Genomic DNA, 67,670 nt, shown 5'->3' with positions numbered 1-67,670 from the left:
AGATCAAGTTAATAAAATAAAGCATGAAGACAAGATTAGAGAAAAAAGAATGAAAAGGAACAAATAAAGCCTCCAAGAAATATGGGACTATGTGAAAAGACCAAACCTACATTTGATTGGTGTACCTGAAAGTGATGGGGAAAATGTAACCAAGTTGGGAAACACACTTCAGGTTATTATCCATCGAAATTCCCCAACCTAGAAAAACAGGCCAACATGCAAATTCAGGAAATGCAGAGAACACCACAAAGATACTCCTTGAGAAGAGCAACCCCAAGACATATAATCATCAGATTCACCAAGGTTGAAATGAAAGAAAAAATGTTAAGGGCAGCCAGAGAGAAAGGTCAGGTTACCCACAAAGGGAATCCCATCAGATTAACAGCAGATTTCTCTGCAGAAACCCTACAGGCCAGAAAATAGTGGGGGCCAATAATCAACATTCTTAAGGAAAAGAATTTTCAACCTGGAATTTCATATCCAGCCAAACTAAGCTTCATAAACAAAGGAGAAACAAAATCCTTTACAGACAAGCAAATGCTGAGAGATTTTGTTACCATGAGGCCTGCCTTACAAGAGCTCCTGAAGAAAGTACTAAACATGGAAAGGAAAAACTGGTAGTATCCACTGCAATAAAACACCAAATTGTAAAGACCATCGACACTATGAAGAAATTGTATTAACTAACTGGAAAAATAACCAGCTAGCATCATAATGACAGGATAAAATTCACAAATAACAATATTAACCTTAAATGTAAATGGGCTACATACCACAATTAAGAGACACAGACTGGCAAATTGGATAAAGAATCAAGACCCATCAGTGTGCCATATTCAGGAGACCCATCTAACATCCAAAGACACACATAGGCTCAAAATAAAGGGATGGAGGAATGTTTATCAAGCAAATGGAAAGCTTAAAAAAAGCAGGGGTTGCAGTCCTAGTCTCTGATAAAACAGACTTTACACCAACAAAGATCAAAAAAGGACAAAGAAGGGCATTACATAATGGTAAAGGGATCAATGCAACAAGAAGATCTAACTATCGTAAATATATATGCACCTAGTACAGGAGCACCCAGATTCATAAAGCAAGTTCTTAGAGACCTACAAAGAGACGTAGACTCCCACACAATAATAGTGGGAGACTGTAACACCCCACTGTCAATATTAGATCAATGAGACAGAAAATTAACAAAGATATTCAGGACTTGAACTCAAGTCTGGACCGAGCAGACCTAATAGACATCTACAGAACACTCCACCACAAATCAACAGGATATACATTCTTCTCAGCACCACAACGTACTTATTCTAAAATTGATGACATAATTGGAAGTAAAACACTCGTCAGCAAATGCAAAAGAACAGAAATCATAACAAACCATCTCTCAGACCACAGTGCAATAAAATTAGAAACCAGGATTAAGAAACTCATTCATAACCACACAACTACATGGAAACTGAACAGCCTGCTTCTGAATGACTACTGGGTAAATAACGAAATTAAAGCAGAAATACATAAGTTCTTTGACACCGGTAAGAACAAAGATACAACATACTAAAATCTTTGGGACACAGCTAAAGTCGTGTTTAGAGGGAAATTTATAGCACTAAATGCCTATTTAGTGCTATAAATAGGAAAGATCTAAAATCAACACCCTAACATCACAATTTAAAAAACTAGGGAAGCAAGAGCAAACAAATTCAAAAACTAGCAGAAGATAAGAAATAACTAAGATCATAAAGACATGAAAAACCCTTCAAAAAAATCAGTGAATCCAGGAGGTAGTTTTTTGAAAAGATCAAAAAAAATAGATAGAGAACTAGCCAGACTAATAAAGAAGAAAAGAGAGAAGAATCAAATAGACACAATATAAAATAAAGGGGATATCACCACTGATACCACAGAAATACAAACTACCATCAGAGAATACTATACACCTCTATACAAATAAACTAGAAATTCTAGAAGAAATGGTTAAGTTCCTGGACACATATACCCTCCAAAGACTAAATCAGGAAGAAGTCAAATCCCTGAATAGACCAATAACATGTTCTGAAATTGAGGCAGTAATTAATAGCCTACCAACTAAAAAAAAGCCCAGGACCAGACAGTTTCACAGCTGAATCCTACTAGAGGTACAAAGAGGAGATGGTACCATTCCTTCTGAGACTATTCCAAACAATAGAAAAAGAGGGACTCCTCCCTAACTCATTTTATGAGGCCAGCATCATCTTGATACCAAAACCTGGCAGGGACACACAAAAAAAGAAAATTTCAGGCCAATATCTCTGAAGGAACATCGATGCAATAATCTTCAATAAAATACTGGCAAATCAAATCCAGCAGTGCACCGAAAAGCTTATCCACCACAATCAAGTTGGCTTCATCCCTGGGATGCAAGTCTAGTTCAACATACACAAATCAATAAATGTAATCCATCATATAAACAGAACCAATGACAAAAGAAAAAAAAAAAAAACATTTGATTATCTCAATAGATGCAGAAAAGACATTCGATAAAATTCAATACCCTATCCATCCATACTAAAAACTCTCAATAAACTAGGTATTCATGGAAAGTATCTCAAAATAATAAAAGCTATTTATGACAAACCCACAGCCAATATCATACTGAATGGGCAAAAAGCTGGAAGCATTACCTTTGAAAAGTGGCACAAGACAAGGATGCCCTCTCTCACCACTCCTATACAACATAGTATTGGAAGTTCTGGCTAGGGCAATCAGGCAAGAGAAAGAAATAAAGATATTCAATTAGGAAGAAAGGAAGTCAAATTGCCTCTGTTTGCAGATGACATGATTGTGTATTTAGAAAACCCCATTGTCTCAGCCCAAAATCTCCTCAAGCTGATAAGCAACTTCAGCGAAGTCTCAGGATACAAAATCAATGTGCAAAAATCACAAGCATTCCTAAACACCAAATAACAGACAAATAGAGAGCCAAATCATAAGTGAACTCCCATTCACAATTGCTACAAAGAGAATAAAATACCTAGGCATGAAACTTACAAGGGACATGAAGGACCTCTTCAAGGAGAACTATACACCACTGCTCAAAGAAATAACAGAGGACACAAACAAATGCAAAACATTCCATGCTAACGGATAGGAAGAATCAGTATGGTGAAAATGGCCATACTGCCCAAAGTGATTTATAGATTCAATGCTATCCCCATCAAACTACCATTGACTTTCTTCACAGAATTAGAAAAAATCTACTTCAAATTGTGCATGGAAACAAAAAAGAGCTCACATAGCCACGACAATCCTAAGCAAAAAGAACAAAACTGGAGGCATCATGCTACCTGACTTCAAGCTAAACTACAAGGCTAAAGTAACCAAAGCAGCATGGTACTGGTACCAAAACAGATATATAAACCAATGGAACAAACAGAGTCCTCAGAAGTAACACCACGTATCCAAAACATCTGATGTTCGACAAACCTGACAAAAACAAGCAATGGGGAAAGGATTCCCTACTTAATGAATGGTGTTGGGAAAACTGGCTAAACATATGCAGGAAACTGAAACTGGATCCCTTCCTTATACCTTATACAAAATTTAACTCAAAATGGATTAAATACTTAAATGTAAGACCTACAACCATAAAAACCCTAGAAGAAAACCTAGGCAATACCTTTCAGGACATAGGCATGGGCAAAGACTTCAAGACTAAAACATGAAAAGTAATGTCAACAAAAGCCAAAATTGACAAATGGGATCTAATTAAACTAAAGAGCTTCTGCACAGCAAAAGAAAATATCAGAGTGAACAGGCAACCTACAGAATGGGAGAAAATTTCTGCAATCTATCCATCTGACAAAGGGCTAATATCCAGAATCTACAAAGAACTTAAAGAAATTTACAAAAAGAAAACAACCCCATCAAAAAGTGGGCGAAGGATATGAACAGACACTTCTCAAAAGATGACATTTATGTGGCCAACAAATATATGAAAAAAAGCTCATTATCACCGATCATTAGAGAAATGCAAATCAAAACCACAATAAGATACCATCTCATGTCAGAGTGGTGATCATTAAAAAGTCAGGAAACAACAGATGCCGGAGAGGATGTGGAGAAATAAGAATGCTTTTACACTGTTGGTGGGAGTGTAAATAAGTTCAACCATTGTGGAAGACGGTGTGGGGATTCCTCAAGGATCTAGAACCAGAAATACCGTTTGACCTAGCAATCCCATTACTGGGTATATACCCAAAGGGTTATAAATCATTCTGCTATAAAGACACATGCACATATAGGTATATTGTGACACTATTCACAATAGCAAAGACTTGGAACCAACCCAAATGGCCATCAATGATAGATTGGATAAAGAAAATGTGGCAAATATATACCATGGAATACTATGCAGCCATAAAAAAGGATGAGTTCATGTCCTTTGCAGGGATATGGGTGAAGCTGGAAACCATCATTCTCAGCAAACTATCACAAGGACAGAAAACTAAACACCACATGTTCTCACTCATAAGTGGGAGTTGAACAATGAGAACACATGGACACAGGGAGGGGAACATCACACACCAGGACCTGTCAGGGAGTGTGGGGCTAGGGGAGGGATACCATTAGGAGAAATACCTAATGTAGATAGATGATGGGTTGATGGGTGCAGCAAACCACCATGGCACATGTATACCTATGCAACAAACTGGCATATTCTCCACATGTATCCCAGAACTTGAAGTATCATTTAAAACATTTAAAAAAGGAATTAGGAAATAGAAGTTAAAAATGTAAAGACACACTTTATGTGTGTGTGTGTATGCTTTTGAGACATAATTCTCTCAAAACCAATCCAATGCAACTAAAATGTCAAGTATATTTTGTAGCGTTATGTGGATTTTTTTAAAAAGAGAAAAGATTAAAAATAACTGAGCTATACATTCAGCTCAAGAAAGCAAGGAAAATAAAACAGAAATAAATGGATTAGAAACAAAACAAACTAATGCAATTGCAAGATTTTGGCAGGTTGCATAAAAGAACATATAAAAGTCAATAGCATTCTTACCCTATTGGCATAATTATCAAAATAAAGAACTAATAGCTACTGGATCTATTAAAAGAGTTCAACAAAATAGTTAAGTGACACATAAATCAATAACTTTCTGTCAAAAATTTCTCAAATGAAGATATAGTAGAAAAAAATCATTTATTTATAATAGCAACAAAATCCATAAGGTTCTTTGGAATAAATCTAATAGTAAATGTTTAATGTATTCATTGATAAAATTGTAAATCATGATTGAATAAAACACATGAATAAATTAAATATACTACTCTCATGAAGACAATTTTTAAAAATATTATTTCTCCTCAAATTGATGTTTCTATTCAGTAAAATTTCAACTTGAGTTTTCAATCACATTTTTCATGAAACTTGATAAGCTATTCCTATAATTCATATGGAAGAGCAAATAGCCACAAGTTAGAGAATTTTAAAGAACAAGTTAGAGCAACGACCCCTATCTGATATTAAGATCCAATATCTAAACTTGGAGTTTCTCTGTCCTGGAAGTTTAGAACTCAGACCCGGAAAATTCTAACCAGTAAGCTTTTGGATGTATATAATTAGGATGCAAAGTCGCTGTTGGGAAATTCTATTTTAAGGACCATATATCTTGAAGAGTAAGTGGAGGGAGAAAATCCACTAACAAAAACAGAAAAATGAAGGGGACACAGAAAACAGAAAAAAAAAGATGAGAGAACATGAAAGTCTGAAAGAGAGTACATTTCTGGTGGCTTTTTATTTCCTTGTTGCTGTTCCTAGTGATCCCTATTTTCACCTTTAACCCAGAAGTTGCCTTATTTATGATACCTTCCATTTTTTGCTTAAAGCTACCTTGAAGGGTCTTATTTTCAACCAATAAGCACATTTGATTGTTATCAAATTACACTTGGCCTTAGAAATTAAAATGATGTCTGGCTTTATAAAATACCATAGGCTCTATGCCTTCGTCTACCTGAAAGGAAGAAGCAGAGGCAAAATTAATATAAGTAATTTGTTTGGGCCAAGCTTACCGGTTGCAACCTAGGAGTGTAGATTGATTTAACATGCCCTGAATATACACTCCAATTAGCAACATGAGTAGGTTTTTCAAAGGAAAGGATCAAACAGTCCCTAAGTTGTTTATAAACAATTTACATTAAATTAGCATAAGTTATACACTGTTCTTTGTATTGAAAATTCCAGGAACATGAAGATAATGGATGAGGCAGCTAGTCAGGAACAAAATTCCTTTATACCAGTTGTCCACAACTTTTTGGCACCAAGGACTGGTTTCGTGGAAGACAATTTTACCACAGACCTGGGTTGTGGGGGTCTGTAGGGGTGGTTGATTTGGGGATGAAACTGTTCCACCTCAGATCATCAGGCAGTAGTTAGATTGTCATAAGGAGCAGTCAACCTAGCTCCCTCACATATGCAGTTCACGGTAGGGTTTGTGCTCCTATGAGAATATAATGCCACCACTGATCTGACAGGAGATGGATCTTAGGTCATTATGGGAGTCATGGGGAGCAGCTGTAAATCCAGATGAAGCTTCACTTGCTCACCCACCTCTTACCACCTGCTGTGCAGCCCAGTTCCCAGACTACAGTACTGATCCACGAAATCCCATCCTCATGTCTCTTTGGGCTTACATAACTCACAGAGTTCAAGCTGCTCTAAGCTATTTTTCTTTTCTGACCCTCAATGATAGAACAGCTTTATAGATGCAGCAAATTGACCCATTAATTTTTTTAATTGAGCAAAGAGACGATATAAAAAGAGCAGTTTTCAAGAACCATTCCTCTGTGTCTTATGTGGGTAAGGTTATGCTGCTAGTAGAAGCATAGCTAAAAGCTTTTGAAGCAACTATGCCAGTCTTTTGCTAGCATATCAGTATGAACTTATTCCGTGGTCTTACATAATGATAGCACTTCTTTGGATATGTTTCCAATACACACATTCCTTAAGCAGAGTGAAGGAAAAGAGATCCACTGTTATTCAGTCTCAGCATAGCATCACCTACATGAACTATGGCCAAAAGTTAAAGTTACTGCAAAGGCCAAAATTAAACATAGTGACATTGGTTCTGCCTTAAAATACCTTTGACTTTTATTGGATATCTTGGGTCATTTGTTTGCATTTTCATTTATTTTTGCTGTTTTAATAGTATTGTTTTACCCTATGATTGTTAAATCCTGGTAACAGGATACAGTTACTTCCCCCAAAATTTTTGTTCCTTTTACTGATGAGGAGCAGAATGCATATTCATAATACAGCTTCTAGCATCATAAACCATTATAGTTTTGAGTATCACACAGTGGCCTCCACAACTTTTACAAAAGTTTCTTCCATCTTGTACCATGCTGGCTATCTTGGATGATGGAATTATCATGTCCCAAACTGTCTGAGTAGGCATACAGTATCTGGCTTCACAATGGTATAATTACCTTATGTCAGTCATGTAAATGATTTCTTTCTAATGGATTTTGGCTAGCACATTCTTTTTAACATGTCCCTACCATTTTTTTTCCTTTTTTTTTTTTTTTTTTGGACGTTGTCCTCAGCATTACTGAATATGTAAAAATATTGTTCTACTTTACCTAAGCTGATGAGGGGCTGTTATACATGAATTGTAATCTATGATCCCAAGGACAAGAATTCTGTCTTTAGGTAATAGAAGGCTGTTGCATTGAAAGCTGCCCCTTTTATTCATGTGACACAGAGTACTTCACACCTATTGGCTAGGTTATTTTCATAGATTTATTAGGCTGACCTTACAATTTATCATCCAAACCATGTTACTTATGAAAGTTAAAGGGGTGCTACTATTAATTACACGAGAACATTAGACATAAGTAAGCACTACAACAATTACATCAAGATGTATCCTCATCCCAGTTATTATATTAAGTAAAAGTTAGATATAATAATGCATTTGGAGGGTATTTTGTGTGTATGATTTCCTTGATCCCTAAAATTACAGTGTTAAAAAGATGGCACATCTCTGAAATGTGTAAAGCAAAGTGCTTATAGAACCACACAATCCTTACTTTGTGCCACTTCTGCTCTTAAATCTTATCCGTATTACTGAATTGGTGACAGATATTGCCATTATTGGTTTATGTCTCTACCTCCATTGCTGTGCTCAAGTCAGGTAAGAGGTAGGACTAATATATTTCTTGTGGCCTAGAAGGAGCCCAATGAGTATTTTTTGAATTGAACCCATTTGAATAAAAATGAATGGAAAAGAATAGAATGATTTAGGAAGTTTCCATTTTCAGGAGCATTAATAAAGAAAGAATTATCTGTGCAAAAGATACAGTGTGTTATGTGTAGTGTACTTGTATGTAAATATAGTACCACAGAGCACACTGAATAAAATTGTGCCAATTAAAAGAACAGCTGAATCGAAGGTATAACATAGTGAAATAGTCAAGAGGATCAAATCTGGAGAAAAACTACTAAGGATCTGAACCTAGACTTTACCGCTGACTACTATGTAACTTTGGAAAAATTAATCTATGCATCTGTTTCTACCTATAAAATGAGACAATTTTCTCATGCAATTGTGAAAAATAAAATGTGTTATCTTCCATAAGGAACTTTAAATACTACCCAATTTATTATACACACTCAATAATTGGCTATAAATTTGTTATTGTTGATGTTATTAAAGATGTAAACCTCACATGCACAGATCAGTAGGATATATATGTAGAAGTTATACTCAAAGATTCAGAGTACAACCTGATACATCGTTTATTCATATAATAAACATCAACTGCTGTATTTAAATTAAATAACAATTTAAGGATGCGAATAGGACTAAATAGGCCAAAGAATTCACATGGGAAGAGCCAATCTGACTTAAATTATAATCTACAGGCTTACCCAACATGCTAAAAGCTATACCCTCTTCTTCAATTTTCTGGAAGAGTTTCAGAGGAATTGGTATTCATTTTTCTTTAAATGTTTAATAGAATTCAGCAGACAAGCTATCAGGTCCTGGGCTTTTCTTTGAGAGGAGATTTTTTATTACTGATTTAATCTTATTACTTATAATTAGTCTGTTCAAGTTTTCTATTTATTTTTGTCTTAGTAGATTGTATGTGTCCAGGAATCTATTTATTTTTCCTAATTTTCCAATTTGTTGGCTTACAGTTGTACATAATAGTCTCTAATGATCCGTTTTATTTCTGTGTTATCAATGGTAATGTCCCCTTTTTATTTTTATTGTATTTACTCTGTTGTGTTTTTCTTTTTTTCCTTGTTAGTCTAGTTAGTTGTTTGTCAGTTCTCAAAATTTTATAGAAAATTGGGCCAGGTACAGTGGCTCATGTTTTTAATCCCAGTCCTTTAACAGGCCGAGTCAGGAGGATTACTTGAGCCCCATAGTTTGAAAGCAACCTGGGAAACATAGCAAGACCCTGTCTCTAATAAAAATAAAAATAAATTAGCCAGGCATGCCTGGCATGTACCTGTAGTCCTAGCTACCCAGGAGACTGAGGCAGGAGAATAGCTTGAGCCCAGGAGTTTGAGATGGCAGTGAGCTATGAACATGCCATTGCACTCCAGCCTGGGCAATGGGGTGAGACAGGGGAGGGGAGGGGAGGGGAGGAGAGGGAAGGGAAGGGAGAAGAGAAGAGAGAAGAGAGAGTGAGAAAGGGAGAAGGGGAGAAGAAAGGGAGAGAGGGAAAGAAAAAAGAGAGGGAGAAAGAGAGAGAAAGGGAGGAAGGAAGAAAAGAAGGAAGGAAGGAAAGAAGGAAGGTAAGAAGGAAGGAAGGAAGGAAGGAAGGAAGGAAGGAAGAAAGGAAGGAAGGGAAGGAAGGGAGGAAAGGGAAGGAAAGGGAAGGAAAGGGAAGGGAAGGGAAGGAAAGGGGAGGGGAGGAGAGGGAAGGGAAGGGAGAAGAGAAGAGAGAAGAGAGAGTGAGAAAGGGAGAAGGAGAGAAGAAAGGGAGAGAGGGAGAGAAAGAGAAAAAGAGAGGGAGAAAGAGAGAGAAAGGGAGGAAGGAAGAAAAGAAGGAAGGAAGGAAAGAAGGAAGGTAAGAAGGAAGGAAGGAAGGAGGAAGGAAGGAAGGAAGGAAGGAAGGAAGGAAGGGAGGAAAGGGAAGGAAAGGGAAGGAAAGGAAAGGGAAGGGAAGGGAAGGGAAGGAAAGGGTAGGGAAGGGGGAAAACTTAAGAAAGTAATTCTTACAAATTCATTCTAATGAGGCTAGTATTACCCTGTACCAAAATCAGACAAGGATACACACACAAAAATTGAAACCTACAGGCTAATATGCCTGATAAATATAGATTTTTAAAAATCTTCAACAAAATTCTAGCAAACTAAATCCAGTAACACACTAAAAAAAATTATTAACCATGATGAGGTAGAATTTATCCCAAGGATGTAAGGACGTTTCAACGTACAAAAATCAATAAATATGATATATTATATTAATATAACAAACAACAAAATAATATAATTATGCCAATATATACAGAAAAAGCATCTGATAAAATTTAATGTCCCTTCATAAATAAGACTCTCAATAAACTAGGTATAGAAGGAACATACCTCAACATAATAAAGGCCATATATGACAAACCCACAGCTAACGTCATACATAACAGGAAAAAGTTATAAGCTTTCCTCTAAGAATTGGAATAAGACAGCAATGTCTACTTCCACCACTCTTATTCAACGTAGTACTGAAAGTCTTGGCTAGAACAATCAGGCAAGAGAAAATAATAAACGGCATCCAAACTGGAAAGGAGGAAGTCAATTTGTTCCTGTTTAAAGATGATATGATCTTATATATATATATTTTTTAAACCCTAAAAACTCTACCAAAAAACCCTTAGAACTGATAAACATATTCAGTAAAAATACAGGCTACAAAATCTACATACAAAAATGAATAGCATTTTTCTACACCAACAACTAGCAAAAAAAGAAATTAAGAGAACAATTATATTCATAATATCCATGAAATATACTTATGAATTGATTTAACCAAAGAGGTGAAAGATCCCTATAGAAAAACTATAAAACACTGATGAAAAAAAAATAAAAATAAAAAAAGGAAATGGAAAGACATCCTATGTTCATGGATTCAAATAATTAATATTGTGAAAATAACCATACTGACAAAAGCAATCTATAGATTCAGTTCAATCTCTATCACAATTCTAATGAAATTCTTTACAAAAATAGAAAAAGGCAACCCTAAAATTGATAGGAAACCACAAAAGACCCCTAAATAGCCAAAGCAATTCTCAGGAAAAAGAACAAAACTGGAGGCATCACACTACCTGAATTTAAAGTATACTAGGTTATACCAAAATAGCTTGGTAGTGGCATAAAAACTGACACATAGACCAATGGAACAAAATAGAGAAACTAGAAACAGCCACTGATCTTTGACAGAGGCAACAAAAACATTCTTTGGGAAAGACAGTCTCTTTAATAAATAGTGGTGGGAAAACTGAATTTCCATATGCAAAAGAATAAAACGAGACCTCTCTCATCATATTAAAAAATCAACTCAAAATGAATTAAAAACATAAATGGTTTAAGACCCCAAATTTTGAAACTACTAGAGGACAACAGAGGGGAAATATTTCAGGACATTCGTCTAGGCAAAGATTTTTATGGAGAAGGCCTTAATAGCTCAGGCAACAAAAGCAAAAACAGACAAATGGGATTATATCAAACTAAAAAGCTTTTGTACAGCAAAGTAAACAATGAACAGAGTAAACAATCAGTAGAAAAATATTTGCAAATATTAATCCAACAAGGAATTAATAGCCAGAATATACAAGAAACTGAAACAACTCAGTCAATAAACAAGTACCTTGATTAAAAATTAGCAAATGAGTTGAATAAACATTTCTCAAAAGAAGAATATAAATGGCCAATAGGTATATTTTTAAAAAGTGCTCACCATCACTTACCATCAGGGAAATGCAAATCAAAACCACAATAAAATATCACCTCATTCCAATTAGCATGGCTATCAACAGAAAGACAAAATACAACAAATGTTAGCAAGAATGTGGAGAAAGAAGGACCCTGATACACTCTGGTGGGAATGTAAATTAGTAAAGCCATTTTGGAAAGCTATATGGAGTTTCATCAAAAACTACAAGCAGAACTACCATATGATTCAGCACTCCCAGTACTGGCTATTTATGAAAAATAAAGGAAATCAGTATGTCAAAAAGATCTCTGAACTGAACCATGAACTGAAGCATGTTTATTGCAGTACTATTCACAATAACCCTAGATATGAATCAAGTTAAAATTTCATCAATAAATGAATGGGGAAAGAAAATGTGATATATATACAAATGGAATACTAAGACATAAAAAAGAATGAAGTCCTGTTATTTGTAGCGTTATGGATGAGCTTGGAGAAAATGATGTTAAGTGAAATAATCCAGACACAGAAAGACAAATACCATATAGTCTCACTCATATGTGGAAGTTTAAAAAGTTGAGCTTATAGAAGTAGAGGGTACTAGAATAGTGGTTACTAGGAGTTTGAACAGATGGGATAGATAGAAATTGTCAGAGATTGGCTAATGGACACAAAATTACATCTAGATCGGAGGAATAAATTCTATCATTCTATAGTACTTAGGGGGAGTAGAACAGAATTCACCACAATTTATTGTTTATTTTCAAATAGAAGAGTGGATTTGAAATATTCTCAACACAAAGAAATGATAAATGTTTGAGGTGATAAATATGCTAATTACCCTGATTTTATCATTACACACTGTAAAAATGTATAAAAATATCACTGTAATCATAAATATGTACAATTATGTCAATTAAAAATAATAAAAGCAAAAGATTATGAAAATATGAAAAACATAATCTATCTTTACTTTCTATTTTCTTTTCCAACTTTCAAGGAGTAGAAATGTATTTAAAATATTTTCACATATTTATGAAGATAGGAAATAATCTTTTTATTCCCTTCTTTAGGTAGGACTCCACCTTTTCACTTAAAAACAAAGAAATTGTATTTGCATCATGAAAAAAGGACAATTGGATTTTCCAAATACTTATTAATTGGGAATCAATTTAATATGTAGAAAAATATAATCTTTTTAGTGTGTATGTATAAAATGATTTAAATGTATATTTCTATAAACACTTTATGCTAAAAATGTTTACAAATTCTAACACAAAAGCTTCCTACATAAAATTACTAAAAGTAGGTTATGGATTAAGTGTTTACAAAGAGAATTTCTAAACTCAATGATTTTTAAGCACCATCTCTCTGCTGTTTGATATTATGTTTTATAAAGTTTGTCTTCAAGGAAATTTTAAGTCTGCTTCCACTCAGAACCAAGTCAATCATATACAGGATTATTGAATTCTACCATATAATAGACATTTTTCTGACTTTTGTTTGAACCTTTAGATACTAGTTGCCAATAGTCTTAAGCTGTTACATGACATGCTACCACATTTCTAGGCTACGTTTCTTTCCTTTGAACTCTGCCTCAAAATTAGGCATGTCTTTGTATTAACATTTTAATTTCATATCTGAGTCTGATACTGTGAATCTCATCAAAAATGAACCACCACGCATTACATGCATCACTACACGAAGTATTAGTAGATTGCATTCACTGCCATTTGTGTGTATGTTGGTGGGTGGGTGCTCATATATTAATCAAGCAAATGCTTTCTTTTTTAAAAAAATCCACTGATTATTTTTTCTGGTTGTTCTGTTTACCCTAAAAGTTGACATGCAGAACAGGTGCAAAACTGTAACATCAGCCATTTTCAAAGGGCATGGCAGCAGTTAAGAAGATTGAGTTTCTTACACTTTATGTCTTGTGATGTTTGGTTTTTAAGCTACTGAGCTACTTTATCCGAAAACGTGTCTTGTTCTATTTTCACCTTAGCCAGTGAATTCAAATTTGCATTATTTTCTTTTAACATATAATTGGTATTTTATTCTCCATGAAATAAAGGGAATGATTCATGTGCTAGAAAAAAATTATAAATATAATAAATCAACTTAATTCTTAACAGAAATGGAGAGAGAAGGATGTTTCTTTCCTCCCTACCTCCCAAATCCATTGTACCATTCTGTCCTTTTTTTCTCCATGTCTCTGCCTTTTTCAGCCTTGTGTTTGGTAGTTTACTAAAGCATTCCAGTTTTGATTTGGTTAAATTTACTCCTTTGTAATCAGACCTCAGAGTATCCTGTCCGCATTTCAATAAAGACCTCACAGCAATTCAATTCTATCCACAAGTATTGACTGAATATTCCTACAAACTAGACCTTGCAGTATGATAGGAAACCTTGTCCCTGTCTTGAACAAGCAGACAGTCCAGTTAGAATAATGAGTCAAATCCCTAGTGCATGCAAGAAAGTTAGTCAGAGATATGAAAATGGAGAGATCCTACTGACTCCAACAGCAGGATACTTCTAAAAGACAGGGTCTTGAATTTCCATAGCAAAGTGTGCAGAACTGGATAGGAAGAGAGAAGAGAGAAGTAGAGATAGCTGAAAGCGTCCTTTAGGCAGGGAGGCATACAAGAGCAGTCATGGAGGAACAGATTCCTATGGCGTGTTCTGGGGATGTCACTGACTAAGGTAGAGATAGGGAGCAGTGGGAAATAAGGTTGAATGGTTTCAGTAGGGGTGTGAGTAGGAAGATGCATCAGTTCTAACCAAGACCAGTAGTTTAATTAGGCATTGAAATCTGCCGCAAATCATATGTCGGAGGCATCATAGCTAAATTAAGGTAATTTTTCTATAATCTATTCTTTTACCCATGCCTCTTTTTATTACCATTAATACAAAGAATTGAGTATGTTAGGAAAAAGGGAGTTCATCAAATTTTCACATTTGTTTCATATTTGAAAAATGAAAGTAATATGAATGCATTTAACAAATATAGAAGTGACACAAAAAAGTTATGCTTTTAAAAGAGTTGTTTGTTTAATAAGGTTTTAACATGCTAAAATAAAGACATTTCTTATAAAACATGATCATTCAAACCTAGTGAAAATTTAATTCGTTGTTTTAAATAGGTTTTGGTAAAGTGATGGAAACATGTTGGATTAATGGCAAAATCTATATTTAAAAGAGGAAAAGTGAATTACGTTGCCATTTTTATTATAAATTATTTCCAAAAACAGAAAAAAATAAGCAAATGAATTTAATCAAATAAATACCAGTAATTTTTTACTGTTCTCTTCATATAAGAGTACAGAGATAGAGGTGCTTGAAGAGTTTGGCTTCTCATTTCAGATCTTGTTGCGGAATCAGAGTCAATCCTATTTCTCAGTTCTACAGGAACTGACTAAGATAGATTCAAATAACTGAATAAGATCCTATTGCATAAATCAATTCCTATATTCTCAGTAAAAATTTGAAAGTCAGATCACAAGAACAGAAATCAGTAGATAAATCTGCTTGTATCTTTACTAGTTCTTCTGCTAGTTTATTGTTTTGCATTGCTTTTTTGGTTCATTTATATACAAAGAATGAGTCTAATGAAGATAAAGAGCTGGTGTTACAAAATAACACTCATGACTAGAGAAAAACATTAAGCATTATAAATGCTATTTGGGAAAAATATTTTCCGAAATTTGGCATGGATATTTTTATTTTCCATTTAACCAGCAGACTGGTTTGCGATAACACGTTAAAGATGGACCTGCTTAATAAAATGATAGATATATATTATTTGAAATAATTCACTATCAAAATACTGGAGCTCAGCAGGATACCATGGCTGCATTAACCCAATGTTCTTTTATGTTGAAGGGTGACTGTCATCTCATGGGCTTATTTTCTCTTACCTTTAGAAATCTATTGTGATATTGATGGCCTATACCGATGTGATTTTTTTAAAAGATAATTGTTTTTGCTACCCATACTTACTTGACTTGCAAATATTCAGAATTTTGTTTCTAAAAGTCAGGAGCCCAGCAAAATGAAAGATGAGGTGATGTTTCTTACCCAACATATGAAGCGGATGTGTGATGCACCTCTCTAAATCTCCTGCCATGCCCTCATTTGGGCCTTAACTGGTACGTGGAGAGACTAGGTGCAGGCAGCTATGCTTATAAAGATTACTCTTGCCATCATGTTTCACAGGCAGATCTCCATTAACCAGGGGCTGCTAGTACTCCGAGATCCACTTTTCTTGCTCGGCATAGTGATGCGACCAAAAGAGGTTGCAATAATCCATCTCTTCACATATCAATAGTTTCATAGGTTCTTATTTTATTTCAAGGTCATAAGTAATGTTTGGAGATGCAGTTGAATCATGAATTATTTCTTCATTGAATTCAGAGAAATACACAATTAAGTATTTCGAATCTTTTAAAATTTGTTTTGTCATATTAAAAATGTATAGGAGATTTGGTAAGTTAATATTACCAAAAGTTAAATAAAAGACATAAAAGTTATGTTGTCTTTTAAGAGAATAATTCTAGTTCAGACACCTGTGTTCATAGTATAGTGTTCTCTGCAAAAATGAGATATGGCATGTTGACTAAAACCCTTAAAGGTAGAATTCAAAAATTGAGCCATTGAGAACTAAGGAAATCCTAACCTTAACTTCATTGTAATCTAGACCTGTCAACAAAATTATCAGGATAGCAATTTTAGAGATTATTTCTAGGTACTGATTACAGTACTTCTCTTGTAGTGAATGAAATTCTGCCCTCTCAATCAAATATTTGCCCTAAGTTCTACTTCAGGATGTTTGTATTTGGTCAACTAAAAAGATGAAGTCAAGCATTCATTTTCAATGGGACTTGAGAGTAGTATGCAATTAGAGGATTTGGAAATAGTTATGTACCTAATAAAAATTAAGGAAATCATTTACTAGCAGATGAAAGTCAGTATAAATGTTTCATTCTTATTTTGTCTTCCCATAAATGCATATGTCTTAGCTCTATAGGATGACATATGCAAGTTTTACTCATTGACTTTGCCCTTTCAGGTAAATAAACAGATTACTTTTTCTATCTGAAAATCAGTGTTACATGTGTTATGAAAGAAGTTCCTATGAAAAAAGAACCAACCAAAGAGGCCTCCTCTGGGTGATTTTCTTCCATAATTTCAGTGACAACAAAAGTGCCACACTACATACCTATGCCTAGAACTAGCTATGCAGCATATCAAAGGAAGTGCTATGCCACAGAACAGAGCACAGAGTTTTGCATATAGTAGTCATTCCATAAAGTTAAAATAAACTATGCAAATCTTTGCATTGCCTCTACTTGACTAAAATGAGTTTATCATATACACTTAGCTATAGGTAATAACAGCAGTCAAAGTCACTGCTATACTGGATATTCATTTCTTCAATCGATTTCCACTTTACCTATTTGCCTATTTAAAATTTTGAGTTATCATCTAACAACCTGATAATCATATAATAAATATCACCAAAGACTATTTGTTTTCTAAATGCACTTCGGGGGATAATTCATTGTCTTATAATGAGAAAATATCAAAACTTTGTTTGAAGACAAAAATACTACCATATGGAACAAATAGTCCATTTGGAATTTTTATTGTCATTTAATGCCTTGTGCTTTATAGGTGCAAATTCATTCTGAAGCAATGCTTGTGGAACTTTTAATATACAGTTTCAATTCTGAATAGTTGACATTGAAATAGTTCAGCTGTGTTACAGTCTTCCCTCACAGGAGAAAAGCATTGCTTAAAGACAGGCCACCCACAAAACTTTGCAGAATTGAAAGATAATCTCCCAATTGTTTCAGTCTTATCAGATTTTGCTTATGAACGCCCTGACTTTGTAGCTATAAAGAAGGTATAAGATACATATGTGTGTGTGTGCACACGCACATCCAGTATCACACTCAAGTGAACAGAATATGTTTAAGTTTACATTTCAATGTATATGGATGTTTTCTTAAAAATATGAAAGGTTGAAATATTTGATCAATGAATCCTGATAAATGATAGTGTTAAATACAAATTTCATATTCAATACTAAAAGATCAAAAAAGTCCTCTGCCATTGTCCATGTTTTATCTGTTTTTTAAAACCTTAGGGGAAACTATATACTCTCAGGGAAAAAAATGAAGCTTTATTGCGAGAGAAATGAATGTAAGAAATAGCACTTTAAGTAGCGAAGAGATGTGAAGCATTGCAACTTCATAGCCTGCTAAGGAGCAACAGCTGTACCTAATTTCAACTTGACGTGCTTCAGATCTCATATTGATATAGGTATTTAATGATCCAAACATAATGGTCCTATATAGAATAATTACTTATATGAAGGAGCAAACTTATTCGCGTTCCTTTTTAAATGATCCTTCAAGAGAAAAACTGCACTGGATCTTTGAACAATGACTAGTCCCATTCACCAATCCAAATGTTTGGGGTTAAATAGCTTATCTTTTAAGAGAGAATAGTAGTGCTGGGGTTACTTCTTCTTGACAGACTCTTTTTGTCTACCCTCTTCCCAGGACAGCCAGGACAATGACAAAAGGTAGAATGCCAAGCCAATCATTAAGTCATAATGGTAGACAGTTACAAGAAATATCAGAAACAAAAGGAAATAAGGTATTTTAGAGTTGGTATATTTTGAAAACAAAGATTCATTGCTTTGTGCTTGACTTTCCTCAACAGGAAGACTAGTAGAAGCAGAGCGCTCAGATTCCTTTTCACCTGAAGAGCATAGTGATTGCCCAGAGCTTACTAATCCTTTACTTTCACGCCTTGCTTCTTCCATAGTCTCAAGAGGTTCGCTGATTAAAATCATTGGCCCTAGAGATTTTTCCACACTACACTCTCCTGATTGGAAAATCTGGCCTATGCATCTTTCTTTTCTACTACCTGACGTCACTATTCCTGAACTTTTGGAAACCTCTTCAGGTTTAGACTCAGGATAAGGGTGCTTCTCAATACCCTGGATTTCTCTTGTTGAATTACAAATACTTTCTGATTTCATTGAAATAGGTTGGCTAGCCATGGTAGTAATTGCATTCTCTATAGCAATTGCCTGCTCATTAGCTGACACCGAAATTTCAGTATGTTTGGAAAAAGGAGAGCTATTCTGAGGAGCTCTATTGGTGTCTGAGTTAAAAGCAGAATGCACAGTGGCATCCAAGTCTGTTTTCTTTGATAATTCTTGAACTTGCCTATGATCTCTGTTTTCTGAAAATACCGTTTTGTCTGTTGGTAACATTCCCAACTGTAAATCCAGTTTTGAAGTTGCTTTTTGATATTCTGTAATGACCTGTGAGGATTCTTCCACAGATGTTATATTGTCAGTGCCACATTTCTCCTTGTCATGTGTCTTTCTAGGATTGTATGTAGACATGGTTTCTTCCTTCTCCATTTCATCTACATGTACATTACAAATACCTAAATGTGATTCCTTTTCAAAATCATTGTCATAGATTACACCTACTGTATTTCGTTGACAAAGGGTATAATGTGAATCATCATTTCTCCCTTCATGTGGATCAAACGCTGTTTCCTTTACCTCGATGGGCCTGTCACTTCGTGCTGTCTCTTGAGGTAGCTTAGCAATTATTGCTTTTTCTCTAGCAGACATGCTTTCTGGAGTACTTTCTGATGTTGTCTTAATTATATAGGCTGTACCTGCTTCTGCTTTCTCAGTATGATCAGCTAGAGAAGACAGTTCACAGCACACTGTTTCTTGGCAGGTAAACAATTCTTCCGTAGTAGCTTTCAGACTCCTCGTATTATCTCTTTTTTCCCACACATCTTCACAATATCTTTGTTCTTTGATATTCTCTGTTAGATCTTTGATATGCTCTATTATGTTTGTCTTATTCTCTCTTGCTTTTCCCTGACTTTCCAGAACATTCCAACTTTGTTTATGCTGTGTACTATTATCCTGATCTTCAGAATCAATCCCACCTGATTTTTCTTCAACTAGGAAAAGATAATCATTCCTCAAAACATTTCCAGTTCTTGGCGAACAAACTTGACCAGTTATCCCTTCTGGGGCGCTGCCTTCATTGGTCAAATGATGATGCTCTGGGGTTAACACAGCTTCTTTCCAACTTACATTTGTCCTTGGTGAATGAGACCCATCTGCTGTGATTGCCCGGATGGGGATTGCGGTATCTTCACTCAGCAGAGCAGTCAGGTCTCTGTTACTAGCTCCAATCCCTTCCACACTTATTTTAGGGTTGTCCATCTTCCTTTCTTGGTCATGTAAGATTGTTTGGAAATTTTTTCTTTGTTTTTCATTAACGCCTAAATATATTCTTTGTTCTTCATCATCCTTACCATTGCCATAATCTCCCTTAGAAGATCCTTCTTCTGTTGATTTGTTGAGATGTGCAGATATATCTGAATGGAAATCTCTTCTTAAACACCCCCAATCTTTTGTTTCAATTTTTTTAGCTCCTCCTTCATGTTTTTTATTAAGGTTTCCTGCCATTAGTTGATCTGAAGAGGGGCAAGGTATTTGCATTGTGCCATTGCCACGGGCTGGATTAGCATTATCATCCAGGACTTCTTTGCTGCCAGTGTGTAATTGCATTAGTTCATCACTACTAGTATCTCCCAATGATGGCTTGATTTCTCTCATATTTGAACTAATTTCCTCTAAAGGTTGATGTGTACAGTCGTTTCCTGAGGAATATTTTTCATTGCAGTAAAAATCTCCCTTTATGGAGCTTTCTGCCGATGAACATGGAGACAGAGACCTTTGGAACAAGTCAGTGCACATTTCACCATGGATTTGCTTCTTCTCTAAACCCTCTACTGTATTTGGAAAATTGACCGGGTCTGTTGAAAATGTATTCCTTTCATCTCTGGAAGCAGTACTTCTGTTTCTTATTAAGTGTTGATTTATCTTATGGGATAAAAACAACAAAGAAATAATGACCATAAGATCATTTTGAATATGCAGTGAATTAGATAGGTTTTACTAACTCGGCTAGTAATTATCTGGTAGATTTCTTTGACTGATTTTATTTGTAGATTTCATATAAACTCTGGAAGCCAGATGTTTTGGGGAGATCCTTGTAGGCTATGACTGGGGAATGAGATTAGTAAGAAAGGGGGCCCAAATTAGTCACTCTCCTTCCCAGCTTCCAAATATCACATTGTATTATTCAACTATTCTTGCTTGTCATTGCACTTTCTCCTCACTTAGGCTATACACATTGATAGCTCTATGCTAATCAATTAGAGAGCAGCTTCCTGGGTGCCCCTTGCTGCATTTACACTTGCTGTAGGTGCCCCCATTACAGTTTCTCTTATTAATATGTTTTCTGCAAAGCCTCTGCAAACTATTAATAGCAAAACGTCACTCAAAGAAAAGTGAGGGAGTTAATGTCTCTGCAAATTCTGTTTTAATGACCCTCTGCCAACTGGTACTCAAATGTATTTGAGCTCTTCAGTGATGCCAACTGTCAGGATTTAACAGTGAGATGCCTGTGTTTTTTTCTCCTCCTCATAACTGACATTTGCATGATCTCAATAATTATATGCAAATCTTACGTTTTCCCCTTCTTCTCACATAAGGCTCATGTTACTTGTCAACTGCACAGCTGTCTTGTAAGCCAATGCCTGTGGGTTCCGCAGATTTGGTTGTATTTCCATCTATTATAGAGCTTCATTGTTTTATGCATTAACGTCAGCATGGAGCAAATTAGCATCTAAATTACAGCTCCCTGTTCATTTATTGGATGTACAATCTCAGTAACTTCTAAACAAACTTTTATATTTGAGCCTGCTCATTGTAATGAGATGTATTGGTGAAGTACGTGATTTTTCAGGGCCCTTTCATTATATTCTGTGGTTTGAAAAAAATGGCGATGTTAACTTTCAGCTGGTGAGAGTTCTCACGATGGGTGACAACTTTGTAGTTTCTTAAAGTTGGAGCAAAGTAAATTGCATACTTTAGTGATGCAGCTCCCATATCACTATAGAAAAGGTGGAATATGTGGGGAAATAGATGAGCTCTATTTCTTTCCTGTTTCAGCACTGACACTTAAAGAGGCAAATGTCATTTTAATCTTAGGTGATTATGAATCCATGTATTCCAATGATATGAGGTCCATCCAAATACAGTAAAGGATAAATTGCATTATGTGACTCATTTACTCCTATTTCTTCCTTTGTGATAAAAGTGCTATCTAAACCATCCCCCAAAAAAATTCCAAATAGATTGAATGCTCACCAAGTATGAAATTTATAACAAATTTAATACCAAATTGTATAGTACTGAATTTGTTTCCTGTTTTAAAATTATGGCACAGGCTATTTTCTTTTTACTTGGTAATTTAATACTCTACAATGATATAGAACTTGGAGATTATCACAAGGATGGAATTTTTAAAAATGCTGTTACATGTGAGAATCATAGACTTATAGAGTTGGACAGGACACTAACAATCCTCTAGTCCAGCCCTCTCATTTTATAGATGAATTTATGCTAAGTATACACTTGTCACAAAGATTAGAAATGCACATCAGGATAGTGCTACCTCTCCTGTAATTCCTACAAACTATTACTCAGAGCCGCTGGTAAATAGATAAGAAATGAATGTCATTAATTTACCACTGCAGAGACCAGAAGCAACATACAGAAATCAAAGTGCCTTGTTGATCAAGCTAGAGATGCAAGGACAGAATAGGCTGTGCTTTCACATTTGCAAATTATATTAGTTGAAGCTATTGAAAGACAGGCATTGCAGCATCTTTGAAGCAGAAATGGATTCATCTTCTCTAATACCGTGGTAACCAGAACACTTACCATCAACTCTAATTCTTTTTCATTATGTTCATCATGTTGCCTGTTTACATCTTTTACATTTTGATTACTGGCTTCCAAATCTTCCTTGTCCTCATGAGAACAAACGATTGTCGGGATAGAGGTATCTGAAAAGTTAATATAATTGTGCCTATGTAAGATTGTTTTAATTGTAGACTTTAACAAAAGAGACAAATTTGGTTTTAAAATTAATGAAGAATATTACCTGTATTATTTGGATTCTCAAAGTTATTTTCTTCTGATGTTACTGATGATTCTTCTTTACTGTTAAATTTAAAAGAAAATGTTATATGTTTTTCTGGGACTGCATCTTCTAAGTATTTTTATTCAGGGGGAAATTCAATCAGTAACAAGCCAAATAAACATTATATAACTTTCTTATTTTCCTATATTACTTGGCATTTTTTTAAAATAAAAATGATCTTTTTTGGAATGATGCAATAGTAAGTATTGGTTGTAGAAAATTTTAAAAATAATTCAAACCATGCCATATTTCTAAACAGAGTATGTTTCTCATATTAAAGCTTATATAACCAAAGGAAAAATACATGTAAATGTAGACTGTTCTATCTTCAATGAATTTCATCTTTTCAAATGAGAATGTTTTTCTCATGGCTTAATGATAACATTTTATGAACTGAAAGTCCATTTGTGGTCATGGAAATTGCTAACATTTCAATTAATTTTTTGTGTTCCATTTTACTCAAAATTCTTCCAGTTGGACTAACACTAACATTAACTATCTGTCCAGAAAAGCAAAAAAAAAACAAAAGCAAAAAAAAAAAAAACAAAAGTAAAAGAAAGAAAGAAGCAAAAAAACTGAAAGGCAGCTAAACTTACTCAGTTAAAAGACTTTATATATGTACTGTCACAGGCCAATTTTATAAGCAAGACTTTGGATCATTTATATGCAAGCATACACTTTCCTTCTTTAAAATGATTTGGGTTACATTTCCTTTTCTAGCACACCCTGCATACTGATTGTAAAAGACAAACCTTTTTGTTTCAAAAGTAATCTATTTGTAGTTGTATTTGTGGAGTCATTAGAATTTAGATTTATCCATGAAACTCAGTAGGAAAAAATGTTGGGTATAAAAAGCCCATTTTGTGTATAGTTGTCACAAGTCAATTTATTAGAAATATTTGGCCCAGTGTACACATTTTCTTGTACTGTCTCAACTGAATTTCCTTATGGTGACTGTTCTCAACAACTTTTCTGCAACAAAAGAAATCTGGAAAGTTGGCAGTGGCTGATGAATTTGTGTAATAAGAGTCTAGCCTTCATTGCATGAGCAATTTTGATCCAAATCCCAGGAAGGCCAATTTTATATTCACAAATCATGAGAAATTGAAAATTCTTCCATCCTGACCATGCAAAGAAGATAATTCAGTTTTATATATTTTTATGATTCATAATTTTAACTTTACTAAAAACATTCGGTATCTTTAGTGGGCCGACTTATAGAACATAATGCTTCCATATAAATATAATTTTATTAGAAAAATACACTGCTTGCATAATTGATACTGACTTAATTTATAAAGCCATATTGCTTAATGAGGTCAAAAACTATGCCAAAGTTTATTTTTATGAAATCCAACAGCAGGCTGACACATCTTTCCTTCTCCATGTACATAATGTTTATGTGCTTAAAAATACATAAACCATTAAACAGCATTTATTTATTCCTGCTTCATCTCTATTCCCATAAAAATACTGAAAGTATTATTTGTAGAAGAAAAATAGTCAAAGATTGTTGGTTTTACCTAATCAAGATGCTATCTATCACTTCTCTAATTCAATTCTCTAAAACAGTTTAATTCTTAAAATAATGATGGAGAAAAGGACAGGAGCCTGCTTTAACTTATTTGGTGATAAAATAAGTATTCAAGTATGTCTTCTTATGTTAGTGTCTTAAAATGCAAATATAGAAATACAGGAGAAAAACTTCAAATTCAGGGACAAATTCAAAGAAAAGTAGAAATAAATGCAATTTAAATATCATATCAAATATCTATAAACAAAAACAGAAAATGTGTAACATTTCTATGGGGAAAGTAATACAATTATATCAAAGAGTGTTAAATAATATCCTCAAAAAGTTGATAAACATACCATGTTCACAGATAGAAAATATTATGAAGATGTCAATTCTCTCACAAATTGATCTATAAATTTTATACTAACCAAAACATCTTTTTTATAGAATTTGAAAATATTATTCTAAAAAGAAAAATAAAGGGCAAATGATGGCTAAAATATTTCTCAGAAATAGCAGGGAGGAGGAATTTTATCAGATTAAGTATTTTTAATGAAGATTTATTTATTAAGATAGTGTTATATTGGTAGAGTCAGACAAACTAATAAGACACGATTGAGAGCTTAGAACCTTGGTATATGACAAATGGTATATCCAGAACCTTGGTAAATGACAAACATAGTATGTCAGACAATAGGAAATATGGTACTTTTCAGTAAGTTGAGCCAGAGAAAATGGCTGCCAGTTGAATTTAGATCTTAAATGTCAAAAACCTTGAAATTCTTAGTTGAAAATATATATGAATATCTTCTGGACCTAAGAGTAGGAAATATTTTCTTAAGAAAGAAGAAAAAAAAGATTTAAAAAATTGGTCATTTTAACTGTAGTAAAATTTAAAATGTTTATTAAGAGACTATGCAGTAAAAATGAAGTTACAAAGTGGGAGAAGATGCTTTCATTAAACAAAATCAACACAAATAAGCATCAAGAATACGTAATGAACTCCTACAAATCAACAAGAAAGCACAAACAATTCACTGTGTGTAGGGCGGCAAGGGTGCAGACATATCAGAGAAGATGGGAAACACATAGTCAATAAGTACATAATGGGACGGTCAGCATTGTTAGAGAATAAATGAAATCAAGACTGCAAAGAGTTATAATTTTATACTCATTTAATTCATAAAAAATTAAAAGTCTATTAATACCAAGAGTTGAAGATGACTGAAGCTGTAGGCTTTTTAAAATTTTTTTGAGACAACATTTTCCTCCGTCATCCAGACTAGAGTCCAGTGACGCAATCTTAGCTCACTACAACTTCCACCTCCCAGGTTCTTGTGCCTCAGCCTCCCAAGTAGCTGGGATTACAGGCACAGGCACGTGACACCACATCCTAATTTGTATTTTAGTAGAGATGAGGTTTCACCATGTTGCCCAGGCTAGCCTTGAACTACTAAGCTCAGGCAATCCACCTATCTCAGCCTCCCAAAGTGCTAGGATTACAGACATGAGCCACCACACCTGACCCCCCAGGCTTTCTTATACATTGCTGGTGAGAGAATAAATAGGTAAAACCACTTTGAAAAACAATTTGACTGACATTATCTTCAAAATTCAACATTTATATAAATGATGACCACTACTTCCACTCCCAGGTGTATACCCAAGAGAAACTCTTGCATATATTACCTGAGATATCTAAAGGAATGCTCATGGTGTCATTGTTAGCTGTATAAGTCTTGAACCAACCCAAATCAACAGAAGAATAGATACAAAACTATTAATATCACAAAAAGGAGTACGATACAGCACTCAAAATTAACACATGACAGAGACAAACAATATGGATAAATCTTAGCAATATAATTTTAAATGAACCATTCCAAAGTATAACAGAGGATATTCTTTTTCTTAAGCTAAAAATTACCTATATATGTAAATAAAATTACTTGTCCCTTGTTATATACAGTTATAATATAAATTATACAGTCATAGCTATATATACCTATATATAATATTTAATATATTTATATAAATTACAGAGTTATATATAGTTAAATATAACTTCAATTTATAATATATATGGCAAGGGACAAGTAATTTTATTTACATATGTGTAGTTTTTAGCTTAAGAATGTCCTGTTATAATACTTTGGAACTGTTCATTTAATATTAATAAGATTTATCCATACTGTTGTATGTCCCTATGGTTTGTTATATATTATAAATTACATTTATATAGCAAGTGATAAGTAATTTTATAATAAACAATTACACTAAAAATAACTTGATTTTCATGATATTATGGCTATATCAGGTGGTGATATGGTTTGACTATGTCCCCACCCAAATCTCATCTTGAATTGTAACTCCCACAATTCCCATGTGTCTTGGGAAGAACCCAGAGAGAGGTGACTGAATTAAGGGAGTGGGTCTTTTCTGCACCATTCTCATGATAGTAAATGAGTCTCATGAGATCTGATGTTTTTAAAAACAGGAATTTCCCTGCACAAGCTCTCTCTTTGCCTACTGCCACCCATGTAAGATGTGACTTGCTCCTCCTTGCCTTCTGCCATGATCGTGAGGTCTCACCAGTCATGTGGCACTGTGAATCCATTAAACCTCTTTCTTTTGTAAATTATAGTATGAAAACAGACTAATACAGGTGGGTCAAATTAGGGGGAAGGAATCAGGAAATGAGCATTCAGTCACTGTTTTGGGTGGTTGTTTTGCAGGTGCTTATTAATAATTTGAAATATCTAAATAGTTCAATTCTAGTTTCAAATAATTTATGAGGATAGATGGATTACTCTCTGGCCCACATTAGAGGATGTCTATTAATAAAATGCCACTCTGAAATTCAAAGTGCTAGTCATATGACTAATTACATCTAAAGAGTTGAATTCAAGAGCTTTAGAACATTTGAGAAAAAAGACAAAGAACTTGATGGTTGATGATGATAGGGCCCAGAACCATGAAAATTGTGACATGAAGAAAGTATACTTTTGAATATCTCTCATTTCCCCTTTATGTTCCTTGAGTTCTTCTTGGTAAAGGAGAGTTTCATATTTTTCTGTATTCACAGTGGCTAACACAGTACCTGAAACATAATAGTGGCATAATAAATGCTGTGGAGTCAATAACTGCACAGCATCCTTTTCACCCTCCCTTTTCCTCTTTACCTTTTGCCAACATTACTATGACAGTGTGCTTCTCTTATTTCCATTAGATATTTCAGAAAATAATCTAATATTTTAAAATATGTACATTTTTGTTTATTTTCTAAGACTTAAAGTATTACCCCTTCAGAGTTCAGGACAATGTTTTCAATTATGGAGTCAATAATGAGTCAAGATTTAAGCATAATTTTAAAATTATTATAATTTTAGAAATTAAAAAGTAAAAAATTAATTAATGGAACAATACTTTGTTTCCACTGTACCTTAAATTATATAATACAGTCATCTATATTATTTAATCAGCGTCTCTATTTTTCTAAAAGATATTTTAAAATAATCCACGAGTCATGAATTATAACAAACACTGAGAAATTGAAAATAAATATGCCCTAGTTTCTTATCTCAAGGAAGCTATAATGTGAAGATGGAAACAGACATATCAACAGGTAATTACATTTACTATAAGTGATAAGTACTATAATAAACAATGGTATATGATATGCTCTTAGAAATAAGGAGAAAGGACAGAAGTTATCAGGAGACTGTTAGAGGTATCAGGAAGTTTATCTCAAAGTTACTAACATTCTGATTTAGGTTTTAGGGATGACTAGAAGCTTCCCAATTAGAGAAGAATACAGTCATTGTAGGCAGAGGGAACAACAGGTGGCCAAAAACAAGACTAAAAAAAGCACAAAAGGGCCAGGTATGGTGGCTCACGCCTGTAATCGCAGCACTTTGGGAGGACGAGGAGGGCGGATCATGAGGGTCAGGAGTTTGAGACCAGCCTGGTCAACATAATGAAACCCCATCTCTACTAAAGACACAAAAAATTAGCCAGGCATGGTGGTGGGTACCTGTAATCCCAACTACTTGGGAGGCTGAGGCAGGAGAATGGCGTGAACCCAGGAGGTGGAGCTTGGAGCTTGTTGTGAGCTGAGATCATGCCACTGCACTCCACACTCCAGCCTGGGAGACAGAGCGAGACTCCGTCTTGAAAAAAAAAAAAAAAAAGTCACATCTAGAAACAATGAGATGTTCAAAGGGCTGCACTCTGTTTGGGGAAAGAATGCCAAGGGGTAGAATGAGAGTTAGTTCAAGCCAGATTGTAAAGGGCTTAGCATAGCAGGCAAAAGGAGGTTGAATTATTTAGATACTTTTTAACCAGTGGCATGGGGGGTTAGGGCTAAACAGGAGAGAGATGTGGTCACATTTACATTTACCAACCTATTTCTGGAGGTAATGTACAGGAGAAACTGGATGGGATGAGCCACAGTGGAGCAGAAAGACTAATCAGAGGCTCCTGAAACATTTTCAGGCACAAAATAAGGGCGAAGGGTACTATTAATGAAGAAAGAGAAAAAGAACCAAATGTGAGTTTTAATTTTTGATGTAGCATTAATATGATTTGATCAATATGCTGTACATAGATGTTTTTTAAAGCTCTTTTCTACCCAACCTCAGTCGCATTCATCAGAATTAGAAATCTACATTGTTGCCCCTTCTAAGACCTAGGCCAAGACGGTTAACTGAGGGATCCTGCACTACAGGTCAGCAAGGTCCTGAATTAGTCTGCAGATTGGTTTTGATGTTTTATGTGCTGGGTGACTTGCTTCCCAGGAATTCATGTGGACACCTTTTTCAGGGTTCCTCCCTAATCTCTGGTACACATGTCTAGATGGTAAACCAACAAGTTATTTCTAGGTTTTTGATTTTTATTCCAGTCGTTCACTGAGGAAAATAAAATGTTTTCTCATTCACACTAGTCAGCTGGGTGACTAAAATTCTAAGGAGTTCTTACCAACCTTTAGAATGCCCTCTTGGGCATTCCACTGGAGGAATTTCTAAGGAACTAGAAATCAAGTTCACAGAGGAACTTTAAACATCTCAGTTGTTTAGAAGCCCTGTTAACCTTGTCTCTCCCCTCTCTCATAAATACAATAGATCTCAAATACAACAACAGTTCCTAGAATTGCCTTTCATGTCAGAAACTTCAGGCCCTACCTCTGTAAAATCAAAATTAATATAGACCTGCATATGGAGGTAAAGATGGGGAACAGAGAATGATGGTGCTAAAAATTTCCTAAAATGGTTTTGATGTGAGGCCAGATTTGCAAACTCCTCGTATAGACAACAATGTATCTCCTTGCCCCACTGGATTTAGCTATGCAGACTGTTCCTCCCTAGATGATAGGCAGGTGGGAGAGTTATTGCAATTCCTGGCCCCAAATCCAGTTCCCCTGCTTCTTACTAGTTTCATATGAGTTTAAAGTATGGTTTGCTACTATTTACATAACTCTTAAGATAATCAAGAATAAAGGATTGTGCAGAAGCTTCTAATTTGGAGATCTAAAAGGATGGAAACACCATCATTTGACATGGAGATTTAAAAGGAAAAGCATGGGTGAAAGAAAGAGGATAAGCTTTATTGAAGGATATGTGCTAAACTTGTAAACTCTTCAACCAACTGGGAAGTGAAAACTAGTGTTTGTTGAATGAAAAATGCCCAGATTGACATTTTTCCTTTTTCCCTTACAATATCATTGCACACAGGCTTGCACTGTCTTTATAAGTTAAGGTAAACATTCCCTCACTTCAAAGAAGTGAGACATCATATTGAAATTTTATGTGATGACTTCTAAAAGACATTAAATATGTGCCCAACATAAGAAATGAATGTTTTCCAGGCAATAGTTACACTTGTAACATGTAGTAGCAATTTTATATGTATAGCAATCTGTGTTTATTCATTCAATCCATCATCATTTAACAGATGTTTAGTGGGTGCCCACCAATTACGAAATGTTGCACTGGATTGTCACAAAAAGCAAGACGTCCCTGCCCTCAGAAGGCTCACAAGCCAATGGGGAGAGTGGACAAGTACATAAAGCTCCAGGGTACGACAACTGTGAGCTCCGTGACGAACAGAGTGGGGTAGGAAATATCTTCTAGAAGGACATGGTCCGTAAGCTGAAACCTAAATAAGAAGCCTTAACTAGAGAAAAGGAGAGAAGCAATTCCAAGCTTAAGGCATTATATTCAAAAACCTTATAAGTAAAAAAGGAATTATTCTCAACTTGTTAAGTAATCCAAGATACAATTTAGTAAAAAAATGAAAGACTAAAGGCCCAGGGCACCAACCAATTGGTAGCCAATTAGCTTAAGAGGCACAAATTTAAACCCAAACAGTGCCTCTCAAAATGTGGTTCACAGACCTCCTATGTGAAAATGACCTGGTACTTACTACAAATGCTGCTTTGGGGCCAGAAATCGGATCTACTGAATCAGCATCTCTGAGTGGGCAGTGGGAATCTGCATTTTAACTGGAACCTCAGAGTTAGCTGAGGTGCACTAGTGCTGTCTAACTACACATACTGAAAAAGAATATCTGCAGGCAGACACTCAGACTCCAGGAATGTGGCATACAAAGTGCATCTTTATGTCTCAAACTTTCCCAGCAAGTTACCCACAATTATGCTACAGCTATAGCTCTGTGTACAAAAGTGTAATGTTTGTGTATCTCATATATACCCAGAAAAGAAGAAACACATTGAAGAATAGACCAATCATCTTCTGTGACTTACAGAATAAAATAATGAAACATCAATGGGGTAGAAATTGAAGGACGTTTTCAACCTATCTAACAAGCAAAAAAAAAAATTTGTGTTTCTAAGTCAGCTCTTAATCATTCAAAAATGTGAGTTCTACAGACTTTTTACCTCTGAGCCCCATGCAACTTACAGAAAGTTTATTTTACTTTTTACGCCAAATTCCTCTCAGATTTGTAAGAGACCTCATACTTGGATTATCTCATCCCATCATTTTATAGAGAAAAGAAAACTAAAGGCCAGTTCAACAATATGGCAGAAGTCATACCAACCAACTAGTGGCAAATCCATAACTAGCTCTAAGTTTCTTAGTCATTATGTTAGTGTTCTTTCCGTAAAGGGTCAATCTGTGGTGAAAAAAAGCAAAAAAAAAAAAAAAAAAAAAACCTGCATGCAAATCTCAATCTTTCCGGTTACTTAACACTTACTAAGTCAATTACTCACCATGTGACTTCAGTCAAGATACTTAATCAACCTCTCTGCGTCTAATTTTTCTCCAAAATCTTGCCTACTCCTAACACAGAGTAATTATTTAGCATCGTTTCCAACACATGAAAGTGTTTACTAAATAATTATTTTTATTAGGAAGTGTAGTAAATGGCACACTGATCATTAATTCTAATTATCACAAAAACAAATTTATATGCTGCTTCTTTTACACTGAGTTATCTATACTTTTAATGTTTACCATATTCTCTCATATATTTAATATGCAAGGTACTTCTAAGAGTAAAATGTGCAGTCCTTGATAGCATACTTGCTCAGCCATTTGAATATACCCTTATTATTAGAAGAGCACCCTTCAAAAAAAATCATTAAATCTTCAGTGACAGTAACCTTTTGTTTAAAAGTATCCTCTCCAAATACAATGTACACTGGCATGATAATTTGTACCTTTTTTCATTACCCAATTGATTTATTCAGTGCCAGGATTTAGGCACCATGTTAATATTACTGCAGCTTCTGGATGTGTTCCACTTTTGCTTTTGGAGTTACAATTAATTTTAACACTGTCAAAATGTAGTCGTTTTTAGTATAATAATATAGTTTTACCAAAGGTCCTATGATCCCGTTGTGCTAAAACCCCATGTCTCTTAAAAAATGAGCAAAACCTCTTAAAGATCTATGCCACAAAGTCTAAGTCTGATGTGATGGAATTACCCAACCAGTTAAGGTGAATGGCAGGATTAGGTTGTAAGCAGCAAAGCCTAATTCTGCTCCAAGAGGAATCAAAATGTTGGCATGAAAAGGGATCATTTCCAAAGTGAATCATGAATATTGTATTTGTGTCTCCCTAATACCCAGCCTGAAAGTGCTCAGAATTTTCTAAACAGGATCAAACTTGGAATTCTTGGGCATCACCTCTCTCTCTATGATAAACAACTAAAAAATAAATGTGAAACTACTTAAGTTCAGACCAGCCCTCTTCATTCAAAGCTTGTGATCTCATTTTTTTTCTTTCACATCCCTCCACCCCATCAAAGAGAGGAAAATAAATGACCTTTAAAATCAGAAATAATATGAGCCTCCTTTGAGATTTTTAAAAAGTCATTCAAGAACAGTATATCATCATTGGCACTAAATGGACACATACAGAAATGTTGAATAGGTTTTCCAAGGATAAATAATTATATAGTGTATTGTGGACTGTTTCTTTTCATAATATTATGTTGCAACTTCTCTAAAAATTGACTTTCTAGAATTCTGCCATTTCATAGCCACTCATATATCGAAGAAAGGAAGAAAGTAAAGGCTTATACTTAACAATAGGCAAAAATCATAATACATTACCCAACTACTACAGCTTAATATATTTTCCTTTGGTGTTACAGTACTGGCTAGTCTTCTCTTGATCAGGAATAAAACCAAAAGCGGAAGAGAAACATTTGATTAAAAGAGAGATTGGTGTCTAATTGTGAAGGGAAGTGCCTGAGGAAAAACAAATTTAAGGAACTATGCAGAAGGAATTAAGGATGAAAAGATGCATTAGGTTCAGTTTCTTCATAATGCCAGAAATGAAAACAAAATGAATACAGTCTGGCATGATTAACAGGCATTGAAAAAAGCAAAAAAAAATCTCAAGAAAAAATGTGAGAATTTTAAAAATGTCTTTATATTCTTCTATGCTGAATCTGGAAACTAATAACTGACACAGTAAGGCACATCATTTTGTTTTGGTTTTGACCGAAACGTTGTTTTTTTTGTGGGCATCACATTTCTTATCTGTAAAGTGAAAGCTCTGGATTAGCTTAGAAGACCACAGATAGAATACACTCATGCTTACCTTTCTAACACTCACGGCAAGCACTGATAACAGATACAGGAATTTCCTTGCTGTGGCCGTATTGAGCTCCACTACTTTTCTTTTACACAGCCAGGCAGCCACTACCCATCAACCCCTTCATTGCTCAAAATGGAACCAATATGCCTTCTCAGCTTTAATATTAAATAACATGCCTTGCAGTTTAAGAGCTCTACATCTGTATAACTAATAGGAGTATTCTGAGTATCATTTAGAGGTGTTTAATTGGAAAAATTCCTAATATTTTTCAAAAACAAAAATGCTGGTAGAATCAATTCTCCAATAAGAAATGGAGAAATGCTGAACAAAAAAAGTTGTTCAGTCTTTGAACTAACAGTCTATGAAGAAGGGAATCAAACTTACATTCCTGCAACAGAATTACCTACAGAATCCATGGAAAGGTATTCAAGTACTTTTTGAAGCCTATTCATATGCCATGTTATGGAAAATATGTTATGGTATAACTTTTCATCTGAGACTTTATATACTGCTTGTATTCACTTTCTTGACAACCTAAAATTGCAATATAGCCAAGGATAAATTGTCAATCAAATCATGTGATCTATATTATCAATTTAAATTTAATGCCACAGAAATCTCACGTGCATAGTTTGTGACCTAATCTTGTATTATTTCTACTACATGTAATGGAATGGTGTATTTCCATGATATTTTGTTTATGGAAAAGAAAACCTTTTCAAAAGTAAAACATTGCCAATATCTATAATTGATTAAGAAAAACAATACATTGAATATACCTATTATATAAGCTAATTTATTACTTTTAAAATGTGACTATAAACCATGTAAAACCACAAGCCCATTGGGGAAACTGTACTGAACTGCTCAAGCATTCAAGTAACTCAGAACATACCAGTATGTTTGTGACCAGATTGTTTCATTGAATTATCTTCCTCTTCGCATAAAACTGAATTATTACATTTCTAAAAATCTTCTCTATTTCAATATCTAAGTTAGAACATTGTCCAGTACCTCCGAGCTTGATCTTGAGAACATACTGAAAACAAAAGGTACTTTGCCTTATTGATCCAGGAAATTTCAACTGCAGACAGAAAAGCGACTGAAAAACAACCTTTTCGGAGAATTCTTTGCTAAATCTCTCTTCAAAAGTTTCTTCATTTTTTAACTCTTCAGTTCCTACCAAGGATAACCGGTCTAAATCTGCTTTGTCGTGACAAAGAGGTAAGTGGCGGTGTTTTTTCTAGCTCACCCCAAAGGAAGTAGGGAAAAAAGACATTTTAGACTTAATTCTCTGATTGGATTGGGCACCATGTGCAATTCTGTAGAGCTGTGTACTCTCCAAAGAGGCACTCAATTTTCAGAATCTAATGCATAACTAAGTAGAATCTGGGAGGTCCAAGTGTGAACCAAAAAACATTTAGGTTGCTTTGGAATGAGATCTAATTGCAAGCAGAATTCATATGTCATAAGTGAAAGAAGACTTACAGATAAACCTGGCCCAAAGAACTCCATTACAACCTGCCAATCATATTCAATTGACAGAAAAATACAAATGTTTTTCAGTGATGGATACCAGAAAAACTGAATATACTCCAGAGAGATACCATTTTTAAAAATCTCAAACTTATTGGCCTAAAGTCCTTATTTTACCTGCGTTCTTAAATGAAGCAATAGTCACCCTTGGAACAGGTGGGTAGCAAGAAAGTAGCAATTGTCTAGCTGAGCGTCTTGCCACCTCAGAAGTCTTAGCTCCACAATTTCCTCACAACATATGCTGACAGCTTTATAATGCCTACAGCCTTCAAAAATAATCAGTGTGTTGTCATGTGTATTTTTTTTCTAGGGATACTAAATTTCAGGCGTTATTTTCTTCATAATGATGTTAATTTTTTGTGATTGTATAAAAAATCATTATTAGAGTCATGACCACTGAGTCAACTAATTCCAGTTCAACAAAATCTGTTTCTTCCATGGAATCTACAGTAAACTTCACCTAAGTCACTTGATTTGTTAAATATTGAGCTCTAACCTTCAAACTCTACTGTATTTGAATTAACATATTATTTTGAAAACTGTTGTTAAGAAAAGGTGATCTTAAATGTAAACCAAATTCTCAGTATATGTTTGGAAGGGTTTGGAGAAGGAACGAATACAGGAGGGGATGAGACTTCTGAACTCTGAAATCAAATCATTCAGAAGTGACAGTGCTCAAGAGAGGAATATCTTACCCAATAGGGTGGCAGGTGTGAGCTCACAGCATCAAACTGCAGCCACTCACCTGAGCATGTGTGACCTCTAATGTTCCCCAAGATGAGATGTTTTCATGTGGTTTGTTTGTTATTTTTTAAGGAGAACGAAGTACCAAACTTCAACTTTTTTCCTAGCTTCTATCTCATTCCTGGCTCTTGACGAAGAATTTCAAATAGCCCTCCCATTATCTGGAGAGTAAATCAGGTGAAATGATTCATAACTCAATAAAAATACTGGAAAAGCAATGCTTCAATATGTTTTATGGTAAATCATAGATTTTTACATTTGTTAAAAAAATCAGATACCTTAAATAATTAGGACTAACAAAATTAAAGCATGTCAAAGCAAGTTAGAATGTTAAGATACTGCATTGTTGTGACTACTTTTATTTAAATGTTAACTTTAAAAGATATGAAGTCATTTTTTAGACCCTGGGCATGTTTCTGGATTGCTATACAGTCAAATATATGTCTAGTATTTCCTCTATGTTTTTGTTTATATTATCAGTTACTGCTTTATAGTTTTTATAAGTGGTTAGATGCCTCCATGATATGAAATCTTTTGGAATATATACCTATTTTCAAGCAATTCCATTTTACAAACATATTTTCAAACTAGTTATTCTACTTATGCTAATCATGCCATAAATTTATGTATCAGGAAAAATAAAAATACAGTAAATTGGATGAGTTTGCATTAAAATCCAAACAAGAACCCTATTATTACACTGGATTTGTATTTCACAGCATTTGAAAAGTTTTCCAGGCAGATTCAGTAAGTCTTAAAGCATTGTTTCTAAATTTAATGCTTTGGTGAACTTACGTCACACATTAAAATCATCTTAATGCACCTTTTTGTCAATTCTTCACAATAGTATTACAAAAAAGAGAAGAGAGGATATATTTATAAAGCAAATGAAAAAGAACTCAATGGAACCCTATTACACTACCTGTTGATGAGCATATAAGAGTCATTAATATGCAGATCATTGACATGATAGGCCATAATGACTCCTCCAGGGACTATCAGTCTATTGTGTCAGAGACTAGTTGGGGATTCATTAACGTGCAGATGCGTGACTTCTTAATATGCAAATTATGAACGCAAAGCACTGAGGCGTACCTCACAAATGTCCACATTTTGTGTTACACATCTTCTTTGTCAACCCCTCACCCACACCTTTTGTGAACTATTTTGTTTCTTCCATCCTCTGTCACAGATTTCTTCACAAAAGAGCCTATACTGATATGGAATCTACCACTTCACATTCAGAGAACTCCTCCTCTTCAGCTCATGTTTTCGTTGTTGTTGTTGTTGTTGTTTACTTAAGGCTGGTTTATACATACAAACTACTTGCTTGCACCATTTTGACTAAACCAGTCGAATTCAGAAAAATATAAAATCTGCTTTTATATTTTTCTCCAGTGTGAAATTGGTTTTTGGCAATGACACATCAAAGTGAAGAAAGCACTTGTTTTTAAAAATGAAACGATGAAACGTGAGTAGCATAATTAGCAGTTGAATAATTTGGACTGAAGGTGGGTGGAGAAAACATAGTGGAATGGAATACCGAAAAAGAGCAGAGAAAGGCACAATAGAGGACACCAGAAAAAAGAATGCAATTAAATCAAATAAGAGTATTTGATACCAATGTAACACAATAAATGAGGAAATGGATGTAAGCACTCAATGTCTGGCATATAGCAAGTAAGCAGGAAGCATCAGCTATTATGATTATATTGGCATTTTGTATTTATGCAAAAAAGTGAATAGACACATTCCCTTTTGAAAAAATATGAAGAAAAAAATACGGAGTAAAAGTTGTTCAGTCTTTGAACTAACAGTCTATGAAGAAGGGAATCAAACTTACATTCCTGCAACAGAATTACCTACAGAATCCATGGAAAGGTACTCAAGTACTTTTTGAAGCCTATTCATATGCCATGTTATGGAAAATATGTTATGGTATAACTTTTCATCTGAGACTTTATATACTGCTTGTATTCACTTTCTTGACACTTTATTATTCTAACCTGGTCTAAAATACAATACAATCTTTCATTACTATTTCTCTTCTAAATTTCAGGAGATACAGATCCTTAGTTCTTTACTCGTAAACTCCATATAGCCTAAACACTACAGTGGGTCTACAGAAGTCTGTATTTATTGATTATAAAATAATTATATGTCCATATAAATTAATTTGTATAATTTTTAAGTTAGCTTTAAGGTCCTCACTGTCTTGAGGAGATCCTACATAGATTTTATTTGATTAAAACCCTTTCAACATGAGGTAATATGTTTTAGAATAAATTATTCTTATTATTCTTAATAAGCTTATTCACATGCTTATTACAAGCAGCTAATTATACTTCTTATTCTGGCTAATGTTATTTTCAATATTAAATGCCAGTAAACATCAAATAGTTACTGGAATTCCAAGCTGCAGTGAGCTATGATTCCACCACTGCAATCCAGCCTGGGCAGCAGAGTGAGGCCCTGTCTCTTAAAGGAAAAAAAAAAAATTATGAAAATGATATAGGAAACTTAGAAACTTACAGTAGAGACATCATCTTTTATTCACTGGAGCCACCCACTGGAGGGGATGAAGGAGGTCAGGATGAGCTTATAAGTGCCAAGACACCTTGCCCCATTGGAGGCTTTTGGGTCCCTGATTAAATGAGTAGAATTTATTACCAGAAAATCCTAAGAAGATGAAGTGAGAAGGGTTCACTAGGATGACTACCGTTGAAGACTAGTATAAGAGCAATATGGTGTTCTGGAAAGGTCAAGCTGAGGACCAGATAAAAGGGGAACGGCAAACAGCAGGTGACTGAGGAAATGGACCATGCACTGGGATTGCTAAAGGAGTGAAATGCAAGAGCCAAACTCTGTGGAGATGCAGTTATGTTGACAAGGATGGGGATCTCTGTCACACTTTTAACAAAGCAGCACAGGACATTAGTCAATACTTGGAAGGACACTGCTACCCAGTGGGTTTAAAGGACTCAATCTGTCTATTGAATATGATACCAATTCAGAATAATGTTGGATAAAGTTCAACATGTGTTCATTCAACAAATATTTAATTTGTACTGGGCTAGAAGTTAAACTACTAGCTCAGGCTGACATCGAACAACTTCTGCCTTCATAAAGTTTACAGTCTAATGAAGGATAACCCAAAACAGCACTTTAAAATCCCAGCTATAAGCTTCATGACTGGGGTAGCATGGATTTCTATAGAAGAAAATAATAAGAGAACTAAGTCAAACTCAAAACAGAGGTGGTCAGGGAAGGCCTCCTGGCAGAGGGAGCATTTAGTTTGAGTCCTGAGGGCTTAGTATGACTATTGAGATGAAGACAGCACAGAAGAATATTCCAGGCAGATGGAATATAATGGGGCATGGCAGTGACAGAGATATGTATCCAACAAAAACAGGTAAAAGATGAGTACAATTAGATCTTAGTGACAAGATAATGATAAAAATTTTCTCTTTAACCAAACTCCAGCCAGATTCTTCAGGCCCATATTCTTGACTAGGCCTCAACCCTAGCCTACACAAACTACAGCCTCTCAACACAAATGGTTTTGACCTCCTCCTTTCCCCACAATAAAAGACTTAAGCAAATACTAACATCTTTTCTAAAGTTCAGGCCATATTTCTAGGATGACCCTTGTCATATTTAAAGTGCCTGTTTGAGAAAGCTCAAGGCTGCCAAAAGAGTTTATTGTTTGCTCCAGCCAACACCTGAAGATAGGGCCCTGACCACCATTTCTTAGAGCTTTTACTAAAAAGGGCTTACAAGTGCAAATCCTTTCTGTGTTAAGATGTATACGTATGTCCTACAATTCAATATTGTCTTTTTCCAGGGCCTGAAAGCCATTTCACTAAAATGAAATCATCAGGAAAGATAGGGTCTCTATTTCCCAGTCTGTGGAAGGATAGAATCCTAACTAGAATTTCCAGCTAACAGACTGGCTAGCCTAATCAGCATTTATAAAGACCAGTCCTTTGCAATTTTTCGGTTTTCTGACTCTATTAAGAGTCAGGAACTCACCCAGATCCTATTTGCCCCTTCTTTACTCCTTCATTCTCCCTTAAAAATACCCAGTCACCTCTGTACCAACTCAAGCCAAGTTCAGTTCATGATGGACCCACTTCCTTATTGCAATAGTGTATTACTGATTAAAATCTGTCCTTACCACTTCATCCAATGTCTTTAAAAAGAAAAATGAATTCTTTCTAAAAGTTTACTTCATTCTAAATGAAAATTAACTTTGCCACGCTGTGTGATGTACCTTTTTTTCCCAAAAACATGTTCCCTTTTTATCCAAGTCATCACTGAAGCAGCAAAGTATATTTAATAAATAATATATAAAGCTTATCCTTTGTATCTGAATGTCCCACATCCTTAATGTTGTTATTAATACTTAAAAATACTTCATGCCACATTTTCTAGAGTGTTATTTTATTTGGATTTACTTATTTTTATTTGTTTAAGTAGCATTATTATTTTGGGATAGTGTGACTAGTTACAAAATTTTCATTATTTTTTAAATTATAACTCAAAACACCAGTATTTATGTCCTTGGTTTACATCAGTCATTCTCAACCTTTGTGCACACTGGAATAGTCTGGAGATCTTTTCAAAATACCAAGCCTGCAACCACCCCAGACCAATTAACTTACAGTCTTTGTAGTTGAATCTGGGTGTGGGTGCCTTATTTTTTCCCTTTGCTATGTGCAGCCAGTTTTGAAAAGTACCGGTTTACACTTGTATCCTACACTGGCTTTTGCTATATGAAGGTATGGTTAATGTGAAATTAAGTCCTTTAGTAAAAATATTCTGTTAAGGTTTTCTAGAGGAGTGAGGAAGAAAGGGGCATGCATAATCAAACATGCTAGCATTAATATAAATTGTATATGGATTGCACTTCTGCTACTAAATCTGTAAAACAATTAATTTTCATTCATCATGAGGATTACCTCTCCATACTTCAGTGAATTTAAATTTACTTTTTTTTTTAACTGAAAGGAAGCCTAGATGTTGTTTTGGGTAGGAAACATTAATCATTTCTATGTTAACAACTTCTGCTTATTACAAAATTGATCATGTTTATGAAGACTTAGACTTGGGCTAGCAAAATGTTTTCCAGTTGTTGTACTATGTAGTGAATTGCCCAATTACTATAAATGCAAGTACCATAAAGTGTATCTCATAAAATAAACAATCAGTGTCTTGAGGTGAAAATAATAAAGCGACAGTTATTGAAGAAGGTAGATCTGCAATATAATGGTTTAAATGCAAGTTCATGGATAATGCTGATAGTTTAATGTGTGTATAGTTTATTATGTGTAAGAGAATATTTCATATAAAAATACCATAACCACATATATTCTGGTCTTTTCTTTCTTCCTAACATGGTATATAAGTGAAGGCACTTGCAAGATTACACTTGCCGTCTTTCAGAATCATCACTTTCCAATGGTTTGTTTGATTTATACATATATCATTATATATGTCAATATACATAAAATATTGATAGATATCCTACATATATAGTATGTATATACTATATTATATATGACATATATCAAAAATGTATATTTGTGTATATATAGAGCATTTTATGTTTATATAGTGATTTTTATATATATACAGTGCTATACATGATATATGCAAGTATGTATAATGATATATATACTTGTATGTACACTTATATAAGTATATTAAGTATATACAGTATATACATATATAATTATATATGTATATATACTCCTAATTTTGTAAAAATATTTTCTTCTTATAAGTACTAAATTACATAAACATATCTAACTTGCATGGTACTAGAAATTAATATCCAAGTTAATCAAGACCTTTTGAAACAAAAAATGATAGTTACAATGATTAAGAGATTCCAATGGAGATGTACAGGGTGCATCTGATTTTTAAAAACTATGAAACCAATAAATACACTCATCATTAAAACCATAATGAACATAATTCATTATTTAACTATTCAGAAGCCTTTTTGGATTTTACTACGCCTCAGAGTTATCAATGAGAAAACTATTTGCCATTAATAGTTTTTCAAAGGTTTTTGTTAACCACATGGGGACTAATACTTAGACTAATATACCATTCCTGACCTCAAAGAACTTGGGAAGAAGGTCACACATATGAATTCTTAAGTGCAGAAATAGGCAACATTTGACATGTACCAGATGAATGATGTAGGCATTGAATGCCGAGCCTAGAGAAGGGAAGGATCTGGATAATTAGAGACATTAGGAAAGCCTCAAGAGGGAAAATCAAACTGGTTCTTGTGGAAGGTGGAAATGGAATAGTAAGAGACAAGGAAAAAAATGTTTTCAAAGCAAGCAACTGGCTTGAGTAGAAACAGTGATCACAAGTGGAAGAAGTAGTGTCTACATAACGGAAAGCTCTAAAAACATATCTTTGGTTGCATTCATGTTTACCTGTAAATCAGAATCTTGTATTATTAATAGGATTGTTAAATCCCATAATGTATTGTTTTATAACTACTGCTCATAAATAGCATCAGAAACCAGGAAAGCCCTATTACAATCACTACATTGTATTCATAAACTTGGAGGAGCTTTCTAAATATTTACATTTCAGCATATTGAGGGCCCACTACTTTATTGAGATTTAATATTCTTTACTGTTCACAAATGGTTACCTAATAAGGCAGCATTAGTAGTGAAGGGGAAGGTGGTTTTGACATCAAAAGTGACTGTAATCCCAGTTTCATCAAGGGTTACCTGAAAAGTCTGAGTTTCAGTTTCTTCATCTATAACTACTTCATGGGATTAAAGGAATATATTTCTGGAATTTAACCAAAAAATCAAAATATTTGCTCCCATCACCCTGCCTATGTTATGGCCAGCAGGTTTTAGTTTCATAGTTGTTTTTAAAAAATGTTGTAAATGTAATAAATGACCTTTGAAAGTAGCCTAAGAATTGACTGAAGTGATTTATAATAAAATAATTTCTGGATTTTCCACAAGGGAATAAAGCTACTTATTTAAAAAATTATGAATGATAAAATACAATGTTATGGTTTGAAAAAAAATAGACTGTACCTGGAGACTGCCTAGAAATGCCAACATTGTAAACATGCTGACTAAACTGATATAGAGGGCAGTGTGGCAAATGTTCTATTTTTTCCAGACACAAAAATATCTGGTAAGTCTTTTGCTAGGTGTTAATTTCTTTGCCTATAAATTGCATCAGATGTAATAGTGACAAACAGCAACTTTTTATTTAGGCAAAGTTGTGCTCTAGAAGTAGCTATTTCATGGGAAAATGTTGTTAGAAATACTGGTAAATTAAAGAAAGTAAAAAAAGTAATCAGGGGTGAAAGCAAGTTTCATAATATGGGTACACAGTAGCACTAGGGGTCCTGTTGAACTGAATGGGTTTTATGAGATTTGCAAGCAAATGCCTTGAATGTTCATATAATTGCCAATGTCTAAAAACTTAACTCAGTTTACCAAAGTTAACTTGGAATGAGATGTTACCAATATAGAAAATATAAAATACTAGCTAACATATGAACTCTTTGGAGAATGTCTTTTTTATATGGATTACATATATACATAAGAAAGAGATCAGGTTAAGTGAAAAGCTCATGTGTGCATGTGCATGTGTTTGTGTGCATATTTTTTCCACATAAGAAAAGTGGTGCATCAAGGGTGGGTTGACCATAACTGGGCAGTATTACACTGCTCCCCATGTTTAATTTCCTAAAAAAATTATCAACTGGAATGACTGTACCAAAATTCTGTATATATTCATTGACTAGAACAAATAGCTTTTAGTTAAAATTATACATACACACACAGTCAAGAAATTTAGCATATATTCAAATAATTTCTGCTTGTAGACTCATATTAACAAAGGGATACAATGTAAACCAATTTAAATTTCAGTGGGTCTAAGCTGCATATTATTTTTATAAATTTATTCAACATTTCTTTTCCAGACACACTCTTAGATGTTATTGTAGCACTATTCACAATAGCAAAGTCATGGAATGAACCTAAGTGTCCACTGATGGTGGATTAAAGTACATATACACTATGGAATACTATGCATCCATTAAAAAGAACGAAATTGTGTCCTTTGCAACAACATGGATCCAACTGGAGGCCATTATCCTAAGTGAATTAACATAGAAATAGAAACTCAAATATTGCATGTTCTCATTTATAAGTGAGAGATATATAATGGGTACATATGGCCATAAACATGGAAACAATACACACAGGGGACTATAGAAGTGTGAAGAGAAAGAGGGAAGCAAGGTTTGAGAAACCACCTCATGGTTACTACATTTACGATGAGTAATGGAAGTCCAAACCCCAGCCTTATGCAATAAACTCATGTAACAAACCTGCACATGGATTCTTTGAAACTAAACTAAAATAAAAATGTAAAAAAGAAATAAAGGCTAAAAAGTTATGGTCAGCATCTTATTTATACAGTTACATTCTGGAATGAAATGTTATTTTAAAATTAGATATCTAGAAAATAGTGTAACTTTAATTCTAAATTGCTCATTATTTGTCCAGTTTTCAAAAATTCTAATATAGCTATCTTTTTAGGTAAGATAGAATAAACGAAGTGATCTTCTGAAGTCCTTTTAACTTTCTAATTGTGTAAAATAAAGTTTCCTTTCCTTCTCTGACTCCCAGAGGAAATATTGTAATAATAGTCCCTCTAACACTGAGAATTCAAACATAAAGAAGGCAGGGCTTGGAGAACGCCTTAGTTAGACTATTGTTGACCAACTGGGTTATTGCTGATCCATCAGTGTTGGCAGTGTATGGTCCTGGTAATAATGATATCATTCACCCCTTATGAGAATTCAGTTAATGATGGAGTTTTTTCTTCTCTGGTGTATGCATTAAAACACTACAAACTTGTTTTCTAGTTAACTAGTTCAGATCTCAAGGGAAAAAGTTATTGAGGTTATTTGACATGGAAAATAGAAATCTTTGCGAGAAACAACATAATTTTGCTTAATTTTAATGTATAAGGATAGGAATTCCAACATTTAATTCAACTGAAAGAGTAAATAAATGACTAAAGACAGAACAATATAAGTGGCTGCATTAAAGACATGGAACTTTCTGATAGAACACATTAGTGAAGAACATAATCTTCCCAAGAGATACGTGTTAGTTTGTTCTCACACTGCTAATAAAGAGATACCTGAGACTAGGTAACTTATAAAGGAAAGAGGTTTAATGGACTTACAGTTCCTCATGACTGGGAAGGCCTCACAATCATGGCGGAAGATACAGGAGAAGCAAAGGCATGTCTTACATAACGGCAGGCAAGTGAGCTTGTGCAGGTGAATTCCCATTTATAAAACCATCAGATCTCATGAGATTTATTCACTACCACGAGAACAGTATGGGGGAAGCCGCCTCCATGATTCAATTACCTCCACCTGGTTCCACCCTTGACAGGTGGGGACTATTACAATTAAAGGTACGGTTTGGCTGAGGACACAGCCAAACCATATCAAGATGATTAAGAAGAAACTATATAACCGTTTAACCTGGGTGTTTTCTGAATACTGTTAAAAGCAAAGGATAGAATTAGATGGTCTTTTCTACGAAAGGATTCAACAAAAACTGTTCAGAAATCAAGTACTGTATTAACATTGGAAACAATAATTATAACTATATTTATACTAAATACTAAATACAATAAACACAATAATCTTATGCACCTACTTAAGATTATATGTGAACAATATAATCTATTTTCTACTGCACCTAAATGTGACTTTTCAAAACTTCAATTTTTCAATTGGTAAGTACTTACAAGATTTATGTTGTTTCAATATATTATAAAATTATTTATAAATATTAATCTTCAAAAGGTGAGGTTGATAGAATATATTTTGTATTTCAAATACAGTTTATGAAACTGAAATTTATCTTAGCAATTCTATGTGATTTATAATTGTGTTAACACATCCACAGTAATTTTTAAAAACGAAAATCAGCTGGAGGTTATTCATACAGCTTTAGAGTCAATAGGTTAGGTTTGTACCAGGGCTTAATTCTCTAAATACCATGGATGGTATTCTGATGGTGTCAATAGGCTAAGAAATGTTTTCACATAATTAGGAAAAGCATTTTCACTATTCAATATAATTTACAAATATCAGTGGGGAGGGTATTTGAATCCTTTTTACTATTGCAAATTTCAAAAGGTGTAAATAAAAATCAAAATCACGACTACATATAGGACACCAATTACCTTACAATATTAAAATTCAATTTATAGTTGTCACTTAAATAGCACTGATGTACAACACAGACCATTTTCAGAGTAACTTAGTGTGTGAGGGAATTTTAGAATTTCTTAAGACAGGTTTGTTTAATGTACAGTTGGTCTCTGTCCCTGAGCAATGCAGTATAACAGTTAAATTTAGCAACTTATTTGTTTTCATCTTTTTATCATAAAATCTTTAAAGAGCAGGATGGCATGATTAAGGCTTGAAAACCAGTTGTTATTTTTATTTAATAGATAAAAACACTACCATGCTAGTTAACCTAGCAAAGTTATTGAAGCAGCAGAACAGACACCTGAAAAGATTTGAGAGATATACTCTGAAAAGAGATATATTCCTTTTCATATAGTTGTGGGGTACACACAATGCTTTAAAACAGAGGAATGACCGAAATTTGATGATGCATAATGTATTTTCTTAGAAGAAGAGAATTATACAAACTTCAATTTCATCTTCTATTCATAGGCATAAAGTGATAATAAGGTGAATTGTGTGCAATCAACTCAGTTATTTAGTCCAAAAGAACCATCTTCAGAAGAGCTATCTTAAGAAAAAAACATGTCCTCAGTCTCCAATTTATGAACAGGTGATGTTCCAAAGTTTTCTTTGTGACCCAGAAGATGCTACAATTTGGAAATCATTTTCCCACAGAAGCAACGCCATAAATATTAGTCTCCCTGGCTAGTCCCCCAAGACTTATTGAACCAAACCATGATTAATTTTGAAACTATGTGTTTTATCCTGGGTCCTGGTATCAGGAATGATAATGAGAGAAAACAGCATTTCTCTGTTAATCTTGAGTACAGTACTAGCCAAGTACTACACAGGATTGGAAACTGTGGAATTTATCACCAATGTCATTAATACTACCGTTTTGAGTATCTACAAAATGTCAGCAACTGGAATAGATGCTTGTGTGTGTTAGCTAATGTATTCCTCATACCAACTCTGCCAAGTAGAAATTATTATCCCTATTTTACACTTGAATAAAATAGATACAAAATATAATTTTCCAAGTACAAGCAGATAGTAATTAGTTAGAATTAAAACCCCAAGGCCTTGCCTTACTTTAAAGCCCTTGCTGTTTCCATTGTGCTTCAATGTTTTTGGAATTCACCACCCTCCATACAAACATGTACTCCAGACCCCAGGAGTCTCATAGTACTATGGAACCCGTATCACAACATACTTAAATCTGCCTTGTACTCTGTAGTGCTCTCTGCTCTAAAATCAGGCATTTCCACTTTCTCAGTCCAAACTCAAAGTGCCTCTGTGCAACTCACCTCAATGGGTATAAGATTGAGAGAGCTCCTGCCACCCTCAAAGGGGTCTGCATTTAAGAAGGAAAATCTCATACACGTGTGTGCATGTGTACCTACATAGATAAACATACAACACACACATATATAAACACAAACACACATATATGTAAATTTTAGGCAAGGTTACAAAGTGAGGTGTCAGACTAGAGAGGATTTTTTAAGTTTGAAAGGGCCCTGGGCAATCAGATCCACTTCAGATATCTTCCCTTGTGGTCTTTAACCCTGAGTTATTCCTGTGAGGGGTTGGGGTAAAAACTTGGAATAGGGATGAGAATCACAGTTAGCAGAACTGGAGGAAGGTGAAAAACTAAGTTGGCCCACTTCATAACGGTGCCATCTTCTTTTTTCTTCCTTTTTTATTTTCTTTTTTTTTTTTGCCAGGAGGATTATTGGCTCAGAAACCGTGGGCCCTGCTTTATTTTTACAGGCTGCAGATGGGCTTCAGGTGGGGAGGATAGGCTCCCAGAGATCCCAGAGGATCCATTTGAGGCATGGCATTCATAGCGACTCCTTTCAGCCAGAGCATGAGAGACACCCTGAAGGAGGATACCCTTTTGTTCCTCTTCTCTCAGAAAAGTTTCAAAACCACGCTAGGGAAAGTCTAGGATGCGTTATGTACTTCCACAAAACCAGGAAGCCATGAAGCCTTGGTGGACCTCCAAGGAAACGTGAAGCCAGTTGGCGCCTTGCTGTCAACCAGCTGGTTGCTTCCAAACGCCCTCCTGATGGGCCCTGCACAGCTGTGTTTTATGTTTCCACGTGGCCTTGCCAGAGGTCCCGCCCTTAAACAGACCTAGCTTCCACAATTAGTGTGGACTCAAAACGAGTTAGTTATGGCATACATGAGGTCCCAAAGGCCTCGTGGGGCTATTTACACCTCTTTGGACTATTTCCAGGACCCCAGATTATACTGTATGTGTAAATTAAGGAAGTCTCACAATCCAACAGCTCTGACTGAAACGCATAACATAGCCATATCTTACGCCCCATTTCCCAATGCTTTTCTTGGCCTCACTTTCACAATTTTACCACCCTGAAAGATAAACCCTCTGTATTCTTAAAATTACGTTTTAGAAAGGAGTTCTCTCTTTCCTATTCCTGAACGTACCTGGTTCTTTTCCTACAGTACAAAACTTAAGGACTAATCAATTTTCTCCTTTGGCCTTAAAGTCATTGAGAACTTTATTTGCATTCACCTGGCCAAGTTATAAATACCATCAAACACCTATATCATGCAGTTTCTTTACTTAAAATAATAAATTGGTTTCACTTAATAAAATACAAAACCAGATGAAGTCAACCGGTGTACCCAGCCATTAGGAACATACATTTAGCAGGCAGTGGGGAAAAAAAGCCAAGATGCTGAGAAGGGAGACCACCCCCAAGGCCAATAAGTACACAATGTCAGCTCTAGGTCATGCATTCTAGAAAACCTCAAGTGGAAATAATTCTTATTTCATTTTTTATCTATGGCTTCTATTGTATACCCAGAGAATCTGAACTTGGTTTTGCTGTTTTCTCTCTCCCCTTCATTTCTCTCTGCTTAACTTGCCCAAGTTCACATTGCTAGCATGTAAGAGAGCTTGGACTCAAACTCAGATATCTTTAACTCTGAAGCCTAAAATCTTAACTTTGAGGTTATATTGTTTTGTATGCTATTTTAGCTCATTTGTCTATGTACATTTAATGTGATTTATATCAATGTCATCTTTATCATTGATTTTAAAATAAAATCCATCAGATATATCAGAAATCTGCTTAGTTTGCTAGGATATGTGGTGATGCTTAACAAGTATCTCATGATGCATGCCTTTCAGTGCAATTAAATATTTTTGGGTCACTCTCAATCACATGCCTATGAGTTACAAGCTCTACCTCCCCCTCTCTCTACATATTTCTTTCTGTCCAAAGTGTATAGACTATCAGGCATCAAAAGAAAATAGACAACCCACACCAATGTGGAGATTTGCAAACTCTAACATGAGAAAAATCTCCATAGAGAAAACATAATGCCTGGGTAGGTGATTGACTTAACAGAAATCCTGCCTAAATGTATTCCCACATTCATTCATTCCATACTTATTAGAAGGGATTATTGACACTTTGAGAAGATACAATCTCAGGGACCCTGACAGCAAATTAACTTTTGTATTAAGAAGAATTGAAGTTAGCTGTTATTCTCTACACCAGGGCAGCCTGATTTTCATTTTAACTATAACTGATATTACACACTATTACTAATCTATTTGCATATATAAAGAAAAAAATCATATATATATATGTATATGTTCTGTTTTTACCTTCTGAGAGAAATAACCTCCAAATTAAGCTACATAAGAAGTGTAGAAATGCTCAAAAATGACCCATTTAGATTCTGTAACTATTTGGAGAGAGGAGGAGATTTTAGTAGCTATAATTTTTTGATCAAATAAATATTAGTTCATTTTTATTTTAACCAAGTACACATTTTATAAAATAACACCAATAAGGTGTGCTATTTTTCTCTAACCAAACTCTTCACAATAAAATCCAACTGCAATATTCATTTAGAAATTTGATAATGCTCTCTTGTGTGAGTTTTAGGAATATTTGAAACCCCATTGCATATAAATTATGTCATGGAAAAGCTGTATAAATATTCTATTATGGCACATGCTGTTCTAAGGATCTGTCAGGATTTCCTTTATACACTCCATTTTGAGTGGTATATAAATCAGATGTAAAAATTCATGTTGGACTGAAACTCAGCACAAAAAGCCTCCTCCAGAGGCAAATGCTTTTTTCAAAATGTGGTTTGAATTATGTTGGTCATTTTTAAGTTACAGAAGTGCAGAAAATGTATTTGTGGTTTTGAGGGAGATAGATTTTTTCCATTTTTATAACTCATTAGGAAACTTTACAGGCCTTCAGACCATTTTGTGGTTTAGTTCTTCTCAGGTTTTTCCCCAAAGCAATATTAAAACTTGAATGGTGTCCGCTGTGAATCCAGTGATTCCTGTTCTGAATACAAATGTATGTGTGGACACATATATTTCTACGTATCTTCAACTAGGAAAAGTTTCGAAAACATCACGCCCAAGGGAGAAGATGAGGCCTATCAGCTGGCGACTCTTTGTCTTGGTATCAGTCAAGTTCAGCCTGTCAAAGGAATCAAAGGAATCCCCTAGCCAAACCACAGTTCAGTAGGTATTGCTTGCAATCTTAAAACTGCATCTTTAAATTGCAGAAAAATCCACTATGTTCAACACTGCCTCTTTTATGAGCTTTTAGACAATAATTCTGCACCTTTTCTAAATTTTGTTTTCTCTAACATATACAGCAAGTTGCAGTGTGTTTAACAGATATTCACTGATGATTATCTTATTTTTAAAGTATTTAATATATATATTTACACATATAAATTAGTTTGCCAAATAATGTTGAACTTATTTTGTTTGTGTAGCTAATGTGTTAATTTCATAAATATCTAAATAATTATTTTAGCCTGTGTAGAGATTATTATTAAACTGTCTCTCCTAGCAGCATCAGTCAAAATCAAAGAAAGTTTAATTTAGACCAAGAAAGTTGGCCTAATTCACAAAGTTGATTAAGTCAATATTTCAAATGACTTTAAAGGAAAATGAAAATAAACATAACGTATATGTTTGAATTGCTTCCACCTATACTGCATTTAGTTTATTAATACATTGGAACAATGCATTTAGTAGTTATTATTTATCCTTTAAAGCACAATTTAAAAAAAATTTCCCAATATCATATCTTATGCTTTGTATTAAATTTCCCTTAGAGAATTAACTCTGGGTGTCTTGATTCCAAATACAGTTCTCTTTCCTATTTCCTATATTACACTATTTCCGGTACAGTTACCAAAATCCTTGGGTTTAGGGACAGTTAGGATGGAGCACTCAGAGGATGATCAAACATTTGCCTGTGGCTGGAGCAATGTAGACTTTCCCTCTGGGATACTGAGGAACAGAAGGGGTATCACTTCTCATGAACGTTTTATCTACTTACCTAGTGTCACAGAAAGTAGCCAGCTATGTACTATCGAGACAGCTGAATGCCAGTTTTTCTTATTTTTCACATTAACAAGAGAGCAAGGTTACTAATGAGGGGTCACATCCCAAGTCTCTAATCTATATAGCTGAATATCCCTATTTATATTTGGGTCATTTTTTGTTCTGTTCCATTGACTTTTACTAAATTATACTAATTTGTGTTCCATAATGTTATCCTTGGTTATAATTAATGAAATTGTGTGTGTAACTCATATATCACTCATGTACTTATGTCTTTCTGTTAATCATTAAGGTCATTTCTTTTATAATTTAAATTAACATGTATCACTTCAAACATCCCTGTATAACTCAAACCGTTATTAAGAAGTTATTTGCAGCTTTTGGGAGAAGTTTACAAATTGAAATATACTTTTATGTTAATCAAAACTGTTTCAAAGTAAAACATAGACATTTAAAAACCACTGAAAATAAATGTACTTTAAATATCAAAGTAAATAATTTTGCATGTGAATAATCTAGATTTTAAGGTTTGAACAGGAATAATTTATAACTCATTAGTCAAGTAATATACACAGTGCACTTCTCTCCCAACCTATTGTGTTATAGCCATTTTTTTAATTATACTTTAAGTTCTAGGGTACATGTATACAATGTGCAGGTTTCTTACATATGTATACATGTGCCATGTTGGTGTGCTGCACCCCTCAACTCATCAGCACCCTTCAACTCATCATTTACACCAGGTATAACTCCCAATGCCATCCCTCCCCGCTCCCACCTCCCCACAATAGGCCCCAGTGTGTGATGTTCCCCTTCCCATATTTTTTTCTCACATTTGTAGAAAGGATAACCCACTGCTATCATTTGAATAGCTTTGACCTTGTTAAACCCTGGCACCATTGCTTTTTACATAGCAAGCAGTATATTTTTAAATAGAGTGACTTTCTTACAACACATGAAATAAAGAATAACATAAAAACTTTAAGATTATGAATAAAGTATGTAAGATATATCCTCACCTTGATTTTACCTTTAAGCAGCCTTTTATTTGTCTGTTAGGAACTTCTTTCCATGGTTTTACAGGCTCTGGCTCTTGTTCTTTCTTTTGACAAATGAATGTATAATTTGTGCCATTATTATTTGACCAAAATGTACCAACAGAAGTTTCATAACGTATACAAAACTCAACTTTACTGCCATCTTTTTGATAAGGAGGAACCAATGTAATCTTAAAGGAGAACTGGTCAGTTTCACCATCACATGAATTAGGAACATATTCTGCTAAAATGTCATAATGTGTCTGCCAGTCATCTAAAGACATTCTTACATATACTAACTTCTCAAAAGAAACATTCAAAACTCGAATAATACCCTTGATACTTGTAGACCCAGGAAGAGACTCAGTTGACTCCAGTATTGCTTTCTGTACTTGGAGTTGTTGCATAAGATCTTCTTTTGAAGAAGGTAAGTCAAACAGTGGGGCTAAAACATATTCTTCTGTGTGGAAAATGTCCATCCCTAAGTCAAAAGTGGTTGAAGCACTCGGTAATTCCCAGCAATCAAATTCTTTAACAGACACGAGATTGAATCCAAAGGAATCAGCAAATGAAACTCTTCTAGTACCTGAAGATGGGGTATCCAGGTATATGTCTTCAGAAGAATCAGAACCTCGTCTACTCGGTTGAGGGGAGAAACTAGGTTTGAAAGTAACTTCTTCATCTTCACAAAGAGAGTCAGATAAATTAGGAACTTCTAAAAAATTATCTTTGCTAATCTGACTAGGTACTTCAGAAGGCTCCATTGGGCTCTCTGATATCAAATAAGAGAGAACTGTTCCACTAGTAGAGGCTGACATTTGAGATACTGAGGCTTAAAATAAGTATAATGTTACAGTTGACATTGCAAAAAGAAGTCAGCTCTATAAATAGGTCCAATGGCCTGTCAACTATGCTAGCCTGCCTCTAAAGGCCTTGAATATGATAGCATCCATGCTACTCCTGCCAGTATGTTTCAGATTTAACTCACAGTTTTTAAAGTTGCATTTGTTTATAAGTTAAGTTCCAAAGAGGTATTTTTAAATCATGTTCTGCTGTATTGGAAATCCTAGAACTTTAAGATAAAAATATTATTTTAATTAGTTGATGTTAAAAATGGAAATGTGGATTTTTAAAAATAAAATAAAAGTAGTATCACAGTACTGAATATGTAGTTTGAACTAAATTAATTCATGGAGCAGGTAAGTGCAAACAGGGGACGATAAGAACATTTTTAGAACTGGAGAGATCCAGAGCCTACTAATAATGACAGCTATCATTTTCAGGGACTTATAAATGTATCATTTTTATTACAAAAGGGTTAAATAGAGGTGCTGAAAGTTCTGAGGAAGGAAACATGATTCAGATGGGGAAGGTATCATTTTAAATAAAGCATGAAGGGTAGGTGGAATTTAGACATGCAAAGTTAGAGCAAGGTAGATTGTCCAAGTAGAAGAAATAGCCCAAGCAAAAGCCTAGAACAAAGAAGTAATCAAATTCATTATTTTGAACATTAGTACATTTATTTTAATTAAGCCATGGGAAAATACAGACAAGACATGTGTTATTGATTTGCAAATATAAGTGGGCTAAGGTAAGCCTGACTCAGGACTTGTACATTTATGTAGAATAAAATGTTCTTTTGCAAATGGCCATTCTATGCCCTCAAAGCACAAGTTGATACCATCACACCTTGAAATTTGATATGAGTTTTAAAGTATGAACAGCCTGCTTAAACTGTCACATTTTTTTTTATGTCATAAAACCCAAGTTGGGGATGATAATTTTGGTAAAAACTATAAAAATTTTAACAGCACACAATTTGACCCAGAAATGCCCCCAGCTAAAAATTTGCTCTATCAGTATAGGAAAGTATACAAAGATAAATACAGATTATGTTCATAACAGAATTGTGTGTTTAACAATCTCTACAAATCTGTTAAATGTCCCTCTCAAAAGAGCATTGGATAAATAACATTACACCCATACAATAGAATGTTTTAGAAGGATAAAGTGGCACTTTATGTGCTAATATGGAAAGGTAAGCAAGATAAATGGCTAAGTGAAAAAAAAATGTGTACAGATATGTGCATGGAAAATTCCTGGAAAGATACAAAAGACAATGTTAGCAGTACTTACTTCTATCCACAAAACTTACAGATGGCAGCGGAATGGGGGCTATATTCATTTTACTTTATAGTCTGCTGTACTGTTTGAAATGTTACACATGAGCATGGTTTTCTTTCCAAATATCTATTAATTAAACTGAAAAAATAAATAAAGTGTGAAAGGTGACTGACTAGTTTTTCTTTTTGAAAACAGCCCAATAGCATAATTTCTTTCAAATGAAAACCTCATTAATGTGGTATAACTTATTAGGTAATTTGAATTGCATAACTAGTGGATGGAGAAATTATTTTTTAAAATTATAAGTGACTATAGTGTCTAGAAGGATAAAGAAATGAAATTATTTGAGCTTTATCTCATTCACATAGCTAGAATGGGTAGTGACCCCATGGATTGCTTAAGAATGGGTAATGGCTGTGGAAATGTCTATGCCTTGCAGATTTGATGACCACAGGTAGCTATATTTCAAGGTACCTAAAATATATTGCTATGTAGTCAAGGAAATCAGTAACAAAATGCTTTATGGAAATTAGTAAAATAGTTCATATAGCCATGTAAATAATGGGATAATGAAAATTTAAGATATAATAATGTACTGAAATATTTTAACTATCCAGGATTTAGTTAGCAAAGGAGTGGAAATGAAGACCCCTGGGTCCATTTCTTGGCTCTGCTGCTTACTAGTTGAATGACCTTCTGAATATTACTCAAATGTTCTAACCCACAGTTGCCTTAATTGTCAAAGTGCAATGTTAAAAATTAAACAAGATGCTTGTTAAATGTGTCTAGTACAAAACCTATAGTAATAGCACAAGTCACTATTTTAATTCTGATATATGTTTGTAAAAGGTTGATTTCTAAGATATATCAATAGATAGATGGTAGGTATGTAATCTAGCTATAGAGAATCCATATATATCATTAAGAAATTATTTGTAATTTGTTTCATTTCTGTCTTTTTCAAAGGCTATAGTGTGTAACACTTAGCTTTATAAGACATAATATAGCTAGACATTAGAAAATGGTCCTGTTATTTGATCTAAACTTTTCCCTTGTTAATGTGTCTCTTTACACAGAGCACTACCTTAATTTGTAGTAATCACTGCCTTTCTTTTGGAATTTATAACCTTCACATAATTGTAGACAGTTGACATGTTCCCCCTTAGTCACCACTTAGCTAAAGCAGAGTGATTTCATCTTTTTAATCTCTTCTCACATGTCAATCCTCCAGTGCTTTTTATCATTTTGTTACTCCTCTATGAACTCCTTCCAGCTTGCCTATATTTTTCTGTTAATGAACTGCCCTCAGATGAATGCAATATTACAGATCAAGTGTCTCTGGAGCATGAAAAGAAATACTAACAGCCTCAGCCTTGTGACTTGGTGTTTGCATTCAGTTAAAATTCACATTTCCTTGCTTTATTTCCATATCACGGATTAGACCAACGTCCCATTTTCTCATATCCACTACTACCTCAATTTCAACACAATTTATCACACTCTTCTTCAGCCACTAAGGTATACTGTTTTTAGAAGAGTTACAGCTTTTTCTTTCTGTTTTGTTGTTGTTGTTGTTACAAACTAAAGCTCAAGTCTCCATGCATTCCACAATTTTGGGTATTAATCAAATATTCTCAAAGGCACCATTGACATAAAAAACGGTATCGGTCAGGAACCCAGCAAATAGGAAATAGATGGCATGCTCAAATAAGATAATTCCAGGAGGGTTTATTTACAAGGGTCTATTTATAAAGTGTAAATGCCGAGAAGCCACAAGAGCTAGTGAGACAAACTGGGGTCAGTTGCATCAGAGCTTTTACCATCCCTCAAGGGATAAGGGAAAGGAACACTTACCAGAACTTGAAAGCAAAGAGTGCCATAAAGTTTGCCAACTGGAGACCTGGTCAAGGGACACAGCCAGTTGAAGATGACTTTGCCAGTGATCCAGGAGCATAAATAAACTGAATTCATTTTTCTCCTTTTTTTTTTTTTTTTTTTTTGAGACGGAGTCTCGCTCTGTCGCCCAGGCTGGAGTGCAATGGCCGGATCTCAGCTCACTGCAAGCTCCGCCTCCCGGGTTTACGCCATTCTCTCGCCTCAGCCTCCGGAGTAGCTGGGACTACAGGCGCCCGCCATCTTGCCCGGCTAATTTTTTGTATATTTTAGTAGAGACGGGGTTTCACCGTGTTAGCCAGGATGGTCTCGATCTCCTGACCTCGTGATCCGCCCGTCTCGGCCTCCCAAAGTGCTGGGATTACAGGCTTGAGCCACCGCGCCCGGCCCATTTTTCTCCTTTTTATGATGTCCTACCACAGCTACCTACTGGCCAGAGGGCATGGGAACTATTATAGTTCATTCAGGTCAGTCTCCTGCAGCAGAAAACAGGGAGGAAAATGGTGAAAAGGGTGGCAAGTGGATTTGGAGGAGCAAACAGAAGATATGAGATATGAAATATATGCAAATATAATTATATATAACATATATACATATACAACTTAAAATACACATGTGTGTTCCTCTTTATTTATACATACTCCATCTCAATGCCAACTGAGTTTCTATTACCCAATCTTCTACTGTCACGGGTTCAAGAAATAAAACGTAAAATATCTAAGGTCTGTCAGCTCTGATCTGGTGAGAATTACAAATAAGAGAGATTGAGGTTATCCACAAATGGGTAGGAAAGAAATGATCTATTTTGAAATTAATTATGACTTTGCATTTGTTTCCCATGTTAGCATAGGTTTTTGCAACCTAAAGAAACGTTTTGTCAAGAGAGAGTCTGGAACTGGAGTTTTTAAAACCAGAGATAAATGTCAAAAGTCACTAGGAGAGATGTTCAAATAAGATTTTCCAAGAGGATGTTGCTTCACAAGTGATTCTGATATATAGACTTGGTTAAGATGCATGATCTCCAGCCTGGCGCAATGGCTCATGCCTATAATCCCAGCACTTTGGGAAGCCAAGGCGGGCGGATCACAAGGTCAAGAGATTGAGATCATCCTGGCCAACATGGTGAAACCCCGCCTCTACTAAAAATAGAAAAATTAGCTGGGCGTGGTGGCATGAACCTGTAGTCCCAGGTTCTGCCTCAGGAGGCTGAGGCAGAATAGCTTGAACCGAGGAGGCAGAGGTTGCAGTGAGCTGAGATCGCACCATTGCCCTCTAGCCTGGAGACAAAGTGGAGACTAGGTCTCAAAAAAAAAAAAAAGAAAAAAAAAAGGCATGATCTCCTAGTCTGTCTACCATAGTCAGGGGCTTAAGTTCTAGTTATGAAAATGGTTGTAGCTATTATCCCTCTACATACGTACTATGTGCTATTTTTAGTGTGCGGGGGTGCTCTAAAATGCTTTTACAAAAAAAAAGCAAGAATTGGGTAGAGATTTAACATCGCTTAGCAAACATCTAGGCTAGTCCCTTCATATTCACATAAGAAAACATAAATTCAGAATAATGAAGGACTCCATTATCTAATAACAGAGAGCTGACTTGAACTCAGCTCTCTCTTGCCCTCAGTCCAATATTGTTCATATTATTCCATACATATGCCAACTTCTAGTTTTAGAATTCATAATTAACAAATTAATCATTCTTTGAAAATAGTCATTAAAATTAATCTGTTCTAGATTTCATTTATTTTTTTAAAATCAATTAACTTTTGTGAACTTTCCTTTTTCCATTTGATGAAAGATCTCCAGGGGTGTCCAGATAATTGTTCTTTGTGACAAGCTCTCTCAACCTTTTCCAGCTTATGCCCCCTTTAATAAATTTAATATCTTATACTGTTCTCTCTCTCCCTCAGAGACACTGCTATATTTCTATTTGGGAATTACTGATCTAAGTTATAAAAATGAATTATGTAATCTCTTAGAACTAAAATTAATATTTAGTATTTTAAAAGACTACTAGTGAAAGGATATCACTTCAAACATAGTTTGAGACACAGATTTGTTCTTCAGATGTCAGTCACTGAAAAGTTTTCTTTGAAAATGTTCATATCTACCAATAGGGTATGCACAGTTAAGTCAGAACAGAATGGAAACTTTGCAAGATATAGGTAATTTCTTTTGTGAGACATGGTCTTGTTATGTTGCCCAGGCTGGAGTGCAGTGGTGTGACCATGGCTCACTGCAGCCTGGACCTCCTAGGCTCAAGAAATTCTCCTGTCTTAGCCTCTTTAGAAGCTGGGACTATAAGAACATGCCACCACACCCGGCTATTTTTTTTTTTTTTTTTTTTTTTTGAGAAATGGGGATCTCACTATGTTGCCCAGGCTGGTCACTACATTTGTAAAGGGTTGTGTCATTTATTTCTTGAATAGTTGAATGATTCAATATAGATAATTGATCATGTTATAGCAGAAGAGTTTGGCCACCAAAGGCAGCATTCAGGTTGTTTAGCTTAATTTATGAAAGATAAACTAGTATAATACTCAAGCTCCAAGGGCTTATTTTATATGGATTACATAATGTGCTTTAAATTTTGACCAAAATAAAGACATATAAATATATAGTCAGAAATCTAGATCTCTGGATGTTTAGCAAGCACACATCAGAGATAACCTCTTCATTTTGTACTTAAGAAAACTGAAATTTCAGTGGTCAAGTGGATTCTTCCTTGACGTGTGTGTGATTCCAGCATTAACCCTAAAAGGAAAATACATTATAAGCTTAAAGACAGATATCATCTAATAATATCTTAGGAAATTTTTAATTGACCCATAAAATTTATGCTCATAGTATATGCATTTTCATATTTAAAAATATAGCTAAGCACACTGTATTAGGAGTAAGTAAGCCTAAGTTCTAGAGCCATGCTTATTATTAAGAAACTGTGACCTTGGAAATCATTTAAATTCTTTGTATAAATGTCTGAATATTACTGAAAATCTCTTCAAAACTGTGAAATCTGCAGACACATGAACCTTTTATCATGAAAGTTGTCATTTACAGACTGGATTAAGAAAACGTGGCACATATACACCATGGAATACTATGCAGCCATAAAAAAGGTTGAGTTCATGTCCTTTGTAGGGACATGAATGCAGCTGGAAACCATCTTCAGCAAACTATCGCAAGAACAGAAAACCAAACACTGTGTGTTCTCACTCATAGGTGGGAACTGAACAATGAGAACACTTGGACACAGAAGGGGAACATCACACACCGGGGCCTGTCGTGGGGTGGGGGGAAGTGGGGAGGGATAGCATTAGGAGATATACCTAATGTAAATGATGAGTTAATGAGTGCGGCACACCAACATGGCACATGTATACATATGTAACAAACCTGCACGTTGGGCACATGTACCTTAGAACTGAAAGTATAATAAAAAAATTTTTTTAAAAAAGACAGTTGTCATTTAATTGTGAAGCAAACATACATTGACTTCTACTCCATGTCAGGCACTGTGTTAGATCATAAGATTACAAAGTAAGTTATAAAATATGGAATCTGTTCTCAATACCCTAGCATCTAATGGAGAGAGGGAACAACAGAAATTCTCCATGATTATGGATCTCACTTCCTTGTGTTAATAGCTTTAGTTATTGATTGGGAAATCATAAACTTGGCTTTAGGGGTTCTGCCCACAGTCTCCTCTTTATTATGTTAGAATTGGACTCTTGTATCATAGATAGATTTTTACAATTTTTTATTATCAGCCTGGGACCATCCATCACTATTCCAAAGAAGTCTGGACTTCAAAACCTGCAAATAAGGACTTTTGTGACTATTTACTTTGTTGATTTTGTTAACCATTCAGTGGCAGGGACTCAAGTGCTTGCATGCTAATTGAAAACTCTCTGCTAAATTTTTTATCCCAAACTTTCACTCTAGTTAGACACATCAACCAAGAAATACCAAGGAGTCCTTACCAGAGTCAACTATCCCTTGGTATGATACAGATAGCCCAGAATCATTACTTTGTGCAATTAGGGGGAAAAGCAAAATTTAAGTTCTATTTATGTTAATATGAATTATCAAAAGATTGTTTTTAATTTAAACTTAAAATTATTATTTCTAATAGTTACACATAGACAATGTATATTTTGACTCATGTTTTGGATGCATATGTCTTTTAACTTTTATCTTAAGCTCACGGGTACATGTGCAGGTTTGTTATATACACATGTAAACTCATGTCCTAGGGATTTGTTATACAGATTTTAGTCACCCAGGTATTAAGCCTAGCACTCACTAGTTATTTTTCCTGATCTTCTCCCTCCTCCAAAACCCCGCCCTCTGGTAGGCCCCAGTGTACGTTGTTCCCCTCTATGTGTCCATGTATTCTCGTCATTTAGCTCCCACTTACAAGGGAGTACATGCAGTATTTGGTTTTCTGTTCCTGAATTAGTTTGCTAAGGATAATGGTCTTCAGCTCTATCCACGTTCCTGCAAAGGACATGATCTCATTCTCTCCTATGGCTACATAGTATTCCATCATGTATATGTACCACATTTTCTTTATCCAGTCTACCATTGATGGCCACTTATGTTGATCCCATGTCTTTGCTATTGTGAACAGTGCCGCGATAAACATACGTGTGCATGTATCATTGTAAAAGAACAATTTATATTCCTTTGGGTACGTACCCAGTAATGTTATTGCTGGGTTGAATGGTGTTGCTGTTTCTGGGTCTTTGAGGAATTGCCACACTGTTTTCCACAATAGTTGAACTAATTTATACTCCCACCAACAGTGTGTAAGCATTTCCTTTGCTCCATAGCCTTGCCAGCATCTTTTATTTTTTGCTTTTTAATAATAGTCATTCTGACTGGTGTGAGATACTGTCTTATTGTGGGTTTGATATTTATTTCTCTAACAATCAGTGATATTAAGCTTTTGTTCATATTCTTCTTGGACGCATGTTATGTCTTCTTTTGAAAAGTGTCTGTTCGGGTCCTTTGCCCATTTTTTAATGGGGTTGTTTGCTTTTATTCTGTACATTTGTTTAAGTTCTTTATCAGACCTTTGTCAGATGCATAGTTTGAAAATATTTTCTCCCATTCTGTAGATTGTCTGTTTACTCTGTTATAGGTTTTTTTTGCTATACAGAAGCTCTTTAGTTTAATTGGATCCTATTTGTCAACTGTTGCTTTTGTTGCAATTACTTTTGGTGTCTTTGTCATGAAATCTTTGTCCAGAGTGGACACCAAAAGTAATTGCAACAAAAGCAACAATTGACAGATCGGACCTAATTAAACAAGAGCTTCTGCACAGCAAAATAAACTGTCAACAGAGTAACCTACAGAATGGGAGAAAATATTTGCAAACTATGCATCTGACAAAGAGCTAACATTCAGCATCTATAAGGAACTTAAACAAATATACAGAGTGTTTCTATGTTCAGAATGGTATTTCCCAGGTTGTCTTCCATGGTTTTTATAGTTTACGGTTTTATATTTAAGTCTTTAATCCATCTTGAGTTAATTGTTTTATATGGTGTAAGGAAGGGGGTCCAGTTTCAAACTTTCACATATGGCTAGCCAGCACCATTTATTGAGTAGATAGTCCTTTTCCCATTGCTCGTTTTGTCTGCTTTGTCAAATATCAGATGGTTGTAGGTGTACAGCCTTATTTCTGGCTTCTCTCTTCTGTTCCATTGGTGTATGTGTCTGTTTTTGTACCAGTACCATGCTGTTTTGGTTACTGTAACCCTATACTAGAGTTTGACCCTATACTAGAGTTTCAGGTAGCATGGTGCCTTCAGCTTTGTTCTTTTCACTTAGGATTCCTTGGTTATTTGAGCTTTGTTTTGTTTGCACATGAATTTTAAAATAGTTTTTTTCTCATTCTGTGGATAATGTAATTGGTAGGTTGATAGAAATATCACTGAATCTATAAATTGTTTTGGGCAGTACAGCCATTTTTACAATATTGATTCTTCCTGTCCATTAGCATGGAATGTTTTTCTGTTTGTTTGTATCATCTCTGATTTCTTTAAGTGGTGGTTTTTAGTTCTCATTATAGGGACCTTTGACCTCCCTGGTTAGCTGTATTTTTAGGTATTTGATTATTTTTGTGGCCATTGTTAATGGAATCGCATTTCCAATTTGGCTCTCAGCGTGACTGTTGTTGGTGTATAGGAATACTAGTGATCATTGTTTCTTGATTTCATATCCTGAAACTTTGCGAAAGTCGTTTATCAACTGAAGGAGCTTTTGAGCCAAGACTATGGGGTTTTCTAGATATGGAGTTATGTTATCTGCAAACAGTGATAGTTTGACTTTTTCTCTTCCTATTTGGATGCCTTTTATTTCTCTCCCTTGCCTGATTGCCCTGGCCAGAACTCCTAATACTACACTGAATAGGAGTGACAAGAGAGGGCTTGCCTTGTGCCAGTTTTCAAGAAGAATGCTTCCAGCTTATGCCCATTCAGTATGGCGTTGGCTATGGGTTTGTCATAGATGGTTCTTATTATTTTGAGGTATATTCCTTCAATACCTATGTTATTGACAGTTTTTAACATGAAAGGATGTTAAATTTTATTGAAAGTCTTTTCTGCATCTATTGAGATAATCATGTGTTTTTGACTTTAGTTCTGTTTAGATCACATTTATTGATTTATATATGTTGAACCAACTTTGTATCTCAGGAATAAAACCTACTCAATCATGGTAGATAAGATTTTTGGTGTGTTGCTGGATTTGCTTTGCTGGTAGTTTTTGAAAAGTTTTGCAACAATGTTTATCAAGGATATTGTCCTGAAGTTTTCTTTTATTGTTGTATCTCTGCCAAGTTGTGGTATCAGGATAATGCTGACCTCATAGAATGAGTTAGCAGGGAGTCTTTCCTCTTCAATTGTTTGGGATAGTTTCAGCAGGAATGGTACCATTTCTTCTTTGTACATCTGGTAGAATTCAGCTGTGAAACCATCTTGATATGGTTTGGCTATTTCCCCAACCAAATCTCAACTTGAATTGCATCTCCCAGAATTCCCACTTGTTGTGGGATGGACCCAGAGGGAGGTAAATTGAATCATGGGGGCCAGTCTTTCCAGTGTTATTCTCATGATAGTGAATAAGTCTCACGAGATCTGATGGGTTTATCGGGGGTTTCCATTTTTGTTTCTTCCTCATTTTTCTTTTGCTACCTCCATGTAAGAAGTGCCTTTCATCTCCTACCATGATTCTGAGACCTCCCCATCCATGTGGAACTGTAAGTCCAATTAAATCTATTTTTCTTCCCAGTCTCAGGTATGTCTTTATCAGCAGTGTGAAAAGGGACTAATATAGTAAATTGGTACCAGTTGAGTGGGGCATTGCTGAAATATACGCCAAAATGTGGAAGTGACTTTGGAACTGGTTGGAACAGTTTGGGGAGCTTGGAAGAAGACAGGAAAATGTGGGAAAGTTCAGAACTTCCTTGAGACTTGTTGAATGGCTTTGCCCAAAGTGCTGATAGCGATACAAACAATAAGGTACAGGCTGAGTTGGTCTCAGATGAAGATGAGAAACTTGTTGTGAACTGGAGCAAAAGTGACTCTTGCTATGTTTTAGTGAAAAGACTGGCAGCATATTGCCCCTGCCCTAGAGAAGGGTGGAACTTTGAACTTGAGAGAGATGATTTAGGTATCCAGCAGAAGAAATTTCTAAGCAGCAAAGCATTCAAGAGGTGACTTGGGTGCTGTTAAAGGCATTCAGTTTTATAAGGGAAGCAGAGAATAAAAGTTTGGAAAATTTGCAGCCTGACTATAGATCAGGAAAGAGAAACCCATTTTCTGGGGAGAAATTCAAGGCAGCTGCAGAAATTTGCATAAGTAGCAAGGAGCCTAATGTTAATCCCCAAGACTATGGGGAAAATGTCTCCAGGCCATGTCAGAGACCCTCACAGCACCCCTTCCCATCACAGCCCTGGAGGCCCAGGAGAAAGAAGTGGTTTGTTGGGCTGGGCCCAGGGTCCCCTTGCTGTGTGCAGCCTAGGGACTTGGTGCTCTGTGTCCCAGCCACTCCAGCCATGGATGAAAGGGACCAACATAAAGCCTGGGCTGCAGCTTCAGAGGGTAGAAGCCCCAAGCCTTGGCAGCTTTTATGTGGTGTTGAACCTGTAGGTACACAGAAGTCAATCATTGAGGTTTGGGAACCTTTACCTAGATCTCAGAAGATGTATGGAAATGCCTGGATGCCCAAGCCAAAGTTTGCTGCAGGGGCAGGGCCCTCATGGAGACCTCCCGCTAGGGCAGTGTGGAAGGGAAATGTAGGTTTGGAGACCCCACACAGTGTCCCCACTGGGGCACTGCCTAGTGGTGCTGTGAGAAGAGGGTCACCGTCCTCCAGACCCCAGAATGATAAATCCACTGACAGCTTGTGCTGTGCACCTGGAAAAGCCACAGACACTCAACACCAGCCTGTGAAAGCAGCCTGGCGGGGGACTGTACACTGCAAAGCAACAGCAGCAGAGCTGCCCAGTACCATGGGAACCCACCTCTTGCATCAGCGCGACCTGGATGTAAGGCCTGAAGTCAAAGGAGAGCATTTTGGAGCTTTAAAATTTGATGGCCACACTGGATTTCAGACTTGCATGGGCTCTGTAACTCCTTTGTTTTGATCAATTTCTCCCATTTGGAATGGCAGTATTTACCCAATACCTGTATCCCTATTGTATCTAGGAACCAACTAGCTTGCTTTTGACTTTATGGGCTCATAGGCAAAAGGGACTTGCTTTGTCTCATATGAGACTTTGGACTGTGGACTTTTGGGTTAATGCTGAAATTACTTAAGACTTTGGGGGATGGTTGGGAAGGCATGATTGGTTTGAAATGTGAGGACATGAGATTTGGAGGGCCCAGGGGCAGAATGATATGGTTTGGCTGTCTCCCCACCCAAATCTCAACTTGAATTGTATCTCCCAGAATTCCCACGTGTTGTGGGAGGGACCCAGGAGGAGATTATTGAATCATAGGGGCCAGTCTTACTATTATTCTCGTGATTGTAAATAAGTCCTACGAGATCTAATGGATATATCAGGGGTTTCTGCTTTTGGTTCTTCCTCATTTTTCTCATGCTGCTGCTATGTAAGAAGTGCCTTTCACCTCCTTCCATGATTTTGAGACCTCCTCAGCCATGCAGAGCTGTAAGTCCAATTAAACCTCTTTTTCTTCTCAGTGTTGTATATGTCTTTATCATCAGCATGAAAACTGACTAATACACATCTGGACATGGACTTTTTTTGGTTGGCAGGCTATGTATTACTGATTTAATTTTAGAGCTCATTATTGGTCCATTCAGGGATTCACTTTCTTCCTGATTCAGTCTTGGGAGGGTGCATGTGTCCAGGAATTTATCAATTTCCTCTGTTTTCTAGTTTGTGGGCATAGAAGTGTTCACAATATTCTCTAATGGTTATTTGTATTTCTCTGCAGTCAGTGGTAATATCCACTTCGTCATTTCTGTTCTGTTTCTTCGTATCCTCTCTCTTTTCCTCTTTATTTTTCCAGATAGAGGTCTATTTTATCATTTTGTTCAAAAATCCAACTGGATTTGTTGATCTTTCTAACGGTTTTTCATGTCTCAATCTCCTTCAGTTCAGCTCTGATTCTGGCCATTTTTTATCTTCTGCTAGCTTTGGAGTTAGTTTGCTCTTGGTTCTTGTATTGGTCCATTTTCATGTTGCTGATAAAAACATACCAGAGACTGGGTAATTTATTAAGAAAAAGAGGTTTAATGGACTCACAGCTCCACATGGCTAGTTAGGCCTCACGGTCATGGTGGAAGGTGAAAAGCATCTTAAACAGTGGCAGACAAAGAGATGAGAGCCAAGTAAAGGGGAAACCCCTAATAAAACCATCAGATCTAATGAGACTAATTCACTACCATGAGGACAGTAGTAGTGAATCACCTTCATTATTCAATTATCTCTCATGGGGTCCCTCCCATGACGTGTGTGAATTATGTGAGCTACAATTCAAGATGAGATTTGGGTAGGGACACAGCCAAACCATATCATTCTGCCCCAGCCCCTCCCAAATCTCATGTCCTCACATTTCGAAACCAGTCATGCCTTCCCAACACTCCCTTCAAGTCTTAACTCATTTCAATATTAACTCAAAATTCCACAGTCCAAAGTCTCATCTGAGACAAGGAAAGTCCATTCCACCTATGAGCCTGTAAAATCAAAAGCAAGTTAGTTACTCACAAGATACAATGGGGATACAGGCAATGGGTAAATACACCTATTGCAAATGGGAGAAATTGGCCAAAATTTAACAGGCTACAGGCTGAATGCAATTCCAAAATCCAGTGAGGCAGCTAAATCTTAAAGCTCTGAAATGATCCTCATTGACTCCATGTCTCACATCCAGGTCACGTTGATGCAAAAGGTAGATTCCCTTGGTCCTGGGCAGCTCTGTCCTTGTGACTTTCCAAGGTATAGCCCTCCCTCCTGGCTGCTTTCACGGGCTGGAGTTGAGTGTCGGTGGCTTTTCCAGGTGCATAGTGCAAGCTGTTGCTGGATCTATCATTCTGGGGTCTGGTGGAGAGTAGCCCTCTTCTCACAGCTCCACTAGGCAGTGCCCTAGTGGGGACTCTTTGTGGGGGCTCTGATCCCACATTTCCCTTCCACACTGCTCTAGCAATGATACTCCATGATGGTCCGTCCCCTGCAGCAAACTTCTGCCTGGACATCCAGGCAATTCCATACATCCTCTGAAATCTAGCAAAGGTTCTCAAACCTCAATTATTGACTTCTGTGGACCCACAGGCTCAACACCACATGGAAGGTGCCAAAGCTTTAGACTTGCACCCTCTGAAGCCATGGACCAAGCTGTACCTTGGCCCCTTGTAAGCCATGCCTAGAGCAGCTGGGATGCAGGGTACTGAGTTCCTAGGCTGCAAACCACAGGGGGGCACTGCCCTGGTCCATAAAATCATTTTTTTCTCCTAGGCCTCCAGGCCTATGATGGAAGGCGCTGCCACAAAGGTCTCTGACATGCCCTGGAGACATTTTCTCCA

The 67,670-nt window shown here is 35.4% G+C and overlaps 1 protein-coding gene across 1 annotated transcript; it reads right to left on the bottom strand.

The window, feature by feature from the left end:
• Positions 1–15,220: 15,220 nt before the first annotated feature.
• On the bottom strand, positions 15,221–53,385 carry PPP1R3A (protein phosphatase 1 regulatory subunit 3A). Its single transcript, XM_033193367.1, has 4 exons — positions 52,579–53,385; positions 23,007–23,065; positions 22,784–22,908; positions 15,221–20,875 (listed from the first exon to the last, which is right to left on the bottom strand). The coding sequence occupies exons 1-4, from the start codon at positions 53,358–53,360 to the stop codon at positions 18,464–18,466; spliced, it is 3,378 nt and encodes a 1,125-aa protein (XP_033049258.1). The 5' UTR covers positions 53,361–53,385; the 3' UTR covers positions 15,221–18,463.
• Positions 53,386–67,670: the final 14,285 nt, after the last annotated feature.

The sequence above is a fragment of the Trachypithecus francoisi genome, unplaced genomic scaffold, assembly GCF_009764315.1.
Source record: "Trachypithecus francoisi isolate TF-2019V2 unplaced genomic scaffold, Tfra_2.0 Lachesis_group4, whole genome shotgun sequence".
NCBI classification, from domain to species: Eukaryota; Metazoa; Chordata; class Mammalia; order Primates; family Cercopithecidae; genus Trachypithecus; species Trachypithecus francoisi.
This window is presented reverse-complemented; position numbering and strand designations above follow the sequence as displayed.

Coding starts and splice junctions, on each gene's coding strand:
- PPP1R3A (XM_033193367.1), bottom strand. CDS start 53,360: ATGGAGCCTTCTGAAGTACCTAGTCAGATTAGCAAAGATAATTTTTTA. Junction 23,066..52,578: donor TGCTTAAAGGTAAAATCAAG/GTGAGGATATAT, acceptor TAAATTTAACAG/TAAAGAAGAATCATCAGTAA. Junction 22,909..23,006: donor TGAGAATCCAAATAATACAG/GTAATATTCTTC, acceptor TTAACTTTTCAG/ATACCTCTATCCCGACAATC.